General features: G+C 42.8%; 2 protein-coding genes and 4 non-coding genes across 6 annotated transcripts; 2 read left to right on the top strand and 4 right to left on the bottom strand.

The window, feature by feature from the left end:
* Positions 1-4,212: 4,212 nt before the first annotated feature.
* Positions 4,213-4,285, bottom strand: TRNAF-GAA. The gene has a single exon. It is a non-coding gene; the product is annotated as a tRNA-Phe (tRNA).
* A 5,766-nt stretch (positions 4,286-10,051) lies between these two features.
* Positions 10,052-10,987, top strand: LOC120995421 (olfactory receptor 1F1-like). The gene has a single exon (XM_040424654.1). It carries the CDS (start codon positions 10,058-10,060, stop codon positions 10,985-10,987), a length of 930 nt encoding a protein of 309 aa, XP_040280588.1. The 5' UTR covers positions 10,052-10,057.
* Positions 10,988-21,306: 10,319 nt separating this feature from the next.
* Positions 21,307-21,379, bottom strand: TRNAR-CCU. Its single transcript has one exon. It is a non-coding gene; the product is annotated as a tRNA-Arg (tRNA).
* Positions 21,380-29,781: 8,402 nt separating this feature from the next.
* Positions 29,782-29,854, bottom strand: TRNAR-CCU. Its single transcript has one exon. It is a non-coding gene; the product is annotated as a tRNA-Arg (tRNA).
* Positions 29,855-31,028: 1,174 nt separating this feature from the next.
* Positions 31,029-31,101, bottom strand: TRNAR-CCU. Its single transcript has one exon. It is a non-coding gene; the product is annotated as a tRNA-Arg (tRNA).
* Positions 31,102-33,126: 2,025 nt separating this feature from the next.
* PRXL2B (peroxiredoxin like 2B) lies at positions 33,127-71,467 on the top strand. The gene is made up of 8 exons (XM_040430059.1): positions 33,127-33,274; positions 39,768-39,972; positions 41,902-41,953; positions 42,763-42,826; positions 46,291-46,366; positions 46,631-46,749; positions 50,748-50,802; positions 71,218-71,467. The coding sequence occupies exons 1-7, from the start codon at positions 33,212-33,214 to the stop codon at positions 50,772-50,774; spliced, it is 606 nt and encodes a 201-aa protein (XP_040285993.1). The 5' UTR covers positions 33,127-33,211; the 3' UTR covers positions 50,775-50,802; positions 71,218-71,467.
* The last annotated feature ends 622 nt before the right edge of the window (positions 71,468-72,089 follow it).

The raw sequence follows: 72,089 nt of genomic DNA, 5'->3' as shown, positions 1-72,089 counted from the left end.
GTGTTCCACAAAACTAAATAGCGAATGTAGAAACAATTTTAGAATTTTTTTTTTGTTACATTGCCTCAAAAAAGAGTAATATAGAGCAACCAAAAATCATATTTACCCCTAAAATAGTCCCAAAACAACAACCACCTTATCCTGTAGTTTCCTAGATGGGGTCACTTTTGTGGAGTTTCTACTCTAGGGGTGCATCAGGGGGCTTGAAAGGGTACATGGTGTAAATAAACCAGTCCAGCAAAATCTGCCTTCCAAAAACCATATGACGTTCCCCTTCTTCTATGTCCTGCCGTTTAGCCAAATAGTAGTTTACGACCACATATGGGGTGTTTCTGCAAACTACAGAATCGGGGCAACCCATTTTGAGTTTTGTTTGGCAGTTAACCCTTGTTTTACTCCTGGAAAAAATTGATTATTTTGGAAAATTTTCCAAAAAATAGAAATTTCTAAATTGTTTCTCCATCTGCCATCAACTCTTGTGGAACACCTAAAGGGTTAACAAAGTTTGTAAACCCAGTTTTGAATACCTTGAGGGGTGTACTTTCTTAGATGGAGTCACTTTTTTGAAATTTCTATTCTAGGGGTGCAACAGGGGGCTTCAAATGGGACATGGTATAAACAAAACAAGTCCTGCAAAATCTGCCTTCCAAAACCCATATGGTGTTCCCCTCCTTCTATGTGCTCCCGTTCGGCCAAACAGTAGTTTACGACCACATATGGGGTGTTTCTGCAAACTACAGAATCGGGGCAACCCATTTTGAGTTTTGTTAGGCAGTTAACCCTTGTTTTACTACTGGAGAAAATTGATTATATTGGAAAATTTTCCAAAAAATATAAATTTCAAAATTGTTTCTCCATCTGCCATTAACTCTTGTGGAAGACCTAAAGGGTTAATAAAGTTTGAAAAAACAGTTTTGAATACCTTGAGGGGTGTAGTTTCTAGAATGGGGTCATTTTTGGGAGGTTTCTATTATCTAAGCCTCACAATATGACTTCAAACCTGAACTGGTCCATAAAAAGAAGATTTCTGAAAATTCAAAATTTCAAAATTTGCTTCTAAACTTCTAAGCCTTGTAACATCCCCAAAAAATAAAATATCATTCCCAAAATGCTACAAACATGAAGTAGACATATGGGGAATGTAAAATCATCACAATTTTTGGGGGTATTACTATGTATTACAGAAGTAGAGAAACTGAAAGTTTGAAATTTGCTAATTTTTCAAAATTTTTGGTAAAAATTGTATTTTTTCATGCAAAAAAATTAACTTTTTTGACCCAATTTTAGCAGTGTCATGAAGTACAATATGTGACGAAAAAACAATCTCAGAACGGCCTGGGTAAGTCAAAGCGTTTTAAAGTTATCAGCACTTAAAGTGACAGTGGTCAGATTTGCAAAAAATGGCCAAGTCCTTAAGGTGAAATAGGGCCGAGTCCTTAACCACTTCCCATCTGGGCCCTTTGCCCCCTTCCTGACCAGGCCAAATTTTGCAAAACTGACATATCTCACTTTATGTGGTAATAACTTTGGAACACCTTTATTTATCCAAGTCATTCAGAGATTGTTTTCTCGTGACACATTGTACTTCATGATAGTCATAAATTTGAGTCAAAATATTTCACCTTTATTTATGAAAAAATCCCAAATTTACCCAAAAATTTGAAAAATTCGCAATTTTCTAAATTTCAATTTCTCTGCTTTCAAAACAGAAAGTGATACCTCATAAAATAGTTATTATTTAACATTTCCCATATGTCTACTTTATGTTGGCATCATTTTGGAAATGTCATTTTATTTTTTTAGGACGTTAGAAGGCTTAGAAGTTTAGAAGCAATTCTTCAAATTTGTAAGAAAATTGCCAAAACCCACTTTATAAGGACCAGTTCAGGTCTGAAGTCACTTTGTGGGGCCTACATAGTGGATACCCCCATAAATGACCCCATTGTAGAAACTACACCCCTCAAGGTATTCAAAACCGATTTTACAAACTTTGTTAACCCTTTAGGCGTTCCACAAGAATTAAAGGAAAATGGAGATCAAATTTTTAAATTTCACTTTTTTGGCAGATTTTCCATTTTAATCAATTTTTTTCTTTAACACATCGATGGTTAACAGCCAAACAAAACTCAATATTTATTACCCAGATTCTGCGGTTTACAGAAACACCCCACATGTGGTCGTAAACTGCTGTATGGGCACACGGCAGGGCGCAGAAGGAAAGGAACTCCACATGGTTTTTAGATGCCATGTCCCATTTGAAGCCCCCTGATGCACCCTTACAGTAGAAACTCCCAAGAAGTGACCCCATTTTGGAAACTAGGGGATAAGGTGCCAGTTTTATTAGTACTATTTTTGGGTACATATGATTTTTTGATCATTCATTATAACACTTTATGGGGCAAGGTGACCAAAAAATTGGTTGTTTTAGCACAGTTTCTATTTATTTATTTTTACAGCGTTCACCTGAGGGGTTCAGTCAAGTGACATTTTTATAGAGCAGATTGTTACGGACGTGGCGATACCTAATATGTATACTTTTTCTCATTTATTAAAGTTTTACACAATAATAGCATTTTTGAAACCAAAAAATTATGTTTTAATGTGTCCATGTTCTGAGAGCTATAGTTTTTTTATTTTTTGAGAGATTTTCTTATGTAGGGGCTCATTTTTTGCGGGATGAGGTGACGGTTTTATTGGTACTATTTTGTGGGACATACGCGTTTTTGATCACTTGGTGTTGCACCTTTTGTGATGCAAGGTGACAAAAATTGCTTGTTTTGACAGTTTTTTTAATTTATTTTTTACGGTGTTCACCCGAGGGGTTAGGTCATGTGATATTTTTATAGAGCTGGTTTTTACGGAGGCGGCAATACTAAATATGTCTATTTTATTTTATTTTTTCTATTTTTTTTTTTTTTTTTTATTCCTTACTTGGGATTTTTTTTTTTTTTACATGTGAACCTTTTTTTTATTTTATTTTTTCAACACTTTATTTTATTTTTATTTTATTTTATTTTACACTTTTCGTCCCCCATAAGGTCATACAAGACCTCTGGGGGACATTTACTTCACTTTTTTTTTTTTTTTTCACTGTTGATTTCTCCTGTAACTGGGGCTGACATAGTAGCCCCAGTTACAGTGGAAATGCACCCCTATAGAGGCTGTACAGCAGCAATCCTGCGCTGTACAGCCTCACAGCAGGGCTGATCGAGGTCTCTGAGAGACCTCACACAGCCCCTGCACTCTCCGGTCCCGGCGGTCACATGACCGCCGGGCCGGAACAGGAAGCGCACAGAGCTTCCTGCTCTGCAGACACAGCGCTCGGTGAGCGCTGTGTCTGCAGCGATCGTGAAGGCAGGGACACCTGGGCACTGTCCCTGCCTTGTCTCTGGGTTGCCCTGCTGTCACTGACAGCGGGCAACCCGATCAGCAGCTGCACGATTAGCGTGCAGCTGCTATTTCTGACAGGACGTTTTAAAACGTGCTGTCAGAAATAGACGTCCACCCATAGGACGTTTATATCCTATGGGCGGACGTGAAGCGGTTAAGGGGTTAAGGCATTTTTTTGGCACAAAAAATCCATGAACAAAATTGTTATCTAAAACACATAAACACATTATGGTATATTTTTGGCACAATTTGTTGTCCTTAGGATATAACAGTAATTAAAAAAAAGTAAAAATGCATAATGTGTAAAACAAATATAGAAAATAAGGTAAATATAAAAAAAAAAAGAAAATAGGACACCACCAGCCCCCAATATGTCTGCAACAGAAAGAACCCACTTTAAAATGTTATTTTTTTTAAAAAAATTCTGTCATAAAATACTAATATAAAAAATTATGCAAAAATGGTATAAAAGAATTGGAAATGCTAACTGGTCATACTTTAGTCCTAAAGAATGTATCATTTAATACATTCATCAAAAAGTGTCATATTTAAAAGCTATTTTTGAAAATAATTTTAGGGACTTTGACTATGTAACTAACAATTAGTAATGACATGTTGCAGTTGCCTTATTGCCCACTAGATGTCAGTACTACATACATGTGTTCCTCACTTGCAAATCAAGACCACCATATTTATAGGTTGTGGTTATTAAGAGCCTTCACGATCTACTTGGTGGAGCTCTGGCAAAAAAAAAAAAAAAAAAAAAAACTTTCAGTGCAAAAGAAAATTGCTAAAGTTTATTTAAAAAAACTTGCTTCCTTCTGCCGAAACCCGGGATCGAACCAGGGACCTTTAGATCTTCAGTCTAACGCTCTCCCAACTGAGCTATTTCGGCTGGCTGTGAGGTCAAGTGATGCCAAATGCTAAAATAGACCTGCGCTCTCCGAATCCTAAAAGTCCATATATATATATATATATATATATATATATATATATATAATTTTTATTGCCACAAGTCTAATGCTATATTTTTTTCACTGGTGGAGAAAGTGGGAGTGATACAGACAACTTTGGGTACAATTAAATGTTATTCGTTATAAGACTTTAGTCTCTTGTTGGTTTCATAAGCACATACCAAAAAACTAAATTTTAGTTTATTAATAATAATAATTTACAAAATATTAATAGGAAATATTGTAGCCTTAAAAGGGAAACATTACCTTAAAAAATAGAGCCATCAACATGCAATTGTTATATAATACAATTCATTTGTATATGATATAAGAATTATGTTTCAGTAAATTAATTAAAAAATAATTCTATTCCTGAATCCTCTCTTATAAGCTTAGTTGGTTGTGCACCAGACTCCTCCACCCTTTACTTTGTGGGACAGGAAGTAGCATTGTTAGCCATGTTTGCTAAATTTTCTGCCATCCAGGCACCCTTGCCCCATTCCAGCTATGGTTGCCCCTTATCACCCACTATTACGAAGAGTGGCGAGCAGGGCTCTAAACCCCCCAAAACAACAGAATTTTGGTCAAGTGGTGTATGCCAAACTTTATAACTTCTTGATGCCAGTTTTCTGGAACACCAGGGTTGATAAATCTCCTCCATGACTGCTATTATTTGTGCTGTGAAAACCTAATTTGTACTTTGGGACTAACTACCATGAGATGCCTCATGTGCAAGGGGAATTACTAGTATGTTCCATCACGTACATTTGGGAAATCACCATCCCTAGTGAGGGATGAATACAGGATAAATACACAGGGAAATTGGTATTTTTCTGTGTGTCTAGCACACACTACAGCGGTCATTTCTTTGGTCCATTTTCAGAACTTATTTTGAAGCAGGTAACATTTCTTTCAATGTCAAAATTATTTTCTTCCTTGTATTGTCAAAATGTCAAAAGTGTTCCTTCCTTTGTTTATTTGGTGACAATGAAAGCAAAGAAAGGTTTTTCTGCTATTAAGCGTAGAATATGACTATTGACTTTTATAACATCATTAACATTTGATTTATTTAGAAACTGGTCATATTTGAGTGATTCCTTTTTTTATTTTATCTTCAAGCAAAGGGAAGGAATTGGTTTGGTATTATACAACAGTGATTATAATTTCTAATGAATACAGATTTGCTGCAGGGTTTGTATCACAATACAAAGCAGTGATATTTATTGTAAAATGTATTTTGAAATGCAAAAAATGTGTTGGTTTCCAAGGATCAATAAATCTAATCTAAGTCCTATAGTCGCTGTATGATTCTACGGGATGGCCCATAAAAAACTAACCAATTTCCCTTGTGTGGTTTGTAGAGATTTATGACTATTGGTCTTTATTCATCAAAACAAAATTCCTAAAGAAAAACGGTCTTTCTTGCTCATAGCAACCAGAGCTCAGATTATTATATTTTTTTTTTTACCAGAGTGGTTTAAAGAAGTTTTGCATTGTCAGGATATTGATGATATCAGATCGGCGAGGGTCTGACTCTCTGCATCCCCACCGATTTGTTATTTGAAGGGGTTGTGGCGCTCATGCCAATGCAGCTTCCCCTTCAGTGTTGGCACTGGAAGCCATCTACATTGTAGTGGTGGTGAGAGTATTCACAACTTTCTGTCCAACTTACATGAATGGTATGAGTGGTTGTAATTACACTGCACCCCCAAAACAAGCTAGACAGTGTGCAGGTAAACACTGGTGAAGACGCAGCACTCGCATGAGCATCGCCACCCTTTCAAACAGCTGATCGGCTGTATACAGGGAGTTGGCCTCCGCCAATCTAAAATTGATGACCCATCCTGAGAATAGGTCATCAATATCCTGACAATGCACGTGCCCTTTAAAGGATTAGTATTCGTTGTACTCGTAGTTTGCGGAGGTCAGTAATGTGCATCAGTGTGTTGATTGTGCGATACTCAATTCAACAAAGAATTGTGGTAGTGGAGGTCTATGCAAGTACGGGCTCATTTAACTCCTTTTTCAGCTTTCTGACCCCCAATTTTTGCAAATCTGACGTGTCACTTTATGTAGTAATACCTTTGAAATGCTTCTACTTATCCAAGCCATTTGAGACTGCTTTCTCGTGACACATCATAAATTTGAGTCAATATGTTCAACCGTTATTTATAAGAAAAAATAAAATAAAAGTTTTACATAAATTAGCTATTTTCTAAATTAGAATTTCTCTGCTTTTAAGACACAGAGATATCTCACAAAACAGTTCATAAACATTCACTATATTGGCATCATTTTGTAAATGCCTTTTTTTTGTGGAGGGGGCATTAGAATTTTTGAAAAGATGTTTCGAATTCAGGCTTTATTTATGTATTTTACTCACATATAGTGCTGACATATTCCACAGCGCTTTACAGACATTATCATTGAGGTTTGAAGTGACTGTGGAAGGCTAATTTGACCCTTGAATTATTCAAAACTGATTTTAGAAACTGTTAACCCTTTAGGTGTTCCACAGGAAGCAGAATGGAGGTGAAATGTATTTTAAAAAAATCCTTTTTTTGTGCAGATTTTCTTTTTTTTTCTCTTTAACATGACAAGGGTTAACAGCAAATAAAAGTTCATTATTTATTAACCTGATTCTCAAGTTTAAAAAACATCCCATATGTGGTCATAAACTGCTCTACTCAGAAGAGAAGGAGCGCCATATGGCTTTTGGTGGACAGATTTTGCTGGAATGGTTTTTGGGAGCCATGTCACATTTATAAAACCCCATAAAGTTACCCTATTTTGGAAACTTAACCCTTCAAGGAATTCACATAGGGGTACAGTGATTGGCTTGACCCCACAGTTGCTTCATAGATTTTTTTTTGATTGGCACATGAAACTTGCATTGTATTCCAATTGTATGTAGTTTTGAGGTCACAGCAATACCCCTAAGTGGTCATGAACTGCTGGTTGGGCACAGTGCAGGGTTCAGAAGAGAGAGCACCATGTGCATTTGAGGACTAGTTTGGTATGTTATACAGCACTGACCAACAACTGCAGATAAGACCCAAGAAATGACTCCATTTTAGCAACCTCACCCCTCACTAACAGAGGTTGTGAGCATTTTGACTCCACAGATGTTCCGCAAAAGTCAATGCACAGCAGATGGTGCAAAGTGAAAAATTGCAATTTTTACATAGATTCATTTGCTTGCCCAATATTTTGTTTCCTGGTTTTAGAAACACTCTATATCAGGGCACATATGCCTAAGATGGCAAGCAGGCCATATTTTGCTGGCACGTCGCTGTGCCTTCAATAAGGCAGCACGGCCCCAACCTGACCGGATCATGACCGCTCCGTGTGGTTGCACCCTAAGTGTATGGTTGTGGAGTCCCCATATATTGGTCCTTTACACAGAGTCAGAGAAGCATTGGCATGTTGCACACATCACTTGAAACATCCAAAGAAAAGGCAGAGTTCCTCTTCATGTGTTGGACATCAGTGTTTGGGTTGCCATATTTGTGCGAGCAGATCTCTCAATGCCATCCTCTGCCCCTCATGAAGCATGCTTAGTGCAGACCACTGAGGCCTGTGTCCAGCTGAAGGTCACCTCCTTGGAACCACAGCTGGATCGTCTTTGCAAAGTCAAGGAGAATGGTCAGACTAAATGGTAAATTAAATTGATTTGGTTTATGTCACTTATAGTTTGTGTTATATGACTTTTTTGTATTGCATGGCACACTGAGCGCATCAGCTTTGTTTTATTTTTTAAATTGGCAAGGTTGCCGACCCTGCCTTACATGTAGCACTATTCCTTTGTCTGAACATATATGACTGCTCAGGAGTATAAGAGCACCATGGGCATTTTGAGGCCCATTGTGGTGCCAAGTGTAGCAGCTATGGGGTGAAATAATAAATGGAACGCCTGAGAAGTGACCACATTTTAGAGACCCTTGGTATTAAGGGGTGGGGTGAGCATTTTGACGCCACAGGTATTTTGCAGAAATTGGGTATGCTGCAGGGTTCAGAAGGGAAAGACCACCTTCTAGCTATTGCAGGCACCATGCTGCTTTCGAACAGCTTCTGGGGTATAAATACATTTTTATTTTTCTCTTGACTGAGCTGTGTTTCATAATGAGAAGAGACAGATTTACAATAAACTGATTTTTAGAGTAAGCTAGAAGTCAGACTCAGTCAGTCAGTGTGTTAGTTAGGCAGGCACAGGCCTCCATTACTGTGAGTGTTGCTTCAGCTACACAGTTCAATTTCTTACATTAATTTGTAAATTATCAATCTTCATCACATCATTCAATCATCTTCTACAAATCTGGTGCTGATACCAAGACACTGCTTGCTGATACAGAGGTCATGGACATGATGTCACAAATTGCAGGACACATTGCTTTGCCTGCAGAAGACCAAAGACTGGTGAGTAAAACCAGCACCAGGAGCGCTATATTCGCCACTCCCTGGTTCTACTGTGTATTAATGAGTGCTTCCATAATAGAACGCTCATAAATATTTGCTTCATAATATAAGTCTATTTATATATATATACCGTGTTTCCCCGAAAATAAAACCTACTTCCAGTTTTGCCTCTCGCTGTAATATAAGGCATCCCCCCGAAAATAAGACCTCCCGATAATAAGGCCTCCCCCGGAATATAAGGCCCCCGAAGCTACTGTAAGGCGTCTGACTCCTCTGGACCTTAGAGGCGGGCGCCTCCGCGCAGCTCACTGATTGGCCACAGCGCAGTTAGAGCTGTTCAGGCAGTGCGAGGGCTCTTTAAATCAGAGAGCCCGCGCCGCCACCAGGACAAGCTGCCGCCTGCTGCTTGCTCTGCCCTGACGGAGTCTGGCTGACTCACAATTAGACAGTGAGTGAGTCGCGCAGGGCAGGAGTCAGGCACATTGTGTGGAATCTGGCCGGCATGGACAAACAGGGGTGACTGAGGTAGGGAAGGGGGGGGGGGGTGTCTGGTGAAGGTGGGAGTGGGGGGAGAGACTAAATAATCCACTGTCCGCTGGCACAGGGGAGGAGGATCACTTAAAATGACACAGGGGAATCAGAGGGGGGAATCAAAATGACACAGGAGGATCAGAAGGGGGTACTAAAATGGTAATTTCCCCCTCTGATTCTCCTCTGTCATTTTGATTCCCCCCTCTGATCCCCCTGTGTCATGGAAAAATAAGACATCCCTGAAAATAAGACCTAGCGCATCTTTGGGAGCAAAAATTAATATAAGACACTGTCTTATTTTCGGGGAAACAGGGTATATACGGTATGTTAAAAAGCCATTGCTTGATACCACTGTGTCTATAAACACCAGCAGGTATCTGCCCCCAAAAGGGATAATTTTTGGACTTTTAAACCTGAAAAAGTTTTTTTTTTTTTTAAATCAGACAGTGCAGTGTGTTTGTTACCACCGGCTACCATCCATTTACCCACAGCCATATATGTTGCTGCCACTTTGACATTACTAATGCTGTCTTGGCGATAGAGTCCTACGAGATCTCAGACAGTCATACACAACTTTGCAGGGCAATTTCAATTCAGACCTAATTGAATCCAATGGCTGATTCGATTGAATCAAACCAGAAACAAATTTCAGGAAATTTCTCTAGCCACTGAATCTGACAACAGAATGTGTGACTTTATTAATCCATATCTTTTTCTTTTTGCCATTTATTATCAACTCTTATACATTTTTTTTTTTAACAGAACAAATGAATTCCAGCCAAAATACTGAATTCCTAATGGTTGGACTTTCGGGCCTTCCAAAGCAACAGATTTTGCTCTTTGTAATATTTTTGGCTATGTACCTTTTTAACCTTATAGGAAACTCAACCATTATTTTCCTAGTGAGAACTGACTCTCATCTCCAAACTCCCATGTACTTCTTCTTGGGTAATCTGTCTTTTGTTGACATGTGCTATACATCAGCGATTGTCCCAAAAATGTTAGTGAACTTCATAACAGATGACAAGTTGATTACATTCATTGGTTGCATCACCCAGTTGTACTTTTTCCTGTGTTTTGCCTGCACAGAATGCTTTCTTTTGGCAGTGATGGCCTATGACCGATTTGTAGCCATATGTAACCCATTGCACTACATGATGATCATCAGTAGAAAATTCTGCATTCTTGTGCTGGTCTCCTCATGGTTGGCGGCTGCGTTACATTCACTCCTACATAGTGTAATGGCTTCAACATTGACCTTTTGCGGGTCCAACAAAATTTATCACTTCTTCTGTGACATGACACCACTCTTGCTACTGGCTTGTTCAGACATCTCAGTCAACAAACTTTTGATCTACACAGAAGGTGGTCTTCCGGTTTTAATCCCATTCTTAATAGTTTTGTATTCATACATGAGAATCATCTCATCCATCCTAAAAATCCGATCAACAGATGGAAGACGCAAAGCTTTCTCCACCTGTTCCTCACATCTCACTGTGGTTATCTTATTTTACGGGACTATTGCTTTCATGTACCTCCGTCCATCTTCTAGGTCATCAGTAAATTACGACAGGGTTGTGAGTGTTGTCTATACTGTGGTAGCTCCAATGTTAAATCCTTTTATTTATAGCTTAAGAAACAAGGAGGTCAAAGGGGCATTGAAAAAAGTTTTCATAAGGAAAATGTTTAAAGCATAACTAACCTTTCAACAGACTTTGCATTAATCAATAGCACAGTATGTGTACATGAGGAATAAGACATTCTAAAGCAAAGAAATAGCGGGCACTACTATATGTCATCTTGGAGTAAAGAGGCTATTACAGCTAGGCTTCAAGATTCGGATCATAGATCTGAAGTTGATTTGTTAAAAAAACTTTGTTATTAATGATGTTTCTGTACAGCATTAAAATGTATGGGCTCCGTGGAGCCAAAAGCCGACTTCGGATTCCTATTTTAAAATGTTTTTAAATACACAGATAGGAATACCGAAGACATTCACCGAAGTCTCGTGCAACTTTGGCTTGAGACGAAGTTTGGCCACACAGAGCCAATACGTTTAATGCTGTACGGAAACAGCATTAACAACGAAGCTTGATTCTCTCAAACCTTATTACAGCACATATCGACGGGTGCTCAGTGGAAAAAATGAAGCTCATGATAGATTTAGTAAGATAAATAAGAAAAATAAATCCACAACTCTCACCAATCAATAAAAATTATATTTATTTCATTCCATTAAAACTGTGCTATGAAACAATCGAGCAGGACAATCAGGTATACAGCCTATGGCTGTTTTGCGTCTTTGGATGTTTTCTCAAGGTGCTTAATGTGTAACTGTTTCATATTTTTCTATTTTTGTTAAATGTGTAGGGCAAGCGATACTGATTATTTTTTGCAATATGATTTTGCACTTTTTCATGACAAAACTGCCTATGAAGTTGTTTTTTGCCAGTGAGTTGCCCTGGAGAACCTGTCTTCACACACACATATATATACATACATACATAGTGCCCTATCCAACTGACAGCGGTACATTGTCAGTGTTGAGCGATGACAGTGTACATGCGATCTGTAGGCCCGTAGTGCTGACTAACAAGCCACCAGGAGATTCAGGAGAGCTGGCAATGATCTCCTGCTTCTCCTGGTGGCTAGTTAGTGAGTGCCCGGGCATACAGGTCATACATACACTGTCACTGTTCATCACTGACAGTGTACCGATGTCTTGACCTTGATGCCAGTAGATGGGCTCAACACACGTTTGATCAAAAATGTGCGCAAAGAGCTTCTATTTTTCCTGTATAGTAGGTATAATACCGCTTTAATCCAGAATAATCCCTAATCTTTAGTTCTAGTGTTTGCATGTGTAATGGTGTGCTGCCATACGTTTTTAGTTTAGTGTACCGATGTCTGTCAGACAGGGCAATATGTATATACCCCTGTTAAAATGTCAGGTTTCTGTGCTGTAAAAAAAATGAGACAAAGATAAATCATTTCAGAACTTTTTCCACCTTTAATGTGACCTATAAACTATACCACTCAATTGAAAAACAAACTGAAATCTTTTAGGTGGAGGGAAGAAAACAAAAAAAAACTAAAATAATGTGGTTTCATAAGTGTGCACACCCTCTTATAACTGGGGATGTAGCTGTGTTCAGAATTAAGCAATCACATTCAAAATCATGTTAAATAAGAGTCAGCATACACCTGCCATCATTTAAAGGGCCTCTGATTAACCCCAAATAAAGTTCAGCTGCTCTAGTTGGTCTTTGCTGAAATTTTCTTAGTCGCATCCCACAGCAAAAGCCATGGTCCACAGAGAGCTTCCAAAGCATCAGAGGGATCTCATTGTTAAAAGGTATCAGTCAGGAGAAGGGTACAAAAGAATTTCCAAGTCATTAGACATACCATGGAACACAGTGAAGACATCATCAAGTGGAGAAAATATGGCACGACAGTGACATTACCACGAACTGGACGTCCCTCCAAAATTGATGAAAAGATGAGAAAAAAACTGGTCTGGGAGGCTACTAAGAGGCCTACAGCAACATTAAAGGAGCTGCAGGAATATGTGGCAAGTACTGGCTGTGTGGTACATGTGACAACAAGCTCCCGTATTCTTCATATGTCTGGGCTATGGGGTAGAGTGACAAGACGAAAGCCTTTTCTTACGAAGAAAAACATCCAAGCTCGGCTACATTTTGCAAAAACACATCTGAAGTCTCCCAAAAGCATGTGGGAAAAGGTGTTATGGTCTGATGAAACCAAGGTTGAACTTTTTGGCCATAATTCCAAAAAAAATGTTTGGCCCAAAAACAACACTGCACATCACCAAAAGAACACCATACCCACAGTGAAGCATGGTGGTGGCAGCATCATGCCAAGGGGCTGTTTTTCTTCAGATGGAACTGGGGCCTTAGTTAAGCTAGAGGGAATTATGAACAGTTCCAAATACCAGTCAATATTGGCACAAAACCTTCAGGCTTCTGCTAGAAAGCTGAATATGAAGAGGAACTTCATCTTTCAGCATGACAACGACCCAAAGCATACATCCAAATCAACAAAGGAATGGCTTCACCAGAAGAAGATTAAAGTTTTGGAATGGCCCAGCCAGAGCCCAGACTTGAATCCAATTGAAAATCTGTGGGGTGATCTGAAGAGGGCTGTGCACAGGAGATGCCCTCGCAATCTGACAGATTTGGAGTGTTTTTGCAAAGAGTGGGCAAATCTTGGCAAGTCAAAATGTGTCATGCCGATAGACTCATACCCAAAAAGACTGAGTGCTGTAATAAAATCAAAAGGTGCTTCAACAAAGTATTAGTTTAAGGGTGTGCACACTTATGCAACCATATTATTTTATTTTTATATTTTTTCTTCCCTCTACCTAAAAGATTTCAGTTTGTTTTTCAATTGAGTGGTACAGTTTATAGGTCACATTAAAGGTGGAAAAAGTTCTGAAATGATTTATCTTTGTCTCATTTTTTTACAGCACAGAAACCTGACATTTTAACAGGGGTGTGTAGACTTTTTATATCCACTGTATATATTAGTATTTAGGGCCATTATAGGTGAGGTAAAGACCGCTATATATCTAATATCAATTAGTAATCTGACTAAGGTGAAAATATGGTCCTTAGGCTACTTTCACACTCGCGTTTGGTGCGGATCCATCATTGATCTGCACAGACGGATCCGTTCAGATAATACAAATGTCTGCATCCGTTCAGAACGAATCCGTTTGTATTATCTTTACCACGGATCCGTCATGAACACCATTGAAAGTCAATGGAGGACGGATCAGTTTTCTATTGTGCCCATTGACTTACATTGTGTGTCAGAACGGATCCGTTTGGCTCCGTTTCGTCAGACGGACACCAAAACGCTGCAAGCAGCGTTTTGGTGTCCGCCTCCAAAGCAGAATGGAGACGGAACGGAGGCAAACTGATGCATTCTGAGCGGATCCTTTTCCATTCAGAATGCATTAGGGCAAAACTGATCCGTTTTGGACCGCTTGTGAGAGCCCTGAACGGATCTCACAAACGGAAAGCCAAAACGCCAGTGTGAAAGTAGCCTTAAATAGTTAAAATCTCAGAAGCATTTATTAAGCAGACGGACAAAGTAGGGAACATAGTGGTGCTGCATAGTGAGTATTATCATAGGCAAGCTTTGTGGCAATTACAAGATGCAGTTACATACACTATGTTAGAATGTGGTCCCATTGTGTCAATTTTGAGCAAGCTTTGTACGTTTTTGCATAAGGGCTTTCAAAATAATATCATATCTAACAAATTTGTAGAACGTCTTCTTCCACTTGAACCTTCTAAACCGAATTGGTATTTCCTACCTAAAATTCATAAAAGGATAATCGACCCCCTGAGAGATCAATCATGGCGGGCTGCGGCTCATTTTTCCGCTGCCTTGACTGATTTCTGCTCCCATTACTTAGGAATGTCCCTTAGTATCTCCTGGATACCAAGGCAATGTTGCAGAATTGACTTGGCTGATTCTTACAGGCTGGCCACTATGGATGTGGTCAGCTTGTATACAAGAGTCCACCATGCTGATGACATCAATGCTGTGGAGATGTTCTTGAGATATCTAGGAGTGAGTCATGCATTGGATTTATTTGTAAAGGCTTGAATTGTGTTATCAAATAATGTGTTTGGCTATGGTGGCCATTGATATGACCAGTGCACCGGCACGTGGCACCGACCAACTGTTATTAAAGTGCATGAAATATTGGATGCAATTTATAGATTATGTCCAGGCAGTGTGGTTAGGCAATGCTGAACAATTTTCTGTCTTTGCAACATTTATTAATAACAATTTGAATATGCAGTTTACTTCTACTTTTGGGGATTCTTTTTTGGAATTTTTGGATGTGAAAATTGAGGCAGATGGGGACGATTTAGTAGTTTTAAAAAGACAATTGCAACAAATGCTTTGCTACATTTTCAGAGCTGCCACCCGACTTGTGCGAAAAAAGCTTTACCATATGGTCAGTTTGTCGGGCTGCGAAGTATCAATAGTGACTAGAATACTTTTCTGCAACCATCTTTGGAATTGGCTGATAGATTGAAGGGACTATGATGAAGCTATAATCTCCGATGCATTTACAAGAGCGATCTATAAGGATCGCAGGAAATTTTTATATCAAGATTGTAGACCGAAGGAGGATGCTAGGTTTGTGTTCTTATTTAAAGGGGTTGGCCACTTCCTGGCTACTTTTGACCAATGTGTATGGCTACTTTCACATCTGCGTTTTTGCTGGATCAGTTTTCTTTTGTGTCAGAGAAAACGGATCCGTCTCCATTGACTTACATTGTGAGTCATGACGGATCCGTCTTGCTCCGCATCCCAGGACGCATTTAAAAACGCTGCTTGCAGCTCTTTTGTGTGCATCATGGGAACGCAATGAAACAAAACGGAATGCATTCTGGTGCCTTCTGTTCCCTTCAGTTCCGTTTTGCCCCACTGACAATGAATGGGGAGAAAACTGAAGTGTTTTCCCCGTTATTGAGATCCTATGACGGATCTCAATAGAGGAAAGGGAAAGCAGATGTGAAAGTAACCTCTGTAGGATAACAATTTGACACTTACTAATATAGACTTTGTTGATTATCTGTACAGTTTGCTTTATTTGATAAATCACGTCCCCTTATTGGGGAGACCTGTCCATAAAATGGCGGAAGATGGAGGGTCATATGACCAGGCAAAAATAACTCCAAACACATTACTCAGTCTTATCCACTCAAATACACTACATCTGCTATCTGCATTTGCAAAGTTGAGAATTTAGTGCAGGTGTAGTGTATTTGAATGAAGGAGACGGAGTGATTTTGCTGGTCACATGACCCTCCATCAGCAGCCATTTTATGGACAGGACCTCTGTATGAACTAAGGTTGTTGCGGGTATCAAAATATCGATACCCAATCGATACTTTTGTCCAGGTATCAATACGATACCAGGATTTGACATTTATCGTTACTAGGCCGCCCTACTGCGCAGCCCAGCATCAGAGAACATGAGCGCGCTGCTGTCAGCGCACTCATGTTCCCTCAGCAGCACAGGGGAGAAGGAGTCACTCTCTCCCTCCCCCTGTGCCGCAGCTGCTGCCAATAAGAGACGGGTTTTCTAAATTTGAATCGCTCTGCTTTTAATACAGATAGTGATGCCTCATAAAATATGAATGAATTAACATATATCTACTTTATGTGGGCATCATTTTGGTAATGTAATTTATTTTATTTTTTTAAGGACGTTAGAAGGTTTAGAAATTTTGAAGCAATTTTTGAAATCTTTAAGAAAATTTCCAAAGTCAACTTTTTTAAGGACCAGTTCAGTTCTGAAGTCACTTTGTGGGGCTTACATAGTGGAAACCCCCCATAAATGACTCCATTGTAGAAACTACACCCCTCAAGTTACTCTAAACTGATTTTACAAACTTTGTTAACCCTTTAGGTGTTCCACAAGAATTAAAGGAAAATGGAGATGAAATTTCAAAATTTCACTTTTTTGGCAGGTTTTCTATTTTAATCCATTTTTTTCTTTAACACATCGAGGGTTAACAGCCAAACAAAACTTTATATTTATTACACTGATTCTGCGGTTTAGATAAACACCCCACTTGTGGTAAACTGATGTAAGGGCACACGGAAGGGCGCAGAAGAAAAGGAGAGCCATGTGGTTTTTGGAAGGCAGATTTTGCTGAACTGGTTTTTAGATGCCATGTCCCATTTGAAGCCCCCCTGATGCACCCTTACAGTAGAAACTCCCAAAAAGTGACCCCATTTTGGAAACTAGGGGATACGGTGACAGTTTTATTGGTACTATTTTGGGATACATCAGATTTTTAATTACTCTATACGTTTTTCGTGAGGCAAGGTAACCAAAAATGGCTGTTTTGGCACGGTTTTTATTTTTTACAACATTCATCTGACAGGTTAGATCATGTGCTATTTTTATAGAGCAGGTTGTTACAGACGCAATGATATCAAATATGTCTACTTTCTTTGTATGTTTCAGTTTTACATAAGAATTTTTGAAAAAAAAATTATGTTTCTGTGTCTCAATTTTCTGAACACCATATTTTTTTGCCGATCTTCTTGTGCGGGGGCTCTTTTTTTGCAGGAAGAGTTGATGTTTTTATTGGTACCATTTTTGGGTACATGTGATTTTTTGATCATTCTTTATTACACTTTATGGGGCAAGGTGACCAAAAAATTGGTTGTTTTAGCACAGTTTTTTTTTGTATGTATTTATACAGCATTCACCTGAGGGGTTGGTCATGTGACATTTTTATAGAGAAGATCGTTACGGATGTGGCAATACCAAATATGTACAATTTTTTTAAATTTATTTAACCCCTTCAGGACCGGGCTCATTTTCACCTTAAGGACCAGGCCATTTTTTGGAAATCTGACCAGTGTCACTTTAAGTGCTAATAACTTTAAAACGCTTTGACTTATCCAGGCCATTCTGAGATTGTTTTTTCGTCACATATTGTACTTCATGACACTGGTAAAATGAAGTCAAAAAAATTATTTTTTTTGCACAAAAAAATACCTAATTTACCAAAAAGTTTGAAAAATTTGCAAATTTCAAAGTTTCAGTTTCTCTACTTCTGTAATACATAGTAATACCCCAAAAAATTGTGATGACTTTACATTCCCCATATGTCTACTTCATGCTTGAATTGTTTTGGGAATGATATTTTATTTTTTGGGGATGTTATAAGGCTTAGAAGTTTAGAAGCAAATCTTGAAATTTTTCCGAAATTTACAAAAACTCAATTTTTAGGGACCAGTTCAGGTCTGAAGTCACTTTGCGAGGCTTACATAATAGAAACCACCCAAAAATGACCCCATCTAAGAAACTACACCCCTCAAGGTATTCAAAACTGATTTTGCATACATTGTTAACCCTTTAGGTGTTGCACAAGAGTTATTGGCAAATGGAGATGAAATTTGAGAATTTTATTTTTTTGCCTAATTTTCAATTTTAACCCATTTTTTCCACTAACAAAGCAAGGGTTAACAGCCAAACAAGACTGTATCTTTATTGCCCTGACTCTGATGTTCACAGAAACACCCCATATGTGGCCGTAAACTACTGTATGGCCACACAGCGGGGCGTAGAGTGAAAGGTGCGCTGTTTGGTTTCTGGAGGGCTAATTTTGCTGGACTGTTTTTTTTACACCATGTCCCATTTGAAGCCCCCCTGATGCACCCCTAGAGTAGAAACTCCATAAAAGTGACCCCATCTAAGAAACTACACCCCTCAAGGTATTCAAAACTGATTTTACAAACGTTGTTAACCCTTTAGGTGTTGCACAAGATTTAATGGAAAATAGAGATACAATTTCAAAATTTCACTTTTTTGGCAGATTTTCCATTTTAATATTTTTTTTTCCAGTTACAAAGCAAGGGTTAACAGCCAAAACAAAACTCTATATTTATGGCCCTGATTCTGTAGTTTACAGAAACACCCCATATGTGGTCGTAAACTGCTGTACGGGCACACGGCAAGGCGAAGAAGGAAAGGAATGGCAATACGTTTTTTTTGAAGGCAGATTTTGCTGGACTGTTTTTTTGACACCATGTCCCATTTGAAGCCCCCCTGATGCACCCCTAGAGTAGAAACTCCAAAAAAGTGACCCCATTTTAGAAACTACGGGATAGGGTGGAAGTTTTGTTGGTACTAGTTTAGGGTACATATGATTTTTGGTTGCTCTATATTACACTTTTTGTGAGGCAAGGTAACAAGAAATAGCTGTTTTGGCACAGATTATTTTTTTTTTGTTATTTACAACATTCATCTGACAGGTTAGATCATGTGGTATTTTTATAGAGCAGGTTGTCACGGACGCAGCGATACCTAATATGTATACAATTTTTTTTATTTATGCAAGTTTTACACAATGATTTCATTTTTGAAACAAAAAAAATAATGTTGTAATGTCTCCATAGTCTGAGAGCCATAGTTTTTCAGTTTTTGGGTGATAATCTTGGGTAGGGTCTCATTTTTTGCGGGATGAGATGATGGTTTGATTGGCACTATTTTGGGGTGCATATGACTTTTTGATCGCTTGCTATTACACTTTTTGTGATGTAAGATGACAAAAAAGAGCTTTTTTTACACTGTTTTTTTTTTTTTTTTTACGGTGTTCACCTGAGGGGTTAGGTCATGTGATATTTTTATAGAGCCGGTCGATACGGATGCGGCGATACCTAATATGTATACTTTTTTTTACTATTTATGCAAGTTTTACACAATGATTTCATTTTTGAAACAAAACAAATTATGTTTTAGTGTCTCTATATTCTGAGCCATAGTTTTTTTTATTTTTTTTTGGGCGATTGACTCAAAATGGGTTGCCCTGATTCTGTAGTTTGCAGAAACACCCTATATGTGGCCGTAAACTACTATTTGGCTAAACGGCAGGACATAGAAGAAGGGGAACGTCATATGGTTTTTGGAAGGCAGATTTTGCTGGACTGGTTTATTTACACCATGTACCCTTTCAAGCCCCCTGATGCACCCCTAGAGTAGAAACTTCATAAAAGTGACCCTATCTAGGAAACTACTGGATAAGGTGGTTGTTGTTTTGGGACTATTTTATGGGTAAATTAGATTTTTGGTTGCTCTATATTACTCTTTTTGAGGCAATGTAACAAAAAAATTAAATTCTAAAATGGTTTCTACATTCGCTATTTAGTTTTGTGGAACACCTAAAGGGTTAACATAGTTTGTAAAGTAACTTTTGAATACCTTGAGGGGTGTAGTTTCTTAGATGGGGTCACTTTTTTGGAGTTTCTAGTCTAGGCTACATCAGGGGGGACTTCTAATGGGACATGGTGTAAAAAAAAAAAATGTCCATCAAAATCTGCCTCCCAGAAACCGTATGGAGTTCCCTTCGTTCTATGCCCTGCCGTGTGGCTATATAGCCATTTACGACCACATATGGGGTGTTTCTGAAAACTACAGAATCGGGGCAATAAATATTTAGTTTTGTTTGGCTGTTAACCCTTGCTTTATTACCGGCAAAATGGATTCAAATTGAAATTTTGCCCAAAAATGGGTGTTTTGGCACCGTTTTTATTTTATATTTTTAACACCGTTCATCCGAGGCGTTTGGTCAAAAGTTATTTTTATAGCGACGACTTTTACGCACGCGACGATGCCCAATATGTATGGCTCTCAGACTTTGGAGACACTAAGCAGGCATCCTAAAACTGCGGCCCTCCAGATGTTGTAAAACTACAATTCCCACCATGCCCTGCTGATGGCTGTAGGTTGTCTGGGCATGCTGGGAGTTATAGTTTTACAACATCTGGAGGGCCACAGTTTGAGGATGCCTGCACTAAAACTAATATTTTTGGCGGAAAGAAAAATTGTTTCCGTGTCTCCAAAGTCTGAGAGACATAGTTTATTATGTTCTCTAGTGGACTGTTGGGGATTATAAAAATTTAGTACTCCATGGAAGTGTGGTAATCCCTGAAGCAATCGATAACGCAGAGGCCCGGATGATCGGGGCACGTGTCACACTGAGTGGTGGTGTCCTTCCGTATCCCCCTCTTGTGACACACTCTGCACTTTTTTTGGGTTCGTCCCTTCTTTCCAGTATGGGGGACCACACCTGGAAAGTGTTGGCCAGGGACGATCCAGGCGCCTCCAGTTCCCGAGGTATTCCGGCCTGCTCTTTCCCGGTCCGGAAAGATCAGGTCCTTGCATGCATGACTTTAGTCTCCGCTCAAAAATCATATTCTGAGCAGACACTGAACGGACCCCATTATAGTCTATAGGGTCTTTAGGTTCCGTTACGCTCAGTTAGGTCTCAGTTATCTGCAGAATCCGTCCTTTCCGTTCTCCTGCTCCTCAACGGAGCCGGAGAACGGAAAGGAGAAACAGTGATGTGAAAGGAGCCCAATACTGGTAAAGAATGGACACATTGCAGTTAGCAACATAAGGGAGACCATATTGCAATGTAATGAAAAGAAGATACGGAAAAGACACAACCACCCCAGATGGGACTCGAACCCACAATCCCTGGCTTAGGAGGCCAGTGCCTTATCCATTAGGCCACTGGGGCACCATGTGCTATAGGTCAACAATAGCTGAAAAACAATGAAGGGGAACCTAGGTGCAGAGAAATGGTACACATTTAGGCTGTACTTTTGGTCCACATCCGATCCTCATTTTTACTGGATCGGATGCAAACCCATTCATTTCAATGGGGCCGCAAAAGATGCAGAAGGCACAACATTTGTTGTCCGCATGCGCTTGTCCATTCCACAGCCCAGCAAAAAAACCCGCAATTAGACTTACCGGTAATTCCGTTTCCTTGAATCCACCATGACGGCCCACATTGAGATTGACCCTTGACCTCTGTAGGGGCAGGAACACAGAGAGTTTAAATTCCCCCCACCCCTCCACCTCCTCAGTGCTTTACAAATTATCCGAAAGGTGGAAAAGAGTAAAAGATATTGATTCATACCCTTAAACTCGTATTTTATATATATATATATATATATATATATCTATATATATATCTATATCTATATCTATATATATATATCTCTTTTTTTTTTTTTTTGGGATGGGAATAGTACGGGGCCGTCATGGTGGATTCAAGGAAACGGAATTACCGGTAAGTCTAATTGCGGTTTTTCCATTTCATCCACCATGACGGCCCACATTGAGATGTATCAAATGACTACATGGGTGGGGATATGGCCTGTATAATCTTCCGACCAAAAAGAGCCTCATTCGAGTCTGGAAGATTAAGGCGATAGTGTCTTACAAAGGTGTTTGTGCTAGCCCAGGTTGCGGCCCTACAAATCTGGTCTAGTGAGACGCCTCTTTTTTCAGCCCAAGAGGAGGCAGTGGCCCTAGTGGAATGGGCTTTAATATTGCCGGGACTGGGCTTGTCCTGTATCCTGTAGCAACACTCGATGGTGGACCTGATCCATCTAGCTATGGAGGATTTAGCTAGCTTCTTCCCTTTATTTTTTCCCGAGAACTGAACTAGGAGATTATTATCTATCCTAAGAGCCCTGGTAGCCTCTAGGTATTGAATTACTGTATCCTTAACGTCTAAGAGGTACATGTTATCACTAGACCCTGCAACTTCGGACCTAGTGATAGAAGGTAGAAAGATCTCCTGTTCCAGGTGGAAGGAGGAGACTACTTTAGGGAGGAACCCAGGGTCGAGCGTTAGGCGGATGTGATCATTACAGATTTGGAGATATGGTTCCCTGCAGGAGAGGGCCTGAAGTTCTCCAATACGTCTGGCTGAAGTAATTGCTATCAGGAAAGCAGTCTTCAGAGAAAGGTGTTTTAAGGAGATCTCTGATAACGGTACAAATGGAGGCTTTGTTAGGCCTTCTAGGACGATGTTCAAGTCCCAAGTTGGAGCTCTAGATTTAAGGGTGGGTCTTAACCTTGAAGCTGCTCTAATAAACCTCCTGACCCATCTGTGATTGGCTAAGCTGCAGTCGTAGAAGGTACTGAGGGCTGATATTTGTACTTTCAGAGTACTAGGTCTCAGACCCAATTCCAGACCGCTCTGGAGGAAGTCCAGAATCTTGTTGATGGGAGGAGAAGAGGTGTCCGGGTGATCAATTCCTAACCAAGAACAGTATCTTTTCCATATCTTTAAATAGATGGAAGATGTCACTTTTTTTCTACTGGCCTTGAGCGTGAGAATCACCTTATCTGACAGGCCTCTGTTCTTTAAGGTTTCGCTCTCAGGATCCAGGCTGCCAGTCTGAAGATTCCTGGGTCTGGATGCAGAAGTGGGCCCTGGACTAGGATGTCTCTCTGAAAAGGAATTTCCCAGGGATCCTCCAGCGATAGCTGTCTTAGAGTAGAGAACCAGCTCCTCTTTGGCCATAGGGGGGCTATTAGGATGAGAGTAGCTGGTTCTCCTAGAAGCTTCTGGATGACTCGCGGTAATAGTGGTATCGGGGGAAATGCATAAGCCAGTCTCCAATTCCACTGAATTGATAGGGCGTCTATTGCCCACGGGCCATCCTCCTGGTTTAGGGAGCAAAAGCATTCTACCTGTGTATTTTTTCTTGAAGCGAATAAGTCTACTTCGGGATGACCCCATCTTTTTGAGATCCTCTGGAAGATCTTTCGGTTCAGGGACCATTCCCCTGGATCTATTTTTTCCCTGCTCAGGTAGTCTGCTACTGTGTTTTCGCAGCCCTTTAAATGGATGGCGGAGAGTGACAGGGTGTTCTCTTCTGCCCAGGAGAAGATTTTCATTGCTACAGCGCCCAACAGGCGTGACCTTGTCCCACCTTGGTGCCGTAGGTATGCCACAGTTGTGGTATTGTCGGATAGAATCTTTAGATGATGACCCCTCAGTAGGTCTTCTCCTTTTGTTAATGCTTCGAGGACAGCGTACAGCTCTCTGTAATTGGAGGATCTTTTTCTTATGTCTTCTGGCCAAGTACCCTGTAGAAGATGGTCTCCTATTTTTGCTCCCCAGCCTTCCAGACTTGCGTCTGTTATTACCTGAACGGCCGGGTAGTTCCGCCATTGTAGACCTCCAAGCAGCCTTCTTTCTTTCCACCAGCTTAGATCCGATTTTACGGACTGAGGAATCCATACATTTTTGTCTAGGTTTGTCTGTCTTCCATCCCATACACTTAGGATCCAACTCTGGATTACCCTTGTGTGGCTTTGGCACCAGGCAACCGAGGGGATGCAGGCAGTTAGACTTCCGAGAAGACTCATGGACCGTCTGATGGAGCACCTGTGAGAACTCTGAAACATTCGGATCTTCTCTACTAGCGCCACTGTTTTGTCCTGAGGAAGAAAGGTCTTTAACAGGGCTGAGTCCAGTTCTACGCCTAGGAATCTTATTCTTCTGGATGGGATCAGAGTGGATTTTTTTATATTTATGATCCAACCCAGATCTTTTAGCAACTCTGAGAATCTCCGAGTTGCAGACAGATTTTCGGCTTCTGTATTGCCAAGAATAAGGAAGTCGTCTAGGTATGGGATAATTGTTATACCTTCCTGACGAAGATAGGCCACCATTTCCACTACCACCTTTGTGAAGACCCTGGGGGCCGAGGAGATGCCGAAAGGGAGGGCGACATATTGAAAATGGTGGATCAAGCCGTCCGGCCCTTTTAGGGAGAATATTAAGTACTTTTGAGAAAGATGATGAATAGGAATATGGTAGTATGCGTCTTTGAGGTCGATTGACGACATAAACGCTCCTTTCTGGATTAGGGGAATAGTGGATGTGATGGTTTCCATCCTGAATTTCCTGTATAAGATGGATCTGTTTAGAGGTTTTAGATTTATGATGGTTCGCAGGGATTGGTCTGGTTTCTTTACTAGGAAGAGGTTGGAGTAGAAACCTCTCCTTTGTTCTAGTTGCGGGACCCTCTGAATTACCCCTAGATCTAAGAGGTCTCGGACGCCCTGCCATATTTTTGGAAGCTCTGTTTTGTTCTGGGATGAGATGCAGAATCTTCTTGGGGGGATTGATGTGAATTCTATCTTGTAGCCTTGAGAGACTACGTTTAGAACCCAGGGATTTGAGGTGATCTGCTCCCAAGATGGTAAGAACCCCTTCAGTCTCCCCCCTACTCTGACGTCATTGCTGTTTATTTTGACGGTTTTGGGGATTGAGAATGAAGCCTCTCCCTCTTCCCCCTTTGGGATAGCTCCACCTGCCAGTTTTTCCTTTCCCCCTGTAGGATCTCTGCTGGGGCTGGAACTGACGAAAGGGCTTCTTTCTAGGCTCCTTGTCCTCCGGAAATCCCTTCTTCTTATCCGCCGCTCCCTCTAAAATCTTATCTAGAGTGGGACCAAAGACAAACTCCCCAGAAAATGGGATAGAACAGAGTTTGGCTTTGGAAGCCTTGTCCCCTGACCATGCTTTCATCCATAATGCTCGCCTGGCTGCGTTAGAGAGAGCAGCGTCTTTGGCTGAGAAACGGATGGATTCCGCAGAGGCATCCGCTAAGAATGCAGTGGCGGAACGGAGGAGTGGAATAGACTCCCTGATTTCTTCTCTTGGGGTCTTATTTTTTAGGTGTTCGTCCAATTCCCCCAGCCATATATACATAGCCCTGGCTACTGAAGTTGCTGCAATGTTTGCTTTTACCCCAAACATTGCTGACTCCCAGGATCTTTTCAGGAGCCCGTCTGCCTTTCTGTCCATTGGATCACCCAGTTGGGAGGAATCCTCAAAGGGAAGAGCGGTTTTCTTTACAACCTTAGCCACCTGTATGTCGACTTTGGGGGTCTGATTATAAATTTTGCTTTCTGCTGGATCAAAGCAGAGTCGGTTCCTGAACTCCTTGGGGACACCTAATCTCTTCTCAGGATCTGACCACTCCTCCATAATCATTTCCCGTATATTCTCGTTTATAGGGAAGACGATGGAAGTCTTGGATCGCCAAACATTTCATCCTGGACGGTCCGGGGTCTAGGGGTATCCTCAATTCCCATTGTGGACCTGACTGCTCTGAGTAAATCCTCCATCTCGTCTGTGGAGAAAAAATATTTTTTGTCCTCCTCCAAAATTTCCCCCTCTGACAAGGGGTCCTCAGCAGGAATCTGTCTGGATGTGACGGAAGCTTCCTCTACATCCTCGCCCTCAGATGAGGAGACGACCGACAGTTTGCGTTTCTTGGGAGGGTTGGGGACACTAGCGGGGACAGACATAGTGGCCAAAGAAGATCTGATTTCGTCCGTAATAAAAGTTTTCATTTCGGACAGAATATCTGGTTGCTCTTCCTTCCATATTTCGGCAGTACAAGGCTTGCACAGCCTCTTTTTGTAATTTTCAGGTAACCTTCTTGAGCATGCGCAGCACTTTGAGAGCTTTGCTTTAGTTTTAGTTTCCTTGCTGCCCTGGAGGAAGCAACCAGATATACCATGCTTAGAATTGAAACAGAAGTAAAATTCAAAATACAATTTCCCCCCAGAGGGGACTCACTGTACTGATGGCCGAAGGATCAGAGCCTTCCTGGCGAGGAGTAGGTGCTTCAGACATCGCAGTGCAGCAGGCAAAGGCTGACAACCGCGCTTTTTTAAATTCTTGTCCCGGCGTCTGACGTCATCAAGCAGCGCCCCGACTGACAGCATGAGCCTGCGCCGCACCAGCTTGTAGAGAAAAGGTACGTGCGCCGCCCGGCCCGCCTCTAATGCGCATCATGCGCCGCACCACTCCTCCTGCCGGTCACCTGAGAAGAAGGACGCCAAGCGCCGCGCGCGAGGCGCCTTGTGAAGCCGGCACCCCCGACTATTACCCAGAGGAGGGAAGGAAGTCTGAGGTAGGGAAGGACCGCAGGCCTCAGCATAAGCTAAGACGAGGGTCCTTGTTGCTCCAAGCTGGCCAGCCTTAGCCCCTGCCGTGGGAGGCCAGCAGGAGATTCCTGTAAGAGAATAAAGCTACTACCCTCCTGGAAGGAGGGCTCTCTCTACATGTTGGCCCCTGTAGGGGCAGGAAAGCACTGAGGAGGTGGAGGGGTGGGGGGAATTTAAACTCTCTATGTGTTCCTGCCCCTACAGAGGTCAAGGGTCAATCTCAATGTGGGCCGTCATGGTGGATGAAATGGAAAATTAGAACATGTCTTATTCTGGTCCTTTTTGCAGACAAGAATAGAACTTTTCTCTATACTAGCATGAGAAATGTGCCCCGTAACCTTTAGGTCACCTACACACGAATGCGGGTGAACATACATAAGATGATCACGAATTTCTAACAGCGGTTTTTGGTTCGGATTTGATGTGGTTTTGCCGCAGATCTTACCCTTCATTGGAAAAGGGTGAAATCTGCAGCTAAAACATAATTGTCATGCTGCGGATTTGGAAATCCACACGGCAGGTCAATTTCTGAACAGAAAGAAATCCGCAAAGTGTACATGAGATCTGTGTAATCTCATACACTGCTGGTACTGTACTATGCTGCATTTTTCCGCATGGGAATCTGCGCTGAAAAAACGCACATATTTTGCCATGTGTGCAGGTGGCCTTAAAGCCAAAAAGGAGTCTTGCCACATAAAACACAACATATCTATGAGCCCATAGACTGTCCCTTTAAAACACAATGCATTGCTGAAATAGCTCAGTAAGGCTCCATTCACACGTTCGTGGTGTGTTGCGGACCAGCAAATTGCAGATCCGCAACACACCCGCCCGGCACCCCCATAGAAATGCCTATTCTTGTCCGCAGCTGCGGACAAGAATAGGACATGTTCTATCTTTTGCGGAGCTGCGGGACCCGAAGATCAGGACCGCGCTCCGCAAATGCGGATAGCACACTGTGTGCTGTCCGCATTCATTCCGTCCCCATAGAGAATGAATGGGTCCGCACCCGTTCCGCAAAATTGCGGAACGGATGTGGACCCATTTTGCAGACGTGTGAATGGAGCCTTAGAAGAGCATTAGACTGAAAACCAAAAGGTTCCTGGTTCTGAATCTAACGCCAGTTTTGGCAGCTTAAATTTTCTTCACAATTTAAACTGTAAAAAACAAACATAAAAAGAACAGTCCATCAACCAAATTTTGTAAATGCAAGGCAAAAAAGTTAACAATCAAAGATTTAAAGATTAAACTCTCAAGGAGGACCTGACATGTTTTAGTAACGTCCTGCATACTTTCTATAGGTCCATACACACTTAGGGTCCATTCACACGTCCGCAACTGTTCTGTGGTCCGCAAATTGCGGATCCGCAAAACACGGACACCGGCCATGTGTGTCCCGCATTTTGCGGACTGCACATGGACGGCACCATGATAGAAATGCCTTTTCTTGTCCGTGGCTAAGGACAAGAATAGGACATGTCCTATTTTTTTTGCAGGGCCGCGGAATGGAAGTGCCAATGCGGACAGCACATGGTGTGCTGTCCGCATCTTTTGCGGCCCCATTAAAAGTGAATAGGTCCGCACCAGTTCTGCAAAATTGCGGACGTGTGAATGGACCCTTAAGGCTACTTTCACATCTGCGTTTTTGCTGGATCCGTCATGGATCAGCAAAAACGCTTCTGTCAAGATAATACAACTGTTATGAATGGATCCGGTGGTATTATACAGGTGAAACTCGAAAAATTTGAATATCGTGCAAAGTTCATTTATTCCAGTAATGCAACTTAAAGAGGACCTTTTACTAGAATAAAACATCTAAACTAACTATACAGACATGGAGAGCGGCGCCCAGGGATCTCCCTGCACTTACTGTTATTCCCGGGCGCCGCTGCGTTCTCCGGTTATAGCCTCCGGTATCTTCATAGTTAGGCTCCACCCAGGGGAACCTCCAGGCGTCTCATTCTCCCAGGCTGTAGCGCTGGCCAATCACAGCGCTCAGCTCATAGCCTGAGAGACTTTTTTTTCTCTCAGGCTATGAGCTGAGCGCTGCGATTGGCCAGCGCTACAGCCTGGGAGAATTCTAGTGAAAGGTCCTCTTTAAAAGGTGAAACTAACATATGAGACAGACTCATTACATGCAAAGCGAGATATTTCAAGCCTTTATTTGTTATAATTTGGATGATTATGGCTTATAGCTTATGAAAACCCCAAGGTCACAATCTCAGGTACCCTTTGCTCAGGGGGTATGGATTAATTAGCTGACTAGAGTGTGACACTTTGAGCCTAGAATATTGAACCTTTTCACAAAATAAAAATTTTAAGCTGCATTAATGCAATTCCTTTTAATTTGCATTACTGAAATAAATGGACTTTTGCACGATATTCTAATTTTTCGAGTTTCACCTGCATCTAAAATAGCCATGACGGATCCGTTTCTAAAACCATTGTAAGTCAATGGGGGACGGATCTGTTTTCTTTTGCGTCAAAGAAAACGGATCAGTCTCCATTGACTACATTGTGAGTCATGACGGATCCATCTTGCTCCGCATCCGAGGACGGTCTCAAAAACATTGCTTGCTACCCTTTTGTGTGCGTCATGGGAACGCAATGAAATGGAACGGAATGCATTCTGGTGCACTCTGTTCCCTTCAGTTCTGTTTTGTCCCCATTGGACAATGAATGGGGACAAAACTGAAGCGTTTTCCCCCGGCTATTGAGATCCTATGACGGATCTCAATAGCGGAAAGGGAAAGCGCAAGTGTGAAAGTAGCCTAAGGCCTCATGCACACGGCCGTTGTTTTGGTCCGCATCCGAGCCGCAGTTTTGGTGGCTCGGATGCGGACCCATTCACTTCAATGGGGCCGCAAAAGATGCGGACCGCACTCCGCGTGCTGTCCGCATCCTTCGCTCCGTGCCGTGGTCCGCAAAACAAATATAACCTGTCCTATTCTTGTCCGCGCTTTGCGGGCAAGAATAGGCAGTTATATTAAAGTCTATCTGACGCCATCCGTGTTTTGCGGACCGCAAAACACACAACGGTCTTGTGCATGTAGCCTAAGACAGTTGAGCAGAGCCAAAGGTGCAGAACTTCCGCACTCACGTCATTGTAACCGTTTAGGCATTCATCAACAAGAGGAAAAAGGTAACATGTCTCACCCCAGATGGGACTCGAACCCACAATCCCTGGCTTAGGAGGCCAGTGCCTTATCCATTAGGCCACTGGGGCTATTTGAACAATTCATATTTAGATTAACCCTTTCTTCCTCAGTGATATACTATTACATCACCAAGGGGGATTCATCTGTCAGTTTGCACCTGAAAAGAGATATTAAAAAGTCACGCATACACCCCAAATTGGTTAAAAAATAATTAAGAGACAAGCAAAAAATACGCAACAAATTGCACCAAACAAGTGTCAAAAAAGTGCCTAAAAACCTGTTCGATAAATCAGCGCTGATTTTGAGAGGAGGACTATCAAAACCCGCCATGTAAATGTGCCCTAAAGTGTATGCTACAAAGGTCAATATAAATAGCAGTAAAAGGAAAAAACTTCTTGGAAGTATGGCTTGAATGTGATGTACAAAATGCCTGATCACAATGCAAACTTTAAAAAATAAAAAAAATTCTGAGAGAAACAAGATTCGAACCCACAACTCCAAGGGGAACTTGTAAAGTAAACTCAGCGCCTTAGCCCGCTGAGCCATCCTGACCTGGCCTGCTGCAGTTAATTAACTCCTTCCACACCAGACAGCAGGAAGATCATAACGGCTTGTAGTCAAATGCTGTGTAGACACATTGCACTGAGCAGCGTATTAGAGACCTTACAAATGAGAAAATATTCTTACAAGCCCAGAGGAGGCTCAGACCTTATACACTTAAAAAATGTTCTAAATATTCTATTTTTCTGGCATTTCTTGCAAACAGTGTGAGTTATGACTAGAATTTTCTTCATTGTGTTTTTCCACTATAGAGAAGGTGTTGGCAAAAATACCTAAAAAAAAAAAAAAAAAAAACACCAAAAGCTACAACATACTGCATTTTTAGAAGTAAAAAAAGACAAATAAAAAAAAAAGGTCACCTAATAACCAAAAACTCCAGTAGCAAAAAAACACTTCATGTCCCAGATCTTTGACTGACAGTTGGAGCTGATGTTTTCACCACAAACAAAGGCAGGTGCCAAAAATACCACTAAAAACACAAAAGTGCAATAAAATGCCAGCAAAATGTACGTGTGGAAGACGCATTACAGATATCACCTCTGTAGAGATAACACAGGATCCACCAATCACAACAGGCATAAACTATACTCTGGTAACGATGATAATACTGGTAAAGTATGGACAACATAAGGGAGACCATACCGCAATGTAATGGAAAAAAAGATACGGAAAAAACTCAACCACCCCAGATGGGACTCGAACCCACAATCCCTGGCTTAGGAGGCCAGTGCCTTATCCATTAGGCCACTGGGGCACCATGTACTCCTAGTCAACAATAGTTAAAACAATGAAGAGGAAGCCAAATCTTCAAAATGGTACATGTTTAGGCTCCATGCACACGACCAGAGTTTTGGTCCACATCCGATCCTCATTTTTTCTGGAACCGGATACAAACCCATTAATTTCAATGGGGCCGAAAAAGATGCAGACATCACACCTGGCGCTGTCCGCCTCCGTATGTCCGTTCCGCGGCCCCACAAAATAATGAGAACATGTCCTATTCTTGTCCATTTTGCGGCCTGCTCACAGCAGGGATCCGTGTTTTGTGGACTTCAAACACTTACGGGCGCGTGCATGAGGCCTTAGAAAAGGAGTCTATTTGCCGAATAAATATGTTTACATTGTCTCTCAACTCCACAGAAGTCCCAGCCATTAAAGGGGTATTCCGGTTGTTAGAATTTATACCCTATCCTACCACTGGGACCTCCACCAATCACGAGAACCCCGTAACCCCTGCAGCTCCCTTGAAATGAACAAATGCGTGCAGCCGCTCCATTCATCTCTATGGGAATTCCGGAGATAGTCAAGCGCTGTACTTCGCCATCTCCAGACATTCCCATAGAACTGAATGGAGCGGCCACGCACACACGTGCGTTCATTTCAGGGGGGCTGCAGGAAATATGGGGCCTCAGTTCTCATTAATGGTAGGGGTCCAAGCGGTAGGACCCCCACTGATCTAATAGTTATCTCTTATACTGGGGATATGGGATAACTTCTAACAGGAAATGTGACTTCCACCAGGTCCTAGACTCCAAAGCCCTTACCACATCACCTCCTCCATTAACAACTCCATACAGGCGGCTGCTACACCCAGACCAAACAAACTAGGCCTCCACTACAACTGCTTGCTAGTGCCACGTTCTCACCTGGTGAGGTGGATCCCCCAAGTCACCTATCTGGTGGAGCTGTCGATCTTGCTGGAACATGTCTAGGCGGTGGTGGTTGGTAAAGCAGAGCTCACAGATGTGGCACAGTGGCAGGCCACGTCCTCTGCACTTTGACAGGGTCAGGCAGGTGTGATCACACTTACAATGCCTGGTCCTGTCAATCAAAGTTCAGAGGATGGGGCAGTTGCAGAAAGAGCAGAGCGTCTAGGTGTAATGACAACGCCCCCGTTGCTCCTAGAGGCTCATTTGCATATATTAAAACATAACTTTTATCAGCAATGCGGGCACAAAGGAACATGGGACCCACACAGATGCCTTCAGCTGCCGAGTGCACATGTAACAGGTCAGCCGGTGTCATAGGTACAAATCTTCTGGTCAGCAGCTCTCACCCCTCCGTGGCTCGCTCTGCGCAGACGTCAGATAGCAGTGAACGGAGGGTGGTGCGCATGTGCCCGTTCTAGAGATAGGAGCCGGTCCGAGAGGTCGGACGTCGATAACACATCCTAGCAATATACCTTCACTGTCTACAGAAGAAATCCCTGAGGTGTGAACTTACCCTAAGGGCTCATTCAGATGACCGTATCCGTTTTTTGCGGTCTGCAGTTTACAGATCAGCAAAACATGGATACCAGCATTTTGCGGAACGGCCAGCCCCATGACAGAATTGTCTATTCTTGTCCGCAATCGCAGACAAGATTAGGACATGTTCTATATCTTTTGTGGGGCCGCGGAACGAAAGTACGGACAATGCGCTGTTGAAATTGCGGAACGTTGGCGGACTCAAATATACGGTGGTGTGAATGCACCCTAACTCTGGTTACATCCAGGAGTTATTCCAGTATAAATAAGCCCCATTATATACAAAGCCACTAAATATACACACAGTGTACACAGACACGCATGCACAGACATACGGCCAGTATACGTACTGTAGACACGCACACAGGTCTAACACCCGCGCTCCATATATCGAGAGCAATTCCAACCACGTGACCTCAGCTGTTACGAAAGCTAATATTATAGCTGCTTATGCAACTAAGCCCCGCCCACACAACCATATAAGGTTCTACAGACCTTCCCTTCAGCCCCACCCTGACGCGCTCCTGCGCTGTGATTGGCTGGGGGAGGAGGTTAACAGTAGGTACAGCTCTGAGGCGGTAAGTACCGGGTGCTCGGAGGATTGTGACAGGGGAGACGATGGGCAGCGTGGACCTGGCGAAGCTGGGAGGCATCCTGGTGAAGAATGCCCTGACCGGTGAGGTGAGTGGGAGTGCTGGGCACAGCGCCCCCTGTTACTGCAGGGGATTGTCCGTCATTCTGTACGCTGCTCTATTCTCACCCTTTGCCTATAATTACACTAAACTGAGCGCCCCTGATATACTGCATGGTAGCAGGATAACGCCTATCATTGCCACATACAACCCAGCAGTGCCATGAATGATGAAATCCCCCTGATCCATTGCTACAGCTGGGGGCACCTCCATGCCGTCTCCTGCGACAAGATGTTTTAATGATAAGCCACGCCTTTGACTCCGCCCAAAGTTTATTTTTACACCTGTTAGTGCCCCCACGCAGTAGAATGCCCCTGCCCCCTTATCCCACACAGCAGAATGCCCCCCTTAGTTCTCCCAGGCAGCAGAATGCCCCCCTTAGTTCTCCCAGGCAGCAGAATGCCCCCCTTAGTTCTCCCAGGCAGCAGAATGTCGTCGTCGTCCCCAGGCAGCAGAATACCCCCCCCCCCCAGGCAGCAGAATGTCGTCGTCGTCCCCAGGCAGCAGAATACCCCCCCCCCCAGGCAGCAGAATGTCGTCGTCCCCCCCAGGCAGCAGAATGCCCCCCCCCCCCCCCCAGGCAGCGGAATGCCCTGCCCAAGTGCCCATTCTGCTGTCTGGGGGGGGGGGGGGGGGGCATTCTGTTGTCTGGGGGGAGCACTTAGGGAGGGGGGCATTCTGCTGTCTGGGGGGGCATTCTGCTGTCTGAGGGGGGGCATTCTGCGTGAGAGGAAGACAGATTAGTAATGCGTTGCAGTAGTCAAGACGAGAATGAATCAAGGCTACAACAAGAGTTTTTGCCGTTTCCACCGTAAGAAAAGGGGGGATTCTGGCGATATTCTTGAGGTGCAGACGACAAGAGCCTGTAAGTGATTGAGGATGGGGAACAAAGGAGAGATTGGAGTCAAATGTGGCCCCAAGACAGCGGGCATGTTACACTGGAGTTATGATGGTGCTGCAGACCGAAATTGAAATATCAAGTTTAGGCGGGTTAGTAAATAGGGGGGGGGGGGGGGGGGGAGAAGTTCAGTTTTTGAGAGGTTCAGTTTTAGATACAGAGAGGAGATGATGTTAGAGACAGCTGCCAGACAATTACTGGTGTTTTGGAGTAAAGCAGGGGTGATGTCAGGGGACGAAGTGTATAGTTGGGTGTCGTCAGCATAGAGATGGTATCGAAAGCCATATCTACTGATAGTCTGTCCGATGGGGGCTGTATAGAGGGAGAAGAGTAGAGGACCTAGTACTGAGCCCTGAGGAACGCTGACATCAAGAGGATGAGAAGAGCCAGCAAATGATACACTAAAGGAGCGGCCAATGAGATAGGCAGAGAACGAAGAGAGAGCAGTGTCCCTAAGGCCAATTGAGTGGAGCATGGTGAGGAGGAGTTTATGGTTTACGGCAGCGGTCAGCAACCTTCGGCACTCCAGCTGCTGTGAAACTACAATTCCCAGCATGCTCCATTCATTTCTATGGGGGTTCGGAGAAGAACAGAGTAAGTATGCATGCTGGGACTTGTAGTTTCACAACACCTGGAGTGCCGGAGGTTGCCTACCCCTGGTCTACGGTATTGAACGCTGCAGAGAGATCCAGAAGAATCAGTAGAGAATAATCACCATTTCTTTCTGCTGTCAGGAGATCCTTAGACACTTTAGTAAGGGCAGTTTCTGTACAGTGAAGAGGGCAAAGGGCAGATTGTAAGGGGTCAAGAGAGTTTGCAGAGAGATAGCTTAATTATTAAGTGAGAATAGACAAGACGTTCAAGGAGTTTAGAGATGAAGGGGAGGTTAGAAACATGTCGGTAGTTAGCAGCACAGGTCGGGTCAATAGAGGGTTTCTTTAGTAGTGGGGTTATTATAGAGCGTTTGAAAAAGGAGGGAAAGATACCAGAAGAGAGAGAGAGGTTAGGATTGTAGTTAGGTGAGTGATGACAGCCGGGGAGAGAGACTGGAGGAGGTCTGATGGAATAGGATCACTGCTATAGGTCGTGGGTCGAGAAGAAGAGAGGAAACTTCTTCCTCTGTTATAGGGTCAAAAAAGGAGAGAGCGCATGTGCAGGAATGGGAGGGAGGAGGATTGAAATTATTTGGGGACTGGGAGATTATTTCCTGCCGGATACTGCCAATCTTGTCTCTGAAGTAAGTGGCCATGCCATCAGCGCAGAGGTCAGTGACAGGTTCTGGAACTTTAGAGCTTAGAAGGGAGTGAAAAGTGTCAAAAAGTCGTTTTGGGTTATTTGAGAGTGAGGAGATGAGAGAGGTGAAGTACTTTTGTTTGGCAATGTTGAGAGCAGAATTATATGTTTTGAGCATAAATTTATAATGGAGGAAGTCTGCTGATATTCGTGATTTTCTCCATAAGCGTTCTGCACATCTGGAGCAGCGCTGGAGAAAACGTGTTTCAGGTGTGTGCCAGGGTTTTAGTGTTCTGTGTCGAGAGGATCGGATTGATATTGGAGCAACTTCATCTAGGGTGGTTTTGAGGGTCTGGTTGTAATGATTGGCCACGAAGTCTGGACAGGAGAGAAGAGATTGTCCTCCAGCTGTGCAGTCCAGAGATCTATTGTTATCGCAATTGAGAACCTCTCCAGTATCGCTACATGTCACACCAGACCAAGGCATTTCCTTGCTTCTGGCCACTACTCCCCTGCACATCATCCCAATATGCACAAAAACCTGCGAACCCTACTGCATCCGTGAACAGCCTCAACTCCTGATCTGACTGTTTCCTCCAGCCACAGTGCTACCCCATTGGTGAATTTAGACGCAACAATAATCTTCGAGATTATTGGGAACGACTTTTTCTGCGAACGATCGTTCCCGATCATCTGGCCATCTAAATCTGCCACGATCACTAGATGAATGAGTGAAACGTTTATTCATTGGGTGATCCTGTTCATGCAGGCACCAGCGATGATGTCTTCTGAGCAGCAGATCGAGCTGCCTAAACAGCGATCTGGTGCTCAGAAGCCATGAATCTTTATGCGGACAAGGGATTGCAATAGTGATCCCCCTTTCCTGTAAATGCGCTGCCTCCTTCACTGAACCAGCGGCTGACTGTCGGGAAGGAACGCTTCTTTCCCGACAATCGGCCGCTCAGTCGGCCCATCTAAATCCACCTTAAATCAATCTTTCAAGTCCTTTGTTATTATCTTGTGGTAATCTTTCTTCACCCCCACCTCTTTAAGTTCCATAAACTACTTCTAGTAGTATCAGAAAGCTACAAAATGGAGTTCAGCATTTATACGAAATGGGGATGAGAATAGAGAATTTAGCAAAATTCTTCTTGCCTCTTAAAGGGTTTCTATCACTTCGTTTCACATATTTAGCTGTCAGACACTAGCGATCCACTAGTGTCTGCTCTGCCAAACCATCCTAATATAATTGCTTTTGGGGCAGCCGTTTTGCTAAAAAAAGAACTTTTATTAATATGCTAATGAGCCTCTAGGTGCTATGGGGGTGTCATTAGCACCTAGAGGCTCCGTCTACCTTCACAAACTGCCGCCGCCCAGCGCGTCCCTCCAGCCCGCCCATCTCCTCCGGAATGCGATCCTCCCTGTGAGCGCCTGTATTCGGCGCATGCGCAGTGAATGTCTGACCGCTTCCCTGCTCAGACATCTCCACTGCGCCTGTTCCTCGGAGCACTATGACATCATCGCGCAGGCGCAGTGGAGATGTCTGAGCAGGGAAGCGGTCAGACATTCACTGCGCATGCGCCGAATACAGGCGCTCACAGGGAGGATCGCATTCTGGAGGAGATGGGTGGGCTGGAGGGACGCGCTGGGCGGCGGCAGTTTGTGAAGGTAGACGGAGCCTCTAGGTGCTAATGACACCCCCATAGCACCTAGAGGCTCATTAGCATATTAATAAAAGTTCTTTTTTTAGCAAAACGGCTGCCCCAAAAGCAATTATATTAGGATGGTTTGGCAGAGCAGACACTAGCGGATCGCTAGTGTCTGACAGCTAATTATGTGAAATGAAGTGATAGAAACCCTTTAAGGCCTCATGCACATGACCGTTGGTTTATTCAGTCTCCGTTGTGCCGTTTTTCGTGATTTTCTGCGGACCCATTGACTTTCTTTTTTTATGCACCACTTTCCGTTTCAGAGCTCTCACAAGCGGCCCAAAACGGATCAGTTTAGCCCCAATGCATTCTGAATGGATAAGGATCTGCTCAGAATGCATCAGTTTGGCTCCGATCGGTCTCCATTCCGCTCTGGAGGCGGACACCAAAACGCTGCTTGCAGCGTTTTAATGTCCGTCTGACAAAACTGAGCCAAACGGATCCGTCTTGACTTACAATGTAAGTCAATGGGGACGGATCCGTTTTCACTGACACAATATGGTGCAATTGAAAAAGGATCCGCCTCCCATTGACTTTCAGTGTAGGTCAAAACGATTACAATATATATATTTTTTTTCATGGTAATGCAAACATATCCGTTCTGAACGGATACAAGCGTTTGCATTATAGGTGCAGATCCATCTGTGAAGATACCAGACGGATCCGCACCTAACGCAGGTGTGAAAGTAGCCTTACGAGAAAAGGCCAGGAGACTTCTGTGTCCGCGCTGTAACTGCCTAATTTCTTGGTGAGAGGTGATTAGAGCACCAGCACAGAAGAAGTTGTACAGCTGTTGTAGGCCAACAATTACAATTAGTGCAGCACGCCAGACCTGCAGGGTACAGCGACAGTGAGGTCACAGTATGGGCAATCGAGGGTTACTCACTTTTCTGAGGAGAACCCTGGGCAGGCATGCAACAGTGAAAGGAGAGGCCGACACTAGTTCCTCTGGGGCACACTCCGTAGATAGGGACCAGGCCTGATGGTATGTGAGGTGCCCTGGATGTTGTAGGTGTTTTGAGTGCCTTAGGTAAGGTCCCTTTAAGATTCGTGACGCCAGTGCCTGTAACGGTGGCACACCGATTTGTAGGAGGATTAACAGAGTACGCAGTTGGTAAACCAAACGTTGCTTTACTTGGTGAAACAGTCCAACTTTTTACAATCAGTTGCAGCGGTATATAATGCAGTCCTTTACAATACAAGATGCACAGCAGGTGTACTTCACAGCAGGTTTCAATCTTGCAAGATACTTGGAGGGTAAACAGTTAATGCTTTGCAGTGCAATGCTGCTCTATCCCCTTCAGCTATTCTAGCTGGCTGGATCGATCCCAAGGCCCGGATGCCTAATTGCTGGCTTAAATCCTTGGTATAAAATCCTTCCTCCAGTATTGGCACTTGCTTAAGGTTACAATACCTTCTTTTCCTAGCTGTCTTCACTACTGACTTTGCAAGGTGGCTGCAGGTTTCTCCCAGGAGGTGCTCTCCTACTGCTGGGGTATCTCATCTGTGTTGGCTGGATTACTGGTCTCCAGGCAGGCTGTACTCATCCTAGCCTCCTAGTGCAACTAGAACCCAGGACTGTCTAGCTGCATGTCAGGAGGAGGTCCTCAGCATATCTCGGGCTGGTGCCTTCTCACTTCTGTCTCCACAGACTCCTGACTATGACCTAACTCCTCCCTGTCTGGGCCTGGACATTTATACTAGGGGCTCCCTATCTCCCTCTAGTGTCTAGGATGCCTAACTACACCCTATTAGGCCTGCAATGCTTAACACAGGGGAAACATTGCATGTAAAAACACATAGAAAATACATTAAAGTACACAGTTAAATATAACATTACTGTCCCTTGTGAGCAGAAGTAACACGTCACCCAATTGACCCTTGTGTAGTGCCCACCCCTACCTAGTGGGACACTACATAAGTACCGCCGATCACCCCTGATTTCTCCTGGTCTCCCTATTAACATTCTTCTGTTTTGTCTGCTGTGCAGCGTGTTCACTGAAAACTATCACCCTTGCACCCAGTCTGTGTGAGCTCCCTCCATCACCCCACATCTTACCATCATCCAGGTGGACCTCCTCTTATGTTGTCCTGCAGCTCAGCCTGTCTGTGGGCTAACTTAGCAGGCCTCTGCCATTTATCAGCCTTTGGCCTCATTCACATGACCGTATCCGTTTTGCGGTTTTCAAAATACGGATAGTGGCTATGTGCATGCACGCACTCCCTTCACTAGAACTGCCTGTTCTTGTCCACAAAATGGACAAGAATAGGACATGTTCTAGAATTTGCAGAAAGGCAACGCAAATTACATCCGACGTCCAAATTTTTGGAGGACACGTACAAATTAATGGGTCGGCATGCGGTCCGCAAAAAAGGGGGATCCAATGGGGACCAGAACTAGGGTCTTGTGCATGAGGCCTTACTGTGTGAGTAGCCTGATTAGGCCTGTGTGATTCATCAGGGACCACTTGTATCTAGGTGAATTCTACCACGCACATAATTGGATGTACATTTTAAGCTTCCAATAGAATAAATAAGATGACCTTACATAGGGGAATGTAGGAATGCTGAATGTCTAGATGCAGCAGACCTTTGGGCCTAATTATTATGCCACTTTTTGATCTGACATTTTGTGCCTTTAGACAGTTGAATTGCAGTCCCTGTGGAGAGACTCCTCGAGCGTCCTGTTCTTCCTGAGGAGGTTCGGCTGTCAGATTTGTCGATGGACAGCAAAAGAAGTTTCCAAGCTGCAAGAATCATTTGGTGCCAACCAGATACGTCTGATAGGGATTGGACCAGAGAGTGCCGGGCTGCAGGAATTTGTGGATGGGAAATATTTTGCCGGGGGTGAGTTTACATAATAGATGAGTTGAGCATTTATGGTGGTCCTAGACATGAAGATCTGGCCATAGTCCTGCAGACGAACCGATATTTGACTTGATAACTGCATCAACCAATATGGAGAATTTTTTGGCTGACTGTTGTTAAAGGAACACTCCAGGAAACGCTGGTACACAAGCCCACACTTACTAAGGTCTTCTTCTGGCCTACGGTGTGCCTTCTTTTTGGGATAAATTAATTTAAACAAGTTTATTATTGGTTTGTGCAAAAGAGTCGATTCTTGTGCCTTGAAAAGGTGTCAAGTAAATAGGGGGTGGTTTCGTCGAGTTGTAAAATGTGCCATATTCCAGTTTTCTGGTTTAAAATAACTACAGTAAGAATTAGATGCGTTGTGCAAAACTCCCAGCCTTGTGACTGCCTGGTCTAAGCTTATGCTGTAAATTGGGCCACTGTGCTGTGTCTAGTGAAATGTGTGGGTGGAGCATGACACACAAAATAACTCCCATTGTTCTACCCCATCTCTCAGGTCAGTGTATCAGGCAACCTGTCACCAGGAAATTCACTGTTCAACCAGGCACAATGAGCCCCATTTATCATATAGTTTCTCCAGTTTTCTGGGGTGAAAAAGTCACAACTATTAAAATATAAAAATATTTATCCCATATGGCAAAAAGTAAAAATGGCGATTAGCCGTTTTTTGGGTCGCTTCAATTCCCACCAATTTTTTTTACAAATAGTGATCAAAAAGTCATATACACCCCAGAATGGTATCCATGAAGAGTAAAGATTACCCCACAAAAAATGACCCCTTGCACAGCTCTGTACTAATAAAAATACAGAGTTATGGGGCTCAGAATATGGCAATGCAAGTAAAAAATGAGTTAAAATTTTTTTTTTCAGTATTAAAATGCAAGAAAAACTATACATATGTGGTATCGTTGTCATCATACTGACCAAGAGATTAAAAGTAACAGGTCAGGTTTACCGCATAGGAAAAGGTGTAAAAAAAAAACTCCCCATAAGGCCTCATGCACACGGTCACTGTACAGCAGCGGCGGCATGAAGCGCACGGCGTCATAGCAACCAATGACGCCGTGCGCTCCTGCTGTCAGAAGGAATCCCGGCCGGGTTACCACGGACCGCTCTCGGCCGCGGAACACGACCGTGTGCATGAGGCCTAAAACTGTGGTGGAATGGTGTTTTTTTTTTTTTTTTTTTATAATTCCACCTCATTTGGAATTTTTATCCTGCTTCCTACCGCATTGTATGCAACCGTAAAGGGTGCCATTAGAACGTGCATCTTGTCCCTCAAAACAACTATATGGCTATGTGAATGAAAAAATAAAAAAGTTGTGGCTTTGTGAGGGCTGGGAGTAGCAAATGGAAAATCACCTGGTCCAGCCTCAGGTGGGGCCATCCTAATAGAAAAATAACCATCATTGCCTTGTATTACTGCAAATTTTCACAAAATAATTTTATAACTTTTGCATAACCCCATTTGCCATGCGCTTATCCTGTTTTCTGGGGTTTTCTGGGAATAGAATATTAATGTCCTGTCCTGGATCATTCATCAGTATCTGATCAGTGGGAGTCTGACTTCTGGCATCCCGCCAATCAACTTTTTGAAGAGGAGTGCTGCAACCTCTTCCTAAGCCAGCGACATCACGTTCATCAGTCACATGATCAATGTGCAGCTCAGTCCCATACAAGTGAATGGGGCTGGTCTGCAATACCAAGCACAGCCACTATACAATGTATGGCACTGTGAGGAGGCTTCAGCTTCAACCTCTTCCAAACAGCTGATGGGTGGGTGCTGGGTGTCGGAACCCTACCGATGACCTATACTGAGGACAACCCCTTTAAATAAAAGCTCAACGCCCCACGGGTGTAAACTCCACATCATTCGAATGCCTCTGAAGATCTCCTTTGTTTCAGAATTATATCTGGATGAATCGAAGCAGAGCTACAAGGAGCTGGGGTTCAAAAGGTTGGTGTCTAACGTGCATGACGTTAGATTAGGACAAGTTCATCCCTGTCTGTTTTTTTTTAATGCCACCTGCTTTATATTCCTGAGCTGCTGTCATAATTGTAAAGCTTCAGAGCTTAAATCTCCCAATATCCTCTGCTTGTTCAGTGTCTGTACTGAGCTTGTTCTGGTGATTTTTGCATTCTGGGTTATGTTGTATTTACACGAGGCACTGTACAGGAAAAACAACCCCCCTCCACTTTCCTGAGTGGATTCTGTCCATCCTAGGAGATGTTGTTGCTGCTTTGCAATTTCTGCATAAGCTTGGACCTGATTAAAGGTCGCGAAAGTCATGAACATAGAGGGGGGGAACGCCACTGCTTTAGGGCACGTTGTCGGAGGAGTCCCAGCACTGCTTCCTGTGACAAGGTCATAGTAACTACCTGCAGCCACCACTAAGGGGAGCTGAGTGCATACACCTTTTATACAGCTCCCACTGAGTTCAATACCAGCTTTATAGCTCTATATACAGTTGGCTCCCTCTAGAGGTGGCTGCAGGCAACTAAAATGATATATTTTATCAAGTCAGAAAAACGGAGCTCCATCCCCAATACAGTTATATTTTGAGATTAATTGGCACAGAATTTTGTATATAGAAAAGGAATAGTAGATATTACCTTAAAGGAGCAGTTGCTCAGTGGGAACTATTCTTGTATACTCTCTAGCCCCGTGAGCTTATAATCAGATCACTCCTACTTAGAACACTAGGAAATGCCTTTCTATGCAGTTTACTGAGGGTTGACCTCTATTTATTATTTTTCTTATTATAGATACAGTGCTCTTTCTATAGTTCCTGCGGCTCTTGGAAAGAAGGTCCGAGATATTGTTACCAAGGTGAGAAAATATCTTCACCTCAAGAGCATATGACTGATAAATATACAGGTGCATCTCAATAAATTAGAATATCATCGAAAAGTTAATTTATTTCAGTAACTTGAATTCAAAAAGTGAAACTCGTATATTCTATAGATTCATTACACACTATTTTGAGTGTTATTTCTTTTAATATTGATGATAAGGGCTTGCAGTAAATGAAAACCCAGAAATTAGTATCTCAGGAAATTAGAATATTATATGACCAATTAAAAAATGACTTTTAATACAGAAATGTTGGCCTATTGAACAGTATGTACAATATGTGCACTCAATACTTGGTCGAGGCCAGTTTCGTATGAATTACTGCATCAGCTTGTCATGGTGGCATTGCTGAGGTGTTATGGAAGCCCAGGTTGCTTTGATAGCGGACTTCAGCTCATCTGCATTGTTGGGTTTGGTGTCTCTCATGTTCCTCTTGACAATACCCCATAGATTCTCTATGGGGTTTTGATCAAGGGAGTTTGCTGGCCAATCAAGCACAGTGATACCGCGGTTATTAAACCAGGTGTTGGTACTGTGGGCAGGTGCCAAGTCCTGCTGGAAAAGAAATCCGCATCTGCATAAAGCTTATCAGCAGAGGGAAGCATGAAATGCTCTAAAATTTCCTGGTAGACGGCTGCGCTGATTTTGAACTTGATATAACACAGTGGACAGACCCCAGCAGATGACATGGCTCCTCAAATCATTACTGACTGTGGAAACTTCACACTGGACCTTAAGCCACTTGGATTGGCGGCTTCTCCACTCTTCCTCCAGATTCTGGGACCTTGGTTTCCAAATGAAATGCAAAATTGACTTTCATCTGAAAACTGGACTTTGGACCACTCAGCAACAGTCCTGTCCCTTTTCTCCTTAGCCCAGGTAAGACGCTTCTGACATTGTCTCTGGGTCATGAGTGGTTTGACACATGGAATGTGGCAGTTGTAGCCCATGTCCTTGATACGTCTGTGTGGTGGCTCTTGAAGCACTGACTCCAGCTGCAGTCCACGCCTTGTGATTTTCCCCCAAATTCTTGAATGGACTTTTCTTGACAATCCTTTCAAGGCTTCCCCGTTGCTTTTGCACCTTTTTTCTACCACATTTTTAATATGCTTGGATACAGCACTCTGTGAACATCCAGCTTCTTTGGCAATGACCTTTTGTGGCTTACCCTCCTTGTGGAGGGCATCAATGACTGACTTGACAGTTGTCCAGAAAACAGACCTCTTCCCTATGATTGTGTAGCCTAGTGAACCGGACTGAGGGAACATTTAGGCTTGGCAAACCTTTGCAGGTGTGGTATGTTGATTAGTGGATTTAGAGTGTTACCATGAGTCTACAACATTGAACTTTTTCACAATATTGAAATTTTTGGAGATACTGACTCTTGGATTTTCATTAGCTGCAATCAACATTAAAATAAATAAGGGGTTCATTTATGGTCCTGAAATATGCCAGGTCTAAAAAAGTGGACTGGGACTCTTAGGCCCCTTTCACACGAGCGAGTTTTCCGCGCGGATGCGTTGCGGGAGGTGAACGCACAGCATCTGCACGGAATCCTGACCCATTCATTTCTATGGGGCTGTTCACATGAGCGGTGATTTTCACGCATCACTTGTGCGTTGCGTGAAAATCGCAGCATGCTCCACTTTGTGCGTTTTTCACATAACGCAAGCCCCATAGAAATGAATGGGGTTACGTGAAAATCTCAAGCATCCACAAGCAAGTGCGGATGTGGTGCGATTTTCACGCATGGTTGCTAGGAGACGATCGGGATGGAGACCCGATCATTATTTTCCCTTATAACATGGTTATAAGGGAAACTAATAGCATTCTGAAGACAGAATGCATAGTAAAACAGCGCTGGAGGGGTTAAAAAATAAAATAAAAAATCATTTAACTCACCTTAGTCCACTTGTTCGCGATGCCGGCATCTCCTTCTGTCGCCTTTACTGAATAGGACCTGTGGTGAGCATTAATTATAGGTCAAGGACCTTTGATGAATCACCTTGGTAAAAGATCATGTGATGACCGGAATGACGTCACCACAGGTCCTGTTTCTGCACAGAGATCAGATGAAGCCAGAAGGAGATGCCGGGCCACGAACAAGTGGACTAAGGTGAGTAAATTTTATTTTTATTTTTTTAACCCCTCCAGCCCTATTTTACTATGCATTCTGTATTCAGAATGCTATTTTCCCTTTATAACCATGTTATAAGGGAAAATAATACTATTTACAGAACACTAATCCCAAGCGGGTTTGGGTACCAAACACGCGCGATTTTTCTCACGCGAGTGCAAAACGCATTACAATGTTTTGCACTCGTGTGGAAAAATCGCGGGTGTTTCCGTAACGCACCCGCACATTTTCCCGCAACGCCCGTGTGAAAGGGGCCTTAGGTGTAGAAAATGGTCTAAATGTAAGTCAGCTAGGAAGCTGGCTTACATTTAGACTGGCCCTGGATGCGCCTCAGTAATAGAGAGGCCTGCGCCTCTTCATAAGTTCGGCGGATCCACCGCTAGATCTAGAGGTTATTAAAACCGGCGTCTCGGTCTTAAAGGGAACCTGTCAACAGCGGTGTGTCACTCATGAGCTAAAAGTGGTTGCTGAGAACCAGCATCGTAACCATTGCAGCACAGGCCTTGAAAAAGTCAAATCTACCAGAGAAGAGTCCTGGTTATACATAATCTCCTGCTCTCCTCGCCCATCTGCTGATTGTCAGTTCTCTCCTAGAGAGAAAGGGAGAAAACTAGGTAGAAGACGGTCAGTCATCAGCAGGAGAGCAGGGATTCATGAATAACCAGGACTCTTCTCAGGTGGACGTGACTCTTTTCCAGGCCCAGTCTGCAATGGTTGTGATGTTGGTTCTCGGCAACCACTTACTTTTAACTTATAAATGACAGACCGCTGAAATCAACTCGCCTGTCTCTACTTTAGGGCTCATTCAGACGGCCGTATGCTATCCGCAAAAATGCGGATCCGTTTTTTTGCGGATTAGATGCTGACCCATTCACTTCTATGGGGCCCTTTTTCTATTCCACAGTTCCGCAAAAAAAATGAAACATGTCCTATACTTGTCCGTGAAAATCAGGACATGGCCCCATTGAAGTCTATGGGTCCGCAAAAATACTGAATGCTATCCGTTTTTTTGCAGATCCGCAAAAAAACGGATAGCATTCAGTATTTTTGCGGACAGCATACGGCCGTCTGAATGAGCCCTTATTCTGACGTTAGTATGGGTAGCATAAAGTTGATGACAGGTTCCCTTTAATAAATGACCCTCTAAATGCTTGAAATAGATCACTCTGTAATGAATCTGTAGAATGAGTTACATTTTTTTAAATTGAATTACTGAAATAAATTGAGTTTTTGTTGATACTCTAATTTATTGTGATGCAGATATATATTATATATAACATATTCTCCAACTTGCATATTATAGGCAAATGCTGATGGGGTGCAAGGAAACTTCAGTGGAGATCTCCTGCAGAGTGGGGGGATGCTTATAGTCAGTAAAGGTAAATGGATTTTGTATTGAGCATTTATTTTCCCTACAGAAATATAGAAATTGAGACTTTACCCAAAGCAGCCACATGGTGGCAGGAAGGGAGCTCCTATAAGTAAACCTGTAGTACGTATAAAAGGTAAAAGGGGTCCGCAAACTGTCTCTTCAGCGCTTATGAAACGTAAACTCTTAGCATGCTGTGATCACTGGTTATATTCTAATACAATTCAAATCCTCTTATTTGTAGCTAAAATAATCTTTTGTTTTTTTCCATTAGGAGGAGAAAAGGTTTTGCTTCACTTTGTACAAGATTCTCCTGGTGACCACGTACCTCTAGAAACCATAGTGAAAACCCTAGGCATTTCTGCAAATGTGACAGAAGGACAGCGCCCTCAGGTGGGAGTTGGCTGTTGCAAAAAATCGCCTACCTGTTATACCTCATTCACACGTCAGTGTTCGGTCAGTGATTTTGAGCCAAAACCAAGTGCATCTATAAACACAGAACAGGAGCAGATCTTTCCCTTATACCTTATGTCTGTGGAGGCTCCAATCCTGGTTTTGGCTCAGAATCGCTGATGGAAATCCCTGACCAAACACTGACGTGTGAATGAGGCTTTAGTATGATCTTTATATGTAGAATTTCTAGGAGGGCCTCTGTTAGTAGTGTGCCTTTTTCAAGCTATAAAAACTGCTTGTGCTCTTGCTGTCTTGTAACCCATACCTGTCCAGCCACGTAAAAATATCTAAAATTATTAAAGACCTAATGCTTATTTTACATCCCCCCCCCCCCCCCCACTCCACTCTCATTCCAACACTTCCCAGCTCCCCCGTTGGACTCACTATCTTGGTGATTCCCCAATCAATGAACTCAACGTGGATAGAGCGGGAGCACTATTGGATTGGTTAGGGTGAGGGTATTTTAAAGGGGTTGTCCAGCCTTTTTTGATTGATAGTGTATAGTTACGAAGTTCATTGCAGTGGACCGTGCCTGTCACAGCCGCTCGTTCCACTCTGCTAAAGCCTTGTGTGGTGCAGACACAGCCTAGCGCATGGCTCTTCTGCCTGTGCACATCTATACCAGACTTTAGCAGCGTTGTCCTATGGAGCTCCTGCTCTGCTAGACCAACCTCATGAGTATAGACCATCAATTAAAAGATGTTGGACAACTCCTTCAGGAGCCTATATTGCATGCAAAACTAAAAAAATAAGTAAAGTATATTAGAAAAAAATCATTTTAGGACATTTACAGTTTTAATAACCTTTTTATGTATAAGTTTAGGTACTCTTTAAGTGAATAGGAGCAGCGCTGTAGTGAAGAGCGATGTCCACTGTAGTGTTTTCACGATACCTAATATCGGAAAACGGCAAATCCCGGTATCGTATCGATTGGGTATTGAAAGTTCGATACCCGGTGCAACCCTAGTCCACTGTAATATTGACGGTGCTCTGTAGCTCTGGTGCCAACTTCCAGTGGTAGAACTGCATAGAACAGCTGATTATGTGGGGATGTGGGCTGTCAGACCGACCCCAATCAATTATGGATAGGCCATCACCTAAAAAAGGCTCGACAACCTCTTTTAAAACCAATTTAAGTGTCTGGACAACCCCTTAGGTTTCCCTTAGTAGTGGCTGCAGGCAGACAGAAGTTTCTTCAAACAACTGATTGGTGGGGGTCTTGGGTGTCGGACCCTGACCGAACAGGTACTGATGACCTATCCTCCAGAGGATAGTTCATGAGTATTTAAATCTCAGAAAACCATTTTGAGGTTGGCTAAGAACCTGCACCTTCCTTCTCTACTGATGTAATCTTCTGACATTTCTCTATGCTGAATGTTAGATGATACTTCTGGGTAGACTTCCCCTTTACGATGATGATGATGACTGATGAAACCATTAATCCAGCTAGAGGATGAATCAAGACCAGATCTGCCAGTATTAATCAGATGTTGAGCTGGTGTAAGATGCACCAAAGTTATTAGGGGCGCACTAGTAATATTGCTGCATCTCAGGAGGTCCATGTGACAGGACTGGAAATCTGTGCTTAATATTCAGTTGCTGTAGGTCACGTCCTGCATTGGAGCATTGCAACGTAGGGAGGTTCATTGGTAAGAACAAGGGGAGTAGTTAATGTCACATGATCTGCTGAAGTCAACACACATCATACTTGCCTAAAGAATGGTGGGACCGTAGACCCATGACCGACCAAAAATTAGGGTTGAAGCATGGGAGATAAAAGAAAACTGCATATGAGGTATATAAAAAAAAAAAAACTATAAAAGGATGAATAGGAGCTCAAACAAATGATGAGAATACACTTTAGAGTGAACTGTAGATTATGGCACAACCCCTTAATAGATTCTTCACACTATTGTAGCCTTTAACCCCTTCACAACATCTGCCATACAGGTATGGTGGATGTCTGCTCTTTAAAGATGGCGCCTTCTCTGGAGCAGAGCGAGCGCAATAGCTGCCAAGTGCCTGCTGTATTATACAGCTAATGTCCACGATCGGTAGTAATGCAGGCCGTGGACATTTAACCCCTCAGATGCCATGGTCAAATGGGACCACAGCGTCTAAGAGGGCTAAAACCCGAAGCATTCCCTTCCTGGTAAGAAACTTGTATATTACAGTTCAAGCCAGCAGGTGGCAGGACTGAACTGTAATATAGAATAATGTAGCAAATTCCATTATTCTATAAGAATTTAGATCTGATGATTGCAAGTTTGGATCCAGTTGGGGACTTATCACAAAGTACAAATAGTTTAGAAAAATATGAAAAAATCTAAAATTCAAATCCCCTCCCCCCTTTTCCCAAAATAAAAATAAACAAAAAAAAACATGGGCATTACCGCATGTGAAATTGCCAATACTATTAAAATATAAAAAAATAAAATTTAAAATGGCTGATTCGCCGTTTTTTCATCACTTTACTTCCCCAAAAATTTAATAAAGTGATCAAAAAGTCATACACACCCCAAAATGGTATTTGCAAAACTACAGATCGTCTGAAAATGAGCTATATATATATATTCGGTATATTTATTTCTATTTTAGTTTTTTTTGCACATTTGTCACACTTTAATTGTTTCAGATTTACAAACCAAATTTGAATACCAGACAATGATAACCTGAGTAAATACAAAGACATTTTTAAATGATTTCATTTATTAATTATCCCAAACAACCTGGCCCTATGTGAAAAAAGAATTGCCCCATGAATTAAAGAGGTTGTCTCATCTTGGATAATGGGGACATGGCTCTAGGATAGGCCCCCATTGTCTTAAAGGTGCTGGGAGCCGCACCTATATCAGGTACTGAGCCCTGCAAAGTGGTGGCTGGAGGACTCCACACCGGCCACCACCAAACGCTCTCCCTATAGAAGTGAATGGGCGCGCACAGCGCATTACCAGCCACTGCTCCCATTCACTTCTATGTGCCAGCGGTGGCCCCATTGAAATTGAGTGGAAGGCAGCTGTGCATGCTCAGTGTGCCCTCCGCCACTTTCGAGGCTTCGTTCTTGATAGGTGCTGGGTACTGGGACCCGCATCTATATCAGACAATGTGCACATATCCTAGAGATATGCCCCCATTGTCTGAGATGAGAATAACCCTTTAACTTTGATTAACCACAGTTTTTGGTAAGCGGAGTTCAATTTCACTAGCCACAGCCAGACCTGATTACAGACCTGTAGGATTAAGAAATGACTTAAACAGAGCCTGAAGTAGGCTAAAAGATCTCAAAGCAACACATCATGCCCTGATCTGAAGAAATTCAAGAACAGATAAGTCATTGACATCCATCAGCCTGGAAAAGGTTACAAAGCCATTTCTAAAGCTTTAGGACTCCAGCGAAACACAGGGACAGTTATTATCCACGAATAGAGAAAACATGGAACAGTGGTTAGCCTTCCCAGGAGTGACTGGCCTACCAAAATTACTCTAAGAGCGCATGGACAACTCATCCAGGAGGTCACAAAAGAACCCAGAACAACATCTCAAGCACTGCAGGCCTCACTTTCCTCAGTTAAGGTCAGTGGGCAAGAATGGTCAAAGAGACTGGGCAAAAATGGTATCCATAGGAGAGTTCCAAGGTGAAAACCACTGCTTACCAAAAAGAACACAAAAGCCCACCCACATTTGCCAAAAGACATATTGATAATTCCCAAGCATTTTGGGAAAATATTCTGTGGACTGACGAAAAAATTGAACTTTTTGGAAGGTGTGCGTCACGTTACATCTGGTGTAAAACTGACCTGGCATTTCAAAAAAAGAACATCATAACGACAGTCAAACCTTTTAAGTGTGACAAATATGCAAAAACTAAAGAAATGTGTGTGTGTATACTTAGTATTTTCTGTACCTTGCTGACGTAACCTTCCTCCTTCCTTCCATAGTGTAACGATGATGTGTGCACACGGTGAATGAAGAATCCAGGACCGCAGTTCACAGGTTTTACTTGACTTCTCAGTTTTTCACTTCCTTTGCACTGAATGCAGTCTTCGTTGCAATCTCGCCACTAACTGAAGGCTTTTATAGGATTATCATGACATAACATGAAAGGGGTCTTATTTAAATGACCTTTATAATCTACTTATAATGCTGTATAAATTCCTCAACATTTTCAAGATCCATGTTTGCTGTAGCTGGAGCCACGTCACTATAAAGATACTTTTAAATTAGTCAGTGCAGAATTTTTGGCTTATAAGGGTACTTTCACACTAGCGTTATTCTTTTCCGGTATTGAAATCCGGTAATGGGTCTCAATACCGGAAAAAAATGCATCAGTTTTGTCCCAATGCATTCTGAATGGACAGCAATCCGTTCAGTATGCATCAGGAGTTCTTCCGTTCCGTCCCTTGTATGGTATTTGACCGGACAAATTCCCGGAACACTACCACACTTGCTGGATCCGGCATTAATTTCCATTGAATTGTATTAATGCCGGATCCGGTACCAAGTGTTCCGGAAATTGCTGCATCACCGGATCCGGTTTTCCGGTCTGCGCATGCGCAGTTCTTTCTAGCTTTGAAAAAAATAAATACCGGATCCGTTATTCTGGATGATACCGGAAAGACGTATCCGGTATTTCAATGAATAAGTCTAACGGATCTGGGGAAAAAATATCCGTTTTGCATACGGATTTCTGGATCCGGCTGGCAGTTCCAGCAATGGAACTTCCTACCGGATTCTCACAACGCTAGTGTGAAAGTACCCTAAGCCAGTGTTTCCCAACCAGTGTGCCTCCAGCTGTTGCAAAACTACAACTCCCAGCATGCCCGGACAGCCTTTGGCCCGTTAAAGTCCACTATGCTTAGCAATCCTCTCTGTGGGAAACTGCAGCGTAAAAAATATATAGTTAAATACCATAATTTTTTTTTTTTTTTTAGTCTTGTTATTTAGTAACACTGTGCAAAAATAATTTATACTGCACCTTGGTGTCCATTACTTCATCTTTGTGAATGATGGATTCAGTGTTATCTACAATATTGATAGTGTTGAGCGACGCAAGCTTCGGATGCTTCATCCAAAGTCGCTTCGTTCAAAACTTTAGAGTAATACTGTACGGAGATCCGTCTCCATACAGTATTAGAATGTATGGGCTCCTATGACCCGAAAAATAAGTTATTCGCAAAGTCGCACGTGACTTCGTTGAATAACTTCGGTAGTTGACTTTTTAAAGTGGAAAACCACTTTAAGACGTTAAACCGAACTTGGCTATTTCGCAACTGAAGCAGAATTCGGTTTCAAGTTTTAAAGTGGCTTTCCACTTTAAAAATCAACTACTGAAGTTATTCAACAAAGTCACGTGCAACTTTGCGAAAAACATACTTCCACTCATTGGAGCCCATACATTCTAATACTGCACGGAGACTAATCTCCATACAGTATTATTCCGAAGTTTTGAACATAGTGAGTTCGGATGAAGCATCTGAAGCTCGCTTCGCTCAACATATACACTGCTCAAAAAAATAAAGGGAACACTTAAACAACACAATGTAACTCTAAGTCAATCACACTTCTGTGAAATCAAACTGTCCACTTAGGAAGCAACACTGAGTGACAATCAATTTCACATGCTGTTGTGCAAATGGGATAGACAACAGATGGAAATTATAGGCAATTAGCAAGACACCCCCAATAAAGGAGTGGTTCTGCAGGTGGTTACCCCAGACCACTTCTCAGTTCCTATGCTTCCTGGCTGATGTTTTGGTCACTTTTGAATGCTGGCAGTGCTTTCACTCTAGTGGTAGCATGAGACGGAGTCTACAACCCACACAAGTGGCTCAGGTAGTGCAGCTTATCCAGGATGGCACATCAATGCGAGCTGTGGCAAGAAGGTTTGCTGTGTCTGTCAGCGTAGTGTCCAGAGCATGGAGGCGCTACCAGGAGACAGGCCAGTACATCAGGAGACGTGGAGGAGGCCGTAGGAGGGCAACAACCCAGCAGCAGGACCGCTACCTCCACCTTTGTGCAAGGAGGAACAGGAGGAGCACTGCCAGAGCCCTGCAAAATGACCTCCAGCAGGCCACAAATGTGCATGTGTCTGCTTAAACGGTCAGAAACAGACTCCATGAGGGTGATATGAGGGCCCGACGTCCACAGGTGGGGGTTGTGCTTACAGCCCAACACCGTGCAGGACGTTCGGCATTTGCCAGAGAACACCAAGATTGGCAAATTCGCCACTGGCGCCCTGTGCTCTTCACAGATGAAAGCAGGTTTACACTGAGCACATGTGACAGACGTGACAGAGTCTGGAGACGCCGTGGAGAACGTTCTGCTGCCTGCAACATCCTCCAGCATGACCGGTTTGGCATTGGGTCAGTAATGGTGTGGGGTGGCATTTCTTTGGAGGGCCGCACAGCCCTCCATGTGCTCGCCAGAGGTAGCCTGACTGCCATTAGGTACTGAGATGAGATCCTCAGACCCCTTGTGAGACCATATGCTGGTGCGGTTGGCCCTGGGTTTCTCCTAATGCAAGACAATGCTAGACCTCATGTGGCTGGAGTGTGTCAGCAGTTCCTGCAAGACAAAGGCATTGATGCTATGGACTGACCCGCCCGTTCCCCAGACCTGAATCCAATTGAGCACATCTGGGGCATCATGTCTCGCTCGATCCACCAACGTCACGTTGCACCACAGACTGTCCAGGAGTTGGCAGATGATTTAGTCCAGGACTGGGAGGAGATCCCTCAGGAGACCGTCCGCCACCTCATCAGGAGCATGCACAGGCGTTGTAGGGAGGTCATACAGGAACGTGGAGGCCACACACACTACTGAGCCTCATTTTGACTTGTTTTAAGGACATTACATCAAAGTTGGATCAGCCTGTAGTGTGTTTTTCCACTTTAATTTTGACTGTGACTCCAAATCCAGACCTCCATGGGTTAAAAAATTTGATTTCCATTTTTTTATTTTTGTGTGATTTTGTTGTTAGCACATTCAACTATGTAAAGAACAAAGTATTTCAGAGGAATATTTAATTAATTCAGATCTAGGATGTGTTATTTTTGTGTTCCCTTAATTTTTTTGAGCAGTGTATATAGAGATATATCTCATAATCATTGGGAGTAATGACTGGGATATAACAATACCAGGGTTCTCTCTATATAGGAAAGACAGATAAGGCAAGAAAGGGGGAGGGGTGGCCCTGTATGTGAAATATAACATAAAATCTAATTTAATACAAGTTAGGCCTCTTTCACACTACCTTTTTTTTTTTTTTTTTTTTTCGTTTTGCAGGCTGTTTTTTGCGTTCTGTATACGGAACCATTCATTTCAATGGTTCTGCAAAAAAAACGGAATGCATTCAGTTTCTGTTTTTCCGTTCCGTTTAAAGATAGAACATGTCCTATTATTGCCCGCAAATCACGTTCCGTGGCTCCATTCAAGTCAATGGGTCCTTAAAAAAACGGTACACATACGGAAATGCATCCGTATGTCTTCTGTATCCGTTCCGTTTTTGCGGAACCATCTATTAAAAAAAGTTATGCCCAACCCAATTTTTTCTATGTGATTACTGTATACTGTATTTGCCATATGAAAGAACGGAAAAACGAAACGGGAACACAACGGAAACAAAAAAACGGAACAACGGATCCGTGAAAAACAGACCGCAAAACACTGAAATAGCCATACGGTAGTGTGAAAGAGGCCTTAAAGGGACACTGACAGGCCCAAAAAGCATATTTAGGTATATATATGACAGTACAGGTCTTATAAAGTGTATTAGAATCATCTAAGTATCCCCCCTGTCCACCTTATAAATACAGTAAAATTAAGTTTTATAACCTGCTTGAATCATCTTCAATCTGCCCAAGGGGTGGCGTTTCATCTCAACTTGCGCCCAGCCAGCCTCGCCCCAACTGCCGTTTGAAGCGCCACCCAGCTCATCAATATTCACTTCGCTGGGCGGCTACTAGTCTCCCCGACGCAAGATCCGGCGCATGCGCATAAAGCAGAAGCTGCATCGGCCTCTGAGATGCACTGTGCGCATGCGATCCCGGCCAGTGAGGGTGCCGGGCGCATGCGCTGAAGATAAGCCTGAGGCACTAGTAGCCGCCCAGTGAAGTGAATATTGCGTCGGGGACACTAGTAGCCGCCCAGTGAAGTGAATATTGATGAGCTGGGCGGCGCTTCAAACGGCAGTTGGGGCGAGGCTGGCTGGGCGCAAGTTGAGATGAAACACCGCCCCTGTACTGTATGTGTGTGTGTGTATATATATATATATATTATATAATATATAAATTACACCTAAAAATGCTTTTTGGGCCTGTCAGTGTCCCTTTAACGAGACCAATTTAGAGTCGGTTTGGGTTACCTTGCAGCTTGACAATCATAAGGTAACTCGTGTAGGTGTGATATATAGACCACCTAGCCAAGTCAAAGAATTTGATTTACTAGTTGAGCAAATGGCTAAAATGACATTGAAAGGGGAAGTTATCATTATGGGAGACTTTAATCTTTGATGTAAACTGAAAAACCAAAATAGCTAGTTCTGCCAGGAATACAGATATTCTAAATTCCCTACTGGGATTATCTCTACAGCAAGTAGTTGAGGAGCCAACCCGGAAGGAGGCCATTTTAGATTTAGTATTCACAAATGGGAATTTGGTATCTGATATTACTGTAGGGGAAAGCTTGGGATCTAGTGATCACCAGTCAGTATGGTATACTATAAGTACAGTGACTGAGTCACACCACACAAAAACAAAAGTTTTATATTTTAAAAAAACAGACTTTTCTAAAATTAGATTAGTGGTATACGAGTCCCTATCAGATTGGAACAGTTTCAATGAAGTCCAAGAGAAATGGGACTACTTAAAAGTGGCACTATTGAAAGCAGCAAAAAAAGGAAGAGACCACTCTGGCAGAAGTGGCCAAAATAATTTAAAACAAAAAGATAGCATTTAGTAATTATATAAAAAAAAAGAGTATGACAGGCAAATTTATAAGATTAGGCAGAGAGAGGCCAAACAAGTTAGAAGAGCTTCTAAAGCACAGGCAGAAGAAAAATTGTCTCAGTCGGTGAAAAAAGGCGATAAGGCATTCTTCAGATACATAAATGAAAAAAGGAAACTAAAACAAGGAATTAACAAATTAAAAACAAAAGGAAGGTATATGGAAGAAGATAAAGAACTAGCTGACTGCCTTAATTAATACTTCTGTTCAGTTTTTACAAAGGAAAAGGACCTCAGTTAGGAAGAAAGACTAATGAATCTTTTGATGCATGTGTCTTTATAGAGGAAGAGGATATAAGTCAGCTGTCTAAAATTAATACAAAGTCACAGGGGCCTGATGGGATATACCCAAAGCTATTAAGAGCTTAGCGGTGAACTAGCAAAACCATTAACAGATTTATTTAACCAATCACTGGCAACAGGAGTCATCCCAGAAGATTGGAAATTAGCAAATGTTGTGCCCATTCACAAGAAAGGTAGTAGGGAGGGATCTGGTAACTATAGGCCAGTAAGCCAGACATCAATAGTGGGGAAATTAATGGAAACCATACTTAAGGAGAGGATTGTGGAACATCTAAAATCCCATGGATTGGAAGATGAAAAACAGCATGGGTTTACTTCAGGGAGATCATGTCAAACTAATCTTATTTTTTTTTTTGATTGGGTGACAAATAATAGATGGCGGAGGTGCAGTAAACATCGCTTATCTAGACTTTAGTAAGGCTTTTGATACTGTCCCACATAGAAGGCTACCGTATTTTTCACCCTATAAGAAGCACCGGCCCATAAGATGCACCTAGGTTTTTGAGGAGGAAAATAAGAAAAAAAAAATATTTTTAACCAAAAGGTGTGCTTTTGGTGGGTTTTGAACTAATGGTGGTCTGTGTATGGCACTGTTATGGGGGGGGATCTGTGTATGGCACTGTTATGGAGGCTGGATCTGTGGATGGCTCTGCTATAGATGTGTCACCCACAGATCCCCCACCCTATAACTGTGCCATCCACATATCCCCCACCCCATAATAGTGGCATCCATAGATGCCCTAATATACCATAGCTAAACCTGTGGGAGGGGGGGCCGGTGTCATGCAAATGCCTGCGGTCGCTGTACTCCGGCCCCACCGCTCACTCACTTCCTTATTGCTTAAACAGTTTATAATAGCTTTAATTGACGTTCCGGTCCCCAGCCCCATCTGTACTACCGTACTTATTAAATGTCCTGTAGCAGGCAGAGCAGGGCGGGCGGCCGGCTGGAGCTCACTGATGGCACGTGACGTGCCTGCGCCGCCTACTTTATGAATGAAGTAGGCGGCGCAGGCACGTGACGTCAGTGAGTTACGGCCGGCCGTCCGCCCTGCTCTGCCTGCTACAGGACATTTAGAAAGTACGGTAGTACAGATGGGGCTGGGGATGGGAACGTCAATTAAAGCTCTTATAAAATGTTTAAGCAATAAGGAAGTGAGTGGCGGGGCCGGAGTATAGTGACCGCACCGCCCCGCCGCATTTACATGACACCGGCCCCTCCTCCCTCCCCCTCCAGCTGATACATCGCAGTCTGCGATGTAAAATGGCAGCATTCGCCCCAGCATTCCTCTTGGGGGGAAAAAGTGCATCTTATGGGGTGAAAAATACGGTAATCAATAAATTAGAGTCTTTGGGCTTGGACTCCCATATTGTTGAATGGATTAGGCAGTGGCTGAGGGACAGACAACAGAGGGTTGTAGTCAATGGAGTATATTCAGATCAAGGTCTTGTTACCAGTGGGGTACCTCAGGGATCTGTTCTGGGACCCATATTGTTTAATATCTTTATCAGCAAATTTGCAGAAGGCCTCGATGGTAAGGTGTGTCTTTTTGCTGATGACACAAAGATTTGTAACAGGGTTGATGTTCCTGGAGGGATACACCAAATGGAAAAGGATTTAGGAAAACTAGAGGAATGGTCAAAATCTGGCAACTAAAATGTAATGTTGATAAGTGCAAGATAATGCACCTGGGGCGTAAAAACCTAAGAGCAGAATATAACATCAGTGATACAGTCCTAACCTCAGTATCTGAGGAAAGGGATTTAGGGGTCATTATTTCAGAAGACTTAAAGGTAGGCAGACAATGTCACAGAGCAGCAGGAAATGCTAGCAGAATGCTTGGGTGTATAGCAAGAGGAATTACCAGTAGAAAGAGGGAGGTGCTCATGCCGCTCTACAGAGCACTAGTGAGACCTCATTTGGAGTATTGTGCGCAGTACTGGAGACCATATCTCCAGAAGGATATTGATACTTTGGAGAGAGTTCAGAGAAGAGCTACTAAACTAGTACATGGATTGCAGGATAAAACTTACCAGGAAAGATTAAAGGACCTTAACATGTATAGCTTGGAAGAAAGACAAGACAGAGGGGATATGATAGAAACTTTTAAATACATAAAGGGAATCAACAAGGTAAAAGAGGAAAGAATATTTAAAAGAAGAAAAACTGCTACAAGAGGACATAGTTTTAAATTAGAGGGGCAAAGGTTTAAAAGTAATATCAGGAAGTATTACTTTACTGAGAGAGTAGTGGATGCATGGAATAGCCTTCCTGCAGAAGTGGTAGCTGCAAATACAGTGAAGGGGTTTAAGCATGCATGGGATAGGCATAAGGCCATCCTTCATACAGGGAGTGCAGAATTATTAGGCAAGTTGTATTTTTGAGGATTAATTTTATTATTGAACAACCATGTTCTCAATGAACCCAAAAAACTCATTAATATCAAAGCTGAATATTTTTGGAAGTAGTTTTTAGTTTGTTTTTAGTTTTAGCTATTTTAGGGGGATATCTGTGTGTGCAGGTGACTATTACTGTGCATAATTATTAGGCAACTTAACAAAAAACAAATATATACCGATTTCAATTATTTATTTTTACCAGTGAAACCAATATAACATCTCAACATTCACAAATATACATTTCTGACATTCAAAGACAAAACAAAAACAAATCAGTGACCAATATAGCCACCTTTCTTTGCAAGGACACTCAAAAGCCTGCCATCCATGGATTCTGTCAGTGTTTTGATCTGTTCACCATCAACATTGCGTGCAGCAGCAACCACAGCCTCCCAGACACTGTTCAGAGAGGTGTACTGTTTTCCCTCCTTGTAAATCTCATATTTGATGATGGACCACAGGTTCTCAATGGGGTTCAGATCAGGTGAACAAGGAGGCCATGTCATTAGATTTTCTTCTTTTATACCCTTTCTTGCCAGCCACGCTGTGGAGTACTTGGACGCGTGTGATGGAGCATTGTCCTGCATGAAAATCATGTTTTTCTTGAAGGATGCAGACTTCTTCCTGTACCACTGCTTGAAGAAGGTGTCTTCCAGAAACTGGCAGTAGGACTGGGAGTTGAGCTTGACTCCATCCTCAACCCGAAAAGGCCCCACAAGCTCATCTTTGATGATACCAGCCCAAACCAGTACTCCACCTCCACCTTGCTGGCGTCTGAGTCGGACTGGAGCTCTCTGCCCTTTACCAATCCAGCCACGGGCCCATCCATCTGGCCCATCAAGACTCACTCTCATTTCATCAGTCCATAAAACCTTAGAAAAATCAGTCTTGAGATATTTCTTGGCCCAGTCTTGACGTTTCAGCTTGTGTGTCTTGTTCAGTGGTGGTCGTCTATCAGCCTTTCTTACCTTGGCCATGTCTCTGAGTATTGCACACCTTGTGCTTTTGGGCACTCCAGTGATGTTGCAGCTCTGAAATATGACCAAACTGGTGGCAAGTGGCATCTTGGCAGCTGCACGCTTGACTTTTCTCAGTTCATGGGCAGTTATTTTGCGCCTTGGTTTTTCCACACGCTTCTTGCGACCCTGTTGACTATTTTGAATGAAACGCTTGATTGTTCGATGATCACGCTTCAGAAGCTTTGCAATTTTAAGAGTGCTGCATCCCTCTGCAAGATATCTCACTATTTTTGACTTTTCTGAACCTGTCAAGTCCTTCTTTTGACCCATTTTGCCAAAGGAAAGGAAGTTGCCTAATAATTATGCACACCTGATATAGGGTGTTGATGTCATTAGACCACACCCCTTCTCATTACAGAGATGCACATCACCTAATATGCTTAATTGGTAGTAGGCTTTCGAGCCTATACAGCTTGGAGTAAGACAACATGCATAAAGAGGATGATGTGGTCAAAATACTCATTTGCCTAATAATTCTGCACTCCCTGTATAAGATAAAGCCAGGGGCTATTCATAGTATTCAGTATATTGGGCAGACTAGATGGTTCTTATCTGCCGACACATATGTTTCTATAATCTTAATGTAATCCTGCCTGTGATGATAATGAGATGACTGCTGAAAAGTGATCTCCACAGAACAGGAAGGCTAGTTTCACACTAGTGGCAGGGGAGTCTGGCAGGCTGTTCTGTGGGGGTGAACAGCCTGTCGGATCCGTCCTGCCGCTAGTTCACATGTGCCCCTGGACTGCCACTCTGTTCCTATTGACTATAATGGGGGCGGAGCTCCGGCTGCAGCCACACTAAAAGCACTGCATGTAGTACTTTTAGTCCGGCTGCCTCTCGCTGTGTCCTGCCCTGAGACCTGAGAGATGCTAGATTTGCCAGATCAAATATGCTGGATTATTGGATGGCAATGCTAAAGCTGAATCCATGTTTTTACTTCAAGTTGTTGTGAGACAGCCCCTTTATACTCTATCTAAAGGATAGGGGATAAGGTTCTGATCGATGAGGGTCTGACCCCTGGGGCCCCTACAGATCACGAGAATGGGGACCTATGTTCCACCTTAGAAATAAAGCAGCAGACACGTATGAGCGCTGCCACTCCATTCAGCGTTATTGGACTGCCATGGAGAGCATATGCCGTGAATATACCCCTAATGTTCTGTATACACAGTGGCAGAGAGCCTTGTACAGCAATAGGCTATCTCCAAAACACCCAAAGAAATGAATGGAGCAGCTGCGCACATGTGCGACTGGTTGCTGTGTTCTTTTAAGGGGAGCTGCAGGGGGTACGGGGACTTGGTTCTCATGATCGGTGGGTGTGCCAGCGGTAGGACCCCCACCGATGTAATAGTTATCCCCTACCTGTGCATAGGGGATAACTTGATACAACCAGAATTGGGGTTGTTGCGATACCAGAATTTTGATTAGATTTTGATAGCATAGAAAAGTATTGCAATATTTGATACCATGTGAAAAAAATTAATACCAAAAAAGCCACGTGCATTCCGCATTTAAAAGAATGACGAATCGCAAATTTATATATTTTTTTTTTTTCTGTTCCGGTGTTCACCGCATAGGATTTTTTTTTTTCGATTTTAATAGTTTGGACTTTTCGGATGTGACGATATGTAATATATTTATTTATTTATATATTGTTTATAAATTTTATGTCAAATTGGGGAAAGTGGGTGATTTATACTTAATATTTTGGTGTCATTTTATTTTATTTTTTTACTTTTTATTTAATAACTATTGGTGAATAGGACTTCACCCTCTCCATGCTGCCCTGTGCATAGTACACACAGCAGCAGGGAGCTCACCATGGCAGCCAGTGCTTCAGTAGCGTCCTGGCTGCCATGGTAACCGATCGGAGCCCCGGGATTATACTTCTGGGGCTCTGATCAGAAGCTGCCACCAATGAAGAGGAGATGAGGGCACCCCGTGGCCACTGCCACCAATGTTTTTAATACTGGGAAAGGGGGGGTGGGCGGGTGCCGGCAGCAGATCAGCGGCAGTTAACCCCTCAAGTGCCGCACCTGAAGGGGTAACTGCTGCTGATCTGTCGGCACCCACCTCCTGTAGTAAAGGTTAAAGAGGACCTTTCATGGGTCCAAACATTGTAAACGAACTATCAGGATATGTAGAGCGGTGCCCAGGGATCTCACTGCACTTACTATTATTCTTGGGCGCCGCTCTGTTTGCCTGCTGTGGCCCCCGGTATATTCTCCCGCTCTGTATGCTAATTGCTAGCATCGGAGCAATGGGGAGTAGACTGCTCTTTTTCTCAATGGTCGTCTCCTTCTCCCTGGCTGTAGCGCGGTCCAATCAAAGCGCAGAGCGTCACAGCCAGGGAGGAAAAAATGCTCACCTTCTCCCTGGCTGTGACATATATTTTGCAGATCTGTGTTTTGTGGTCATACGGTCATGTGCATGAGCCCTTAGTCATATAAGACGTAGAAATCTCTGGCAGTTCCGTTGCATCTCATGCTGCAGCAGTTGCCACCAGTAGATGGCGTCTCTGTAAAAGAAAATACAATACAATGCTGAAGTAGATATGTTCTCAGCAGTGATTACCGTATAGCTGGCTGTGGTCAGGAGTGAATGGTCACGTGAAAGATCTTTGCTATGAGAATAACTAGCTGTCAATAATCAAGTGCATTCTGGATGTTAAGGTCGATGGAGAAGGGAAGGGTGTGTGGTAACCAAACCATCTGCACTCAGGACTGTAAGATGTGTAACTGTTGGGATGCTGCATGGACCCAATGAAAGGTGTGCCAAGTCTAAGTTTGGCAACACTGTCTTATCTAACAAGAGTTCTCAAAATTCATTTTTTTTTTTTGTGGATCATCTGACAGGTCTGTATTAGTCACTATTGCCAGATTATTAGACTTTACAGAAGCTGAAAAAAGGGAATTTCGTCCTCAAGTGTTTAAAGGAGTTCTCCGGTTTCTAGATATTAAGAACCTATCCTCTAGACAGGTCATCAATATTTGATCAGTCTGGGTCCAACGTCTGACACCCCTACCGATCTGTTTTTGGTGGGTGCTGGAGAAAACTGAGAAAACAATGGAGCCTGAAGCAGAAATCTGCGCCCACTGTGTAATGGCGGCTTACTCCAGCTCACTTAAATGGGAGCTGAGCTGTAGTATGCTGGCACATCTACTACTCAGTGGACGCAGTTTTCTGCTTCTGGCTTCATCCATTGTGCTGGTTCTGGTGGGGGAGGCTGCCGAAAACAGCTGATTTGTGGGATGTCACCCTGTGATCTAATGGTGGTGACCTAACTTGTGGAAAATATATATTCTACTGTGTATGGAACCTGCTGTATTACTTTCTGTATTTTATGCAATAAGATATGTTGCCCTTTTTGTTAGGTAGCCTATGTTCTGTTCTTTCTTTTTATTACTATTATACTGTTATGTTATTGTAATACTAGATTTTTATTGTATATAAATGAAAAATCTACTGGATGTAACTGAGGATCAGTACAGGATACGTAATGTGTGTACATAGTGACTCTACCAGCAGAATAGTGAGTGCAGCTCTGGAGTATAATACAGGATGTAACTCAGGATCAGTACAGGATAAGTAATGTAATTTATGTACACTGACTCTACCAGCAAAATAGTGAGTGCAGCTCTGGAGTATAATACGGGATGTAATTCAGGATCCGTACAAGATAAGTAATGTATGTACACAGTAACTTCACCTGCCGAACAGTGAAAGTGGCTTTGGAGTATAATTCAGCATGTAACTAAGGATAAATATAAATTAAAGGGGTGGCCACATTCTGGCTACTTGTGACCAAGGTGTATGTAAGATGACTATATGACACTTACTAATATAGTCTTTGTTGAGATTCTGTGTCGTTTGCTATATTTCATTAGCCATGTTTTGTTTTTTGAAGTCTTCTGTGCTGTCCATATAGAAGTCCTGTCCATAAGATGGCCGCTGACGGAGGGTCATGTGACCAGACACATCACTCAGCCTCCTCCATTCAAACACACTGCACCTGCACAAAACACCCAACAATGCAAGTGAAGTGGCAGGTGCAGTGTATTTGAATGGAGTCACATGGAGGTGATTTGCCTGGTCACATGAACTTCCATCTGCAGCCATTTTATGGACAGGACCTCTGTGTGGACAGCACATAAGACTTGGCAAACAAGTGGCAAATCTAATGAAATATAGAAAATGGCCCAGAATGTCAACAAAGGTCATATTAGTATGTGCCAGTATCATATTCAACAGTAACCATATTCACATTGGGGGTCTGATCTGAGGTCTGCTTGGCGGTCATATTCACATTGGAGCTGTGATCTGAGGTCTGATTGGGGGTCTTATGAACAGTGGGGGTCTGAGCTGAGGTCTGATGAAAAATATTTTTCTTATTTTCCTCCTCTAAAACCTAGGTGCGTCTTATAGGGAGAAAAATACGGTATGTACACTGACTCCAGAAAGAATAGGGAGTGTAACTGTGGAGTATGATTCAGCATGTAACTGAGGAGGAGTACAAAATAAGCGAGGTATGTGCACAGTAACTCCAAGCAGACTAGTGAGTGCAGCATTGGAGCTTAACTCAGTACTGGATAAGTAATGTATGTGCAGCAACCCACTGGAGGGGTGAGGATAGCTATAATGGTGGTGATAGTAGTATGCACAGTTCACGGTGGCAGTCCTCACTTTGGCTTTTTCCAGGCTGTGCACATGAATGACGGGCGCACTCTTATTTCCCTTGGGGCACTCCTAGACTTTCTAGGGCTACTGCTTGGTGTTAGGTGGGGTGCCCTTGATGATAAACGGTTGTCAGGGTACAAGACAAGAGGGTAGATGTAGGGGTCAACGGATAATGGAGGCAATGACCAGGCCCAATTTAGTTATAAGAAAGAACTGTCCCTTTACTGCAGATGCTGGGTGATGCAGTGCAGATGGCAGCAATAGGCACAATTCTGAGGTATAATACAGAGCTTACTTTTCCAAATGGCTGTGTATAGGCAGCAGCATTAATGGTAGCAGTAGTCCCTGAGTCTTCTACTATAGGTGCTAGCAATCTTCCCAGTTTTACCACAGGTATGCAAAACTTTCATAATCAATTAGGGATCGACCGATATTGATTTTTTAGGGCCGATACCGATACCGATAATTTGTGAACTTTCAGGCCGATAGCCGATAATTTATACCGATATTCTGGGAATTTTCATTTTTGAGAAAAAAAAAAATTCCTACACAAATCTGCTGAAAATTAATATGATTATTGTTAATGTGTATTTTTTTTGTTTATTGTTAATGTGTATTTTTTTTTTATAAATCTTTTTCATTTATACTTAATATTTATTTTATTTTTTTACTAACTTTTAACCCCCTTAGGGACTAGAACCCTTGTCCTATTCCCCCTGATAGATCTCTATCAGGGTGAATAGGATCTCACACTGTCCCTGCTGCTCTGTGCATAGTGCACACAGCAGCATGGAGCTGAACATGGCAGCCAGGGCTTCAATAGCGTCCTGGCTGCCATGGCAACCGATCGGAGCCCCAGGCTTACACAGCTGGGGCTCCGATCGGAGGAGCAGGGGAGAGGGGATCCTGTGGCCACTGCCACCAATGATTAATACTGGGGGGGGGGGGGGGGGGCGCACTGCGCCACCAATGATTAATACTGGGGGGCTTGGGGGGGCGCACTGCGCCACCAATGAAGATAAGTCTATCGATCATTCATATACAGGAGGCGGGAGCTGGCTGCAGAATCACATAGCCGGCTCCCGACCTCTATCAGCGGTAGCTGCGATCCGCGGCACCTGAGGAGTTAACTACCGCGGACCGCAGCTAGTACCGCTCATAGAGGTCGGGAGCCGGCTATGTGATTCTGCAGCCAGCTCCCGCCTCCTCTATATGAATGAATGAAAGGCTTATCTTCATTGGTGGCGCAGCGGCCACAGCCCCGCCCCTCCTCTATGTTCTCTCCTCTCATTGGCGGCAGCGGCAGCAGCAGCACAGGGGGAGGAGACACTGCTTCCTTCTCCCCTGTGCTGCGGAGGGAACACAGAGAGCGCTGTCAGCAGCGCGTTCTGTGTTCCCCATACGTTATCGGTATATCGGCAAAATAGATGCCGATACCGATAACGTTCAAAATCCTCAATATCGGCCGATAATATCGGCCAAACCGATAATCGGTCGATCCCTATAATCAATACTGCAGCTTGTGGTGTGGATCTTCAAACGGACAGCCAATCTGTTATGTCTGGACACCTAAGCAATGTCCGCTCTTTGCAAGTTGCAAGGTCCATAGCAATAAAACGAGTGTTGCCTTTGGAAACGCGCACAGTCCCCGTAATCCTAAAGTCTGCGAATAGCTTTCCTCTTAACTCTCCAAGGTCTAGCACTTGTCCTTATCGTGCAGGGAAGTCCAGATTCAGTGGCTGATGCAATCGGACTACCCTGCTCCTCCCTCAGTGGGAGAAGGTCCAGCCCCCCCGCTGCTGAGTAGGACATAATTGCGTATACTGTGCTACCTATACGCAGCATCTAGGAACACACTCAAAGCATGGAAAGTACATTAACCTTTTCAGCTGTAAATGACCTCTTAGCAGTGATCTACTGGGACACTGCATACCGTATGTACACAGTGGGGGAGAGTTATCAAACTGGTTTAAAGTAGAACTGGCTTACTTGCCCATAGCAACCAATCAGATTCCACCTTTTCATTTTCTAAAGGAGCTGTGAGAAATGAAAGGTGGAATCTGATTGGTTGCTATGGGCAAGTAAGCCAGTTCTACTTCACACCAGTCTGATAAATCTCCTCCAGTAACTCCACCAGCTGACTACTGAGCACTGCAGTATAATACAGATAGTACCTGTAAGGTACAGATTTGTCCTTCCTCATCTTTCCCCTTGGCTCAAGACATCCTGAAATAAGTGATGTGAGACCAGCTTTAAAAAAAAAAAATACAAAATGAAGAATTATTTATGGCCATTGGTGTTTAGAGGTGAACATATGTAATTCAAACCTCAGTGGTTGTCACATGCATGTAATTGTATCATAAATCATCTGTTCACAGTTACAAAATGCTTAACCCTTTCACTACAAGCGGGCGCCATGGCTGGTGGTTCTCCGCTGTTTCAAACCGCAGAAACCAGCGGCTAATGACCGCTGATCGCAATCATTTTAAAAAAAAAAAACAGAAGCTCGCGCTTCCGCACTTCTTACCCGTATGCTCTGCGGCCAATGAGGATGCCGGTAATTGATTTCAATACGCTGGGTCTCTCTGAAGAGACCCAGAGTATTGGACTTGCAATTCTCATGTTGGCCAGCAGGTGGCAGGCTAACATAAGAAATGAGCAATTCAGCTATTACCATTCTTCTATATGAAACATAGTAATATTGAATAAAAAACACTGGCTACAAAAAACGTAAAAAAATTTAAAAAATGTAAATCTCCTTCCGTAGAATAAAAATATACATAAATAACAAAAAATATAAACGTCATGGGCATCACTGCATCCAAAAACGCCCGTACTATTAAAATATAAAAATGTTTCCAATCCGGTGAATGGTGTAATGGAAAAAAAGGATCGAAATGGCCGATTCGCCATTTTTTCATTGCTTCTCTTACCCAAAAACTTTTTCATAAAATGTGATCAAAAAGTCACACACAGTCCAAAATGGTATCAGTAAACTACACATCGTCCTGCAAAAAATGAGGAGCCCCCCACACATCTCAGACATAACTATGAAAAAGTTATGGGGGTCAGAATATGGTGATGTAAAAAAAGTATATTTTTTCAAGTTTTAATTTATTTTTACACTATTTATACATAAAAAAAAAAAAAAAAATATGAATATGTGGAATTGTTGTAATCGTACTGACCCAGAGAATAAAGGGCACAGGTCAGCTTTGCTGCAAAGGGAACACCTTAGGGAAAAAACACTTAAAACGTTGGAGGAATTGCTTTTTTTCCAGTTCCACCCCATTTGGAATTTTTTCCCTCTCCCACTACATTGTATGCCTTATTAAATGGATACTCAAACATAAAAAATAAAAAAGTTATGGCTCCAGGAAGATGGGGAAGAAAAATGATAACAAAAAAACTTCCTGTATCCAAGGGGTTAAAAGGGTTGTCCAGCTTTGGTACTTCTTACGTATTGGTATTCACACGTCCGGGTGTGTTATACGGATCCATGGATCCGCAAAACACTGACATTGGCGATGTGCGTACTGCATTTTGCGGACCGCACATCGCCGGCACTTAATAGAAAATGCCTATTCTTGTCCGCAATTGCGGCCAAGAATAGGACATGTTCTATTTTTTTTTCGGGATCGGAATTGCGGACCCGGAAGTGCGTATCCGCAATTCCGGATCCGGCCATCACATCGTGCTTCCCCATAGAAATGAATGGGTCCGCAATTCCGTTCCGCAAAATGCGGAACGAAATTGCGGATGTGTGAATGAACCCTGACTGTGGGCAGCAGTGTGTTGTACCTGTTGAAAAAAATCCTACTCACTTGCTCCCTGGCACTCCATTTTGGCTTCCTGGCTCCCATCACTGGTATTCTGGTTCCCACACCTTTAATATTACATTCCCAGCAGTGACATGTTGCTTGGTGACACATACAGTAAATGCTGAGACCAGTCAATGACTGCAGTGGCCCACATGGCCCCAACCATTCTGAAGTTTACAGGACTAGTATCGGAAGACCAGTGAAAGAAGCCAGGGAGCTGAAGTGCGATCTTTTCAACAGGTACAACATGCTGCCTTCTGTAGTTAAAAATGTCCCAAAGCTGGGCAACCCCTTTGCTGAAGTCAGCCAGTCTTTCAAAGTTCAGTCAGAGTTTTTTCTCTGTGTTGGTTTGTTTATTGGAATTCACCTTTGTATTAGGCTACTTTCACACTCGCGTTTGGTGCGGATCCGTCATGGATCTGCACAGACGGATCCGTTCAGAACAGATCTGTTTGTATTATCTTTAACATAGCCAAGACGGATCCGTTTTCTATTGTGTCATAGAAAACAGATCTGTCCCCATTGACTTGCATTGTGTGTCAGAACGGATCCGTTTGCTCAGTTTCGTCAGACGGACACCAAAACGTTGCAAGCAGCGTTTTGGTGTCCACCTCCAGAGCGGAATGGAGACAGAATGGAGTAAAACTGATGCATTCTGAGCGGATCCTTTTCCCTTCAGAATGCATTAGGGCAAAACTGATCCGTTTTGGACCGCTTGTGAGAGCCCTGAACGAATCTCACTAACGGAAAGCCAAAACGCCATTGTGAAAGTAGCCTTAGCTCTATAGTAATACCGCATGAAAATTTGTGTGTTCTTGATTATTTGTCCAGTCTTGTGAACGGAATGTTATAAATGTGATATCTTTGGCTCCGGAATTGATGCTCTTTCAGAATTTTGGATACATCTACTGTTTATTTTATACAATCAAAAACATGGAAAAGAAAGATGGCGTAGCTGATTAAAGATTTACCGCTATCAATATCCATCCAAACCATAAAGTATTTGTACGATGTAGTGCCCGGAAAGAGGGAAAAGTAATCAGATGGGAGAAGGATATATTACAAATCCAAATTCAGTAGTTAAGAGTTTCATGTATGTTTATTGTATCTTCTGACATATCATTGAGGTTGGGTGTTGTAGGTCAAGACCTCCACTTATCACTGACTGGAAGGATAATTCTACTGAGCATTTTGACCCTTCCAAATAACATGTGTAGCATGGCATCGTACAAGTTCATCATGGAAAGACACTAAATTCCCACCTCTTGAAAGGTCCTCTGTAGAGTGCCACATTTTTATTCCAAACGTGCTCCATGGAATGTACAGTAAGTCTACTTGAAAGATAAAGCCACTGAAAGCAGTATTTTAAAAATGAGTTATCGGGGCCTATTTTGTTTGAGCTGATGGTTACCGGATTTTGGGAGTCCTTTATTAAGATAACCTTTGCGCCACAATCTGCCCCAGAAAAACGCCTAATATAGGCGTATTTCTTGATGGTAAATGACCACCCTTTGTCTTTAAGTATGATTATCAGGGACTTAATGTCTTCACTGCTATTTGGTGCTTTTAGATCACCATACAAGTATTTTTACAGGGATCCATATGTGTTGGATAAGTTATGTCTGTACATTAATTTTTTTTATATTTTTTGGTGTTGGTTGCCCTCATGCTCTTGTCACTGTCCCAAAGCTTTATGATATCATGCTTCTGTGGTTGTGTGCTTACGCTGGTGGTAACTGCTGCCTTGTGGTGCCTAAGCCTTAGAGCATATTTACTGTAGGTTAAATGATTTCATGTAAGTGCCCTTGCCGTCCATTTGATTAACCAAGTGGTCTTAGGCTAGCTACTACCTTAGGACCAGGGGTCCATTTAGCGGGTGTTAATACACCCACTTATAGCCACTAATTCTTGTTTTTTTTTTAAAGCTTTTCAAAAATGGCCAAACAGTGCGTTATACATCTTCTCTAAATTAGAAGCATTTTTTTTTTAATTTGAGGGCCTCTAAGGAGGTCTGGTAAATGTGGCGAATGAGGTTTTTCTCACAGTTCTAGTAAGTCCATAAACTTCTTCAGTTGTTAGAAGTAATTGAGTTATGCCCAATTTGTGTGCCAAAGGGGGCTGATAGCACAGCAGTAGTATGTAATGGATGAAGGGTCTCTGTTACACATTAGTGAAATCCGTAACAGCCCCAATTTAAAAATTGTATCCTTGAGTCATAGCTTGTTTGATGCTGGCTATAGTGAACTGAGGTGTACTGACCCTCTACCTTCTTTTCTACTCTTAACCTCCACATGGAGGTATTAGATTATGGTGCTGGTTGGATTGCCAGGTTGAGGTGACCAGAGCAGTCACTGAGTAATGGTGGGTACACTGCTAAGATCTATAGGAGCAAATTCAAATGAGTTAAGGTCCCTTTCATGAAGGAAGTGTTCCTTCCCGACAATCTGCTGCTCACTGGTGGAGGAGACCACAGCATTTACATGCAGTGATCTCCTCCAGAGTATGGGGAGGAGCGATCGCTGATGCCATCTCTGTTCCTCATACTGAATTATTGTTTGCTGGCAGCAGATCGTGTTTACACAGCATAATATGCTGCCGGAAACATTTTTTTTTTTTTTTTTGTGTGTGCACAAATAATCGGATTACCCGATGAACAGGCGTTTCGTACATTGGGGAAATAGGCAGTCCATTTATACTGCCAGATAATCACTATTGAGCGTTCTTGTGAATGCTTGTTATAAATGATCTGCCTGTGTAAAGAGCCCTTAAGCCAAAGGCAGAGGAAAAGTTAAAGTCAAGATCAGAGTGAGTATTATAGGTTAAAAGCACAGTACACTATCTTAATATCTTAATCCAAAGACAATGGTGGAACAGCCAGATTCCTTAAATGTTCTTCCTGTTGGTTAAGTCATTGTAGCAGGACAGTTGCTTTGGAATCCCACAAATTTAGTATTTGGGGTACAGGAGTTTTAAAGGATTCTACTTGATGCAAGGGATCTAGTCCCAAAACTGAACATTATGCACCATTTTAGTACGTTAGATGTCTACAGTCTACAATATTCACTCTGTTGGGTCTTGTACAAAAATATATACTAATCACATTTCTTCCAGCTTGATCTGTTTGCTTTGCACATTACCCTTGTTCTTATTTCATCTTAATCTGTGATTTTCCTTCTTCTCCAGACATGACAGAGATGATTGAACCTCAGAATGTTTCTGTTGGAAACCTCACGCACGTACTGATGCTCATCCCAATTCATGTCCAAACAATGCATTTCCCTTCAATCTGTTTCCAATAATTGATGGCAACAGACTCACAATGTCTTCAAATTGGTTTGCAGAGCTGTAGACAATTACCTGGAGATTATTCAGATGCTCAGAACGTTCTTCCTGCTGATTTGATAACGAATAAAGTAATGTAATGTGTCTGAAATCTTTTTATGTGAATATTCATTCATTTGTTAGGGAGAATGGATGGTGTAATTATTATTTATTCCTTTGGAGCACAATTTTCAGGTTTGATATTACAGGGAACATCTATAGAAAGTCCTAATCCTTGCCATCAATGGAGAAGTGCCTGTATTTGTTTGCAGTATTCCTTTCAAGGAAAATAGTTATGAAAACGCTTAATCTTCATGACATGCAATAAAGGGATATTTTAATTTATAGACATTTATGCTATATCTACAGGTCCTGCTGTTAAGTCCAATTCCAAAAGATGGGGCAGAGCCTATGGGAAGGAACCATAAATACATGCCCACCAATCCAGTGAATACTAGGAGTATGTTTCTGGAATTTATGAAGATCCAGCTGCCGTATCCCCACTGATATGACTCTTATGGCATGCCTGATGTACCTTTTTATGGCCATTGTGGAACTGTTCTTGCATCTATAATAGGTCTAACATTGGGACAGCTATGAATGTGTTTTGCCATAGAGTATTTGATTATTGAAAGGGAAACTACAAAATTTCCCATGGTAATCAGGAATGCACAGGCCCAATGATCCTCTGGCGAGCTGAGGTTCTGACTCAAAGAACCTCCAGCAGAAGGCAT

Source organism: Bufo bufo, chromosome 1 (genome assembly GCF_905171765.1).
Source record: "Bufo bufo chromosome 1, aBufBuf1.1, whole genome shotgun sequence".
NCBI classification, from domain to species: Eukaryota; Metazoa; Chordata; class Amphibia; order Anura; family Bufonidae; genus Bufo; species Bufo bufo.
Note: the sequence above shows the minus strand (reverse complement) of the source record. Positions and strands in the feature narration are given on the sequence as shown.

What these genes read in the sequence shown, in the direction of transcription:
- LOC120995421 (XM_040424654.1), top strand. Translation starts at nt 10,058, where the DNA reads ATGAATTCCAGCCAAAATACTGAATTCCTAATGGTTGGACTTTCGGGC.
- PRXL2B (XM_040430059.1), top strand. Translation starts at nt 33,212, where the DNA reads ATGGGCAGCGTGGACCTGGCGAAGCTGGGAGGCATCCTGGTGAAGAAT. An exon ending in AAGGAGCTGGGGTTCAAAAG is followed by an intron (nt 41,954 to 42,762) that starts GTTGGTGTCTAA and finishes TTCTTATTATAG; the next exon opens with ATACAGTGCTCTTTCTATAG. An exon ending in GATGCTTATAGTCAGTAAAG is followed by an intron (nt 46,367 to 46,630) that starts GTAAATGGATTT and finishes TTTTTCCATTAG; the next exon opens with GAGGAGAAAAGGTTTTGCTT.